Raw genomic sequence first — 72,089 nt, 5'->3', positions numbered from 1 at the left:
CCTAAGCTCCATTTGACTAGTTAATCCTTAACTTCATCATTCAAGGATTGCATCCCCTTCATACTGTGGAGAGACCAGAGTACAAGGAGTTATTCAGATTTTGCCCACCAGGCATTTGATGTCAAGGAGATCATTGGGAAGAATGCTTGATGATGTGCACATATCCATGAAAAGCACACCGTCTGAGACTTTGTCCAAACAGAACCATGTGTGTACCACAGCAGATGCATGGTCAGCAAATAACCGAAGCTTCCTCGGGGTGACTGTCCACTGGATTAACCAAGACACTTTAAGCATCTGCTCTGGAGCATTAGCCTGTCGCAGGCTTGTGGGGCGCCACACACATGATGTTTTGGCTGAGATGTTGATAGACGTTCACCGAGAATTCAACTTGAAAGACAAGGTGACCATTACAACCACAGATAATGGTTCGAATTTTGTGAAGGCGTTCAGTGTCTTTGCAGAAGTTCAGAGAGACATGGACAAAGACAGAGAAGAGGAGGAAGAGGAGGATGGAGGCCCTGTGTTCATAAATGTCACAGATCTTTTGGATCAAACGGAAGCAGAATACAGTCTCCCAACTCATCAACGATGCGCCTGTCACACCCTCAACCTGGTTGTCACAAGAGACATCGAAGATGCTTTGACAGAGTCACAGCCATTTAAAAAGATTTCAAGATCAACAATTGGCAAAAGTCAGGCGCTATGGAATAAGCAACAGAGGAGCACACAAAGTTCAGATATCGTCAAAAAGGCTAGGATGCCAGCTGGTAGTTCCTGTTGCAACCAGGTGGAACTCAACTTACCATGCCATGGAGCAACTGCATACCTGTATCCTGGCGAAAGAACAAGAGCTCCAGGAAACCTGTGAGAAACTGCAGGTGCCACACTTCAAAGCGACAGAACTCTCCTTCATATGGGAGTATGTGAAGGTAATTAAATAGTATAAATACTAAAAATAATATATTTAAAAAAAAGTAAAAAATAATAATATATTTTGTGCTTAAATGAACACTCCATACTGCTTTTCAACCAGTGTTGTATCATTACATCAGTAGTATATCATAAAACTGTAAACACAGTATGACAGTTATTGAGAGTTGATTTGAGTTAAGTTGTGGACCAGTGATGTCATTAGTGCTGTGCATGGCATCACTGGTCCACAACTGAACTCAAATCAACTCTCAATAACTATCAAACTAAATGCATGACTAAAACTGATTATACAAAGCTGGTTGAAAATCTGTGGGGTGTTCCGACCTTAAGTTAACTTGTGTTCAGGTGCTGTAATCCATATATTTGTCTGACTTAATACCTCTCAGTGAGCTTCAATTACATTTTATTAAAGTGTCAAATCACAACAAGTTGTCTCAGACACTTTACATGTAGAGACGAGACCCGACAGTCCCACCCTGAGCAAGCAATTTTGCGACAGTGGCAACGAAAAACTCCCCCTTAACTGGAAGAAACGTCAGGCAGACCCTAGGCTCTAGGGTGGGCGGCCTTCTGCCTCGACCGTGTCGGGGGGAAAGAAAAGAGAGAGAGAGAGAGAGACAGAAAGAGATACAAGTACCGTAGTAACAATAGTAGCAAATATAATAGTGTAAGATAGTAATGTAGGCTTACTAGTGTAGTTATTTTTTCATCCCAGGTTTCAACTGACGGTTAAACTACTACTACAGCAGCACTACTATTATTATTATTATTATTATTATGTTTGAGTATTCATTATTTTCTTCTTCTTTTTTTGTCTTTTTCAGGTTATGGCCCCCCTGGCCAAGGCTCTTGATGTACTACAGTCTGATCGAATGGCCTACTCCGGAGTGTTGGTGCCAACAATCACAATTCTCCTCGAGAAAATGGAGCAGTTGAAGAATGAGCGCACCCTAATTCACTGTAACCCACTGGTAGATTCCATCATCAATGGAGTCAAGTGGAGGTTTGGATACATTTTTGAAGACGCAAGGTTGCTCATGGCCTCTGCAGCTCATCCTATGTTCAGATTGGCCTACATCCCCACCAGAAAGAAGACTGATGTCGTGTCAAACCTGAAGGCAGAAGTAAAACAGCGTCAAACTCAAAACCCAGATGATGCCATGACAGATGGCGAGGAACCAACTGAAGATGCCGATGAAGTGACTGGATACTTCCCATCACTGAGACCAACAAGAGTTGTGGATCAAGTGGACACCTACTTGAAATCTACCGAAACCAACCTTGTCAATGTGTTCCAAAACCTGCCGATGATGAAGGAGATCTTCCTCAAGTACGACACAGGATTCCCAGCTAGTGCAGACTCTTTAGTGTAGGAAAACAAATTTTCCGACCAAAAAGCAAACTTTGAAAAGCTTCTCTTGTGTCGTGTGAACAAACACCTCATGTAGGATAAGGGTCCTTCTCTAGTGAGGAGGAAACTTTGCTTTGCCGTGGCAGAAACTACATGAGGGGAGGGTTTCTCCTGGGATGAGATGAGACAAGTTTCCAGTATTTACTGAAGGAGCGTAAACTCAGACAGAATTCTGAGTTTTTCACTCCATAATCTTAGTATTTTGATACACGGTTTGCTGCTTTGTTTGTTTAAATAGCTTTGTTTCTTCCAGGGTGCATCAATAGGCCATTTACTTTTATTTAAATTATTTTGAAGGTTTTATAGAAGTTATGTTTTGTTCTGGCTAACCTGACGGTGCACAGCTGTGTGAGCAAACTACTCAGGGAGGAGGGAGGTGATGTGAAAGTTTCAATGTCGATTACCCCATGCTGCTTATTTCCATACTTAAAAAGGTATAAATGTTACATAGGATTCAAGTCCTGGCACAAAAATGTGTTTGTTCTATTCTATTGATGTCCGTTCATGTAAAGATGGATTTCTTTAATGCCTGTTTTATGAGACAAATGTTTCTTGCACTTTTTCTTTGGCAAGGTTATTGTCATTTTGCTACTGTGGTTTGAGTTGAAACTGTAGTTTATCCTGTGCTGAAAAGTGGGGAGATTGCGATTATGAGCTTCAGGCAGGCAGTACTACTTGTCAATAGGTAGGTGTCCTTCCCATCATCAGAATCTCAATGGAAGAGTAGGGACACACCGCATCCAACCACTGCAGATGTACTTGTTGTTATATTGTATTAACATATACTCTGCCATACAGATCATTAAAATAACATTTCATTCATTAAAATAAGTTGTGGATTACAGTTTTAACACTATAGCGTTCTCACTTTCACTGCCTGGATGCATTCAAGAGTGTACTTAAAGGTTTCATGACGTTCAGTTTTACCACACATTAAAAGTCTTTGTCATGGTCCTTCAAACGTGTATAGAAAGTTTTAACAAAAAATTCCACTCCACTGATCCATGGCAGGTGTTTTTCTCCCACATTTCTAAAGCCTTTTCAACTGCAATGAAAAAATAAATCTTTGCCTGCGGGTGTCGCTGGTGAGGGATTTTGCCTGTCAATCATCGCCTCTGCTCCGCCCCCCCCCAAAGGAAAGGATAGGGGAGGGGCGAGGAGGAGAGTGGGCGGGATTAATCGGCTGTGACCTCACTGCCGAAGGGCCAAGCTCAGATTACTTTTCAGCCTAATTATTCAGAAAACCCCAGACCACAGAAAATCCACTGAATGTTCAAAGTTCAGATTTTTTGAGTGTAATTGAGGTCATAAAACCCCCCAAAAAACATAGAACCTTTAAAAAGGTATAAATGTTACATAGGATTCAAGTCCTGGAACAAAAATGTGTTTGTTTGTTCTATTCTATTGATGTCCGTTCATGTAAAGATGGATTTTGTTAATGTCTGTTTTGTGAGACAAATGTTTCTTGCACTTTTTCTTTGGCAAGGTTATTGTCATTTTGCTACTGTGGTTTGAGTTGAAACTGTAGTTTATCCTGTGCTGAAAAGCCTCCATTCCAATAGAGATAGTATTGGTATCTTTAGGAAGAAATGTATGTTGATTTTCAGCTTTTGTAAAAAGTCCTGTAAATCACATTCAGGGCTATATCATATTTCAGTAAGTATGATGCATATTTGCATTCTTTGGCCGGTTGCGTAATTTGTTCAGAACCATACGAATTACTATGTTGCAGTGGAATCAGCTGATGTCTTACTCTAGCCGTATGTAAGAAATTGATGTCATTTTGAGTTTTTGACCACACTGTGGTGTTAATTTGATTATTGTTTCACTGCCTTTAATGTATTACGTTTACACAGTTTTTTCCTCATACTTAATACATATTTTGTACATGGTACCGCAAGGTACATTAATACAAGTAAATGTGAAAAGGATGACACCAAAAGCCAGACAGAGGGCTTGTTTCAAGTTTGTTTTTTAATAAACAATCAAACTGAGCATTTTTGCCTGCCTATTTGTTCGGTGGAAACTTGATCATGAAGTTGATAAAAAACATGAATAAAAAAAAAAGTAGTGTCGATGTAGCTAGCTACTTTTGCCATGTAGCTTATAGTGTAGCTTGCTACAATTCTCATTCACATTTAATAGAGAGTAACTGGTAGTGTAGCTTACTACATTTTCCAAGTAGCTTGCCCATCACCACACACACACACACACACACACACACACACACACACACACACACACACACACACACACACACACACACACACACACACACACACACACACACATCGTGTTGAATAGAATGTTTACCAACCTGCAGTGTAAGGATGGAAGTCCATATCAAAGTCAACGTCCAGCAGTTTGTTTTGTGTCTCCAGCAGAGTTTCTAGTGTCTCTATCTCTCTCTGGAAGAGGTTGCACATGAACTCTGCAGCCGCACTGAGGCGCTCCAACACAAACACTCTGACATTAAGCTTCACACTACAAACATCAACACCACGCTGTTTTTCCAAAACACACGATATCTCCTCTCCCACCGACGTCATGTGTTCATTTATCTTCAGCCGTACGGACTCCATTTGACTCATTTTACCTCCTTTATCTTTATGAGACATTTTCACCAAACTCTCTGGTCTATTCCTACGTTGAGGATCCCAAACAAATGAAACAATAACAATAGCCGGGCTCCTGAAAATAAACAACACGCATTTACTTCCGGGTCAACGTTTCACAAGCATGAGCAGCAAAGGATCCAGGCACTGTTGCCTTTCGCCACCTGGTGGAGGAGGTATGTAACTGAGTAAAGTGGTGGAAAAAAGTACTCAGATTTGTATATACCATTACCACAATGTCCAAGTACTCTGTTACAAGTAAAAATAATTAATTAAGTAAGAATAAAAGTACAAAAGTATTGGCATCAGTACCAAACGCAAAAGTACTCATAAGGCATTATGTAGAATGGTCCATTTCTCAATGATATTATTGGATTACTAATGCATGTGCTCATCACTTTAATGTTGCTGCTGGTGAAGTTGCTTTACCATTATTTTATCACTTCATGTTTGTTTTGTAATAGTTATCTACATTTGCTAAGTAACTAACTAGTAACTATAAAGTTGTCAAATCATTGCAGTGGTGTACAAAGTACAATATTTGCCTCAATGTACTGTAGTCTGGTAGAAGTATAAATTAGGCTGTCAAAATAAATCATAATTGTAGTTAAGTACAGTACTTGGATAATTAGTTACTTTTATCACCACTGCTGTAGGCTATATCCATGTCTGATATTGTTCGACTCTGTACAGATACAGATACAGATACAGATAATGTTTCTGTCTGTCTGTCTGTCTGTCTGTCTGTCTGTCTGTCTGTGAGTGTAATTGATTACAGCATGAAATACTTAACTGCCCCAGATCAGGCTACAAGACACGACGTGCCGTGGGAGCATGTTTCTCAGTTTCCACGTACACTATAATAGTACACTATTTTATCACACCTACCACTCTGGAAGAAGAAGTAGTGTATAATTAGAATGCCACGTTAATGTCGATTTGCCAGCACGCATCAGTCAATTGGAAAGCAAACTTTGCAAGTTTGTGGTACATGAGGTATGGATAGTTTGGAATTTGCAGACAAACAGAGAAGGAGAGGTGAATGGTGCCAATGAGAATTGACGCACTGAGTTGCATACCAGTATGAATGATGCTGTGCTGTGACAGCAATAGCCTACAATGCAGCCCACCATAGCCTATATGTAGCCTCCAAATTGATAGGTAGCTTCGGAACCCCATTTAAAAAATATTTTTGCCAGGGACCCCCATAAGAGAAGTTTGTCAACATTTGTCAACTTCTGTCAAACATTTTCAAAAATAGCCGATCTACAAGCACAGAACAACACATTGTGACTTTGTAGATCAGCTGTTTTTTTGAATAGCTGAAAATCAAAACAGGGCTTAATTGTTCCTCATTTTCCTTAATTGTTCCTCCCCTGGAACCCCCTCAAGGACCCCAGGGGGTCCCCCCCCACCCTACTTTTGAGAACCACTGGCCTTCAAAACACAATGAATGAAAGTGGCTTTTGGCTGTCTGTCTGGCTGGCTCTATGGTGCTGAATTTGCCTTCACAACACTTGACAATAAAGGGGTGGCAGATATTAAAAGCATTTATAACAAGATGATAAATGGTACAGTCAGTAGTATAATGGCGGTCTGGTTATGAGCAGATGATCAAACGTGTCATATGCCATAGTGGTTTGTGAATATATTTGCAAATGTCAGCTTATGGTCCATTTCAACACAGCTTGAGCGTTTGGTACAATAAGCTGAGATAATTGCGAGCGCTGTAAAATCCTGAGTGTTAATATAACCCAAGAGACTGTACAAATGTCACCAAATGGACCCATTTGTACACTTTCAGAGTTACAAATGGATACATTAACACCGAGGATTTTACTGTGTGTAAGATTAGATTACATGTACAAGATGAAGCATCACTTGTCTAGGCTTGAATTGATGATTAATTGTTGACGCTGACATTATTTGTTTGCCTTTAAGTCACATTTGATCGGACCAATTACTGCTATTTTAGAAACTACACTTCACTTTCACCTATACTTTATTGATTATCACTTATAGGCAACTTTGCTATTACATATACAAAAAAGCAGGGAAACATCAGGTAGATGCTTGCTAGAATGTAACGTCCAGACACCAGTTATGCTCAGAGAAATGCAAAGCCATAATGAGTATGATTGATTGATTGAATACTTTATTAGTCAAAAATGTAAACAGCACGTGGTACAGTCAGAGAAAAAGGAAAAACGATGGCAGTAAATGACACCTCCTTTCTTTGGGAAAATGCATTCATCTCCCATTGTGGTCTCCTGATAGGTGATTTTTCAGGCCAGTTTTGAAAGAAACCAGTGATTTAACATTTTTAAGGGATGGTGTCAGAGCATTCCACATTTTGGTGGGAGAGTAGTAGAATGAGAATGACATTTTACCAGTTTGTTCAGTTTGTTCTATATTTGGGTAGATTTGTGAAATGTCGGCCTCCAACCTAAAGGATTCCCTCGTTTTCCCTGGTGCAGTATAGTAGCCTACTTAAGGTACTATAATTGATATTGTTTTGTTAAAAAGTTAAAGCTCTATATTCCAATAGTAATCATTGCTATAGAGTGTTAATTCAGTAACAAGGGTCTCTCCAGCTCTTTAGTAAACAGAAAATAAATGTTCAGGTGGGTTGCACATTTCATCCAATCAGGGTAGAGGACCCCACAAAGCTCATTTATCCGCTATCCAGTTCCAATTTTGTCTGCTCATGTATTTGCTTCATCCCTTCCAATTCCACTTGTTTATCCTGTACGAGTTCTCTCTCCTGATTGGATGAAATTGGCATCCCGACCTGGAAAAAACATATTTTCTGTTTACTAAAGAGGTGGAGAGAAATACCATATAGCAATTATTACTATGGGAATATGGAGCTATTTAACATTTGCTTTAACAAAACAAAAACAAAAATACACCACTTTCTTACGGAGGCACCTTTAGTCTCCGGGTCGGACATGACTAGAAACATCCCAGACAGGTTAGTCACTGACCCTTTGACGAGTGAATGACCCTGGGAGTTTGTGTGTGCACTGATCTGTGCCCAGGAGGGGCTTTTGGAGTCTCAGCTGAGCCTGTGTAAGAGAGACCTTTGTGGTTGTGGCATGCGGCAGTGTGGTGCAAGACGGAGTGGAGATTTCCTCTTGGTGAAAGCGCACCTCAGTGGACGGGCTAGTACACACCCTTTGATTACACACCATTCCACGTCGACAGTGTTCTACGCTTACAGAATCCAGAGTGCGCTCTGTCTTGAACTCTTTAGAGCAGTGGTTCTCAACCTTTTTAGGCAGCGACCCCCTCAAAATAATCATGTTAGAACTGGGGACCCCCCCACACTGATAAGCACTTGGAGTTGAGGCATTTAATTTAGTTTGACTCGGTTCTTATATTATTTGACAATTTGGCCAATGTTTTTATAGTATAGTTTGTTGAGTACTTTTGATGCAGTAATGGTCTTTCTTTCCCTCTTTTTTTTTAGGTATTAAAAAGGTCTTAAAAGTCCTTACATTTTCACTTTACTGTCAACTGGGGACCCCCCAAAAAAATCATGTGGGGACCCCCCTGGGGGTCCCGACCCACAGGTTAAGAACCACTGCTTTAGAGTGTGGAAATGGACACTTGCTTAACCACGGCGACCCTGGCGTCCAGACCCCAAAGGGTGTGTCTTAGACACAAAGAAAATGAACAGAAAAGGAAATTCAAAGCATTTCTAAAGTCACTGGAAAACAATTGATCTAAGCTAAAAAAAAATTAGATTTTCAAGTTTCAAAAATGTAGATTTTCAAGTTTAAAAAATGTTTGTGGTTATCATGTGGTTAAGTGGTTGACACTCTGGATTTCGCAGTGCACCCTGTCAGAGCCCTAAACTTCTCCGATTCCCGTTGGGAGAATTTCACACGCAGTGTCCAACCAAAGGCCTGTGTTTAGATTGCTGTCTCTCCTGGGTCTGACCACAGAGCTCGCAGCTGGCCCAGGACGGAGAGAGGTTGCAACAGGATGTGAGAACTGCAACCTCTCTGGTTGTGTAAAGAACCGAACAGGAACCCTGAAGGGTCCCGCCAGGCTCATCATCATCATCAATGTACACAAAACGCCAGACATGTGTTTTGGGTGGGGGGCAGCCTGAGTGTTCGTTTTCCCAAAACACAGCAACTTGTTTCTCGATTATATTGGCCATTATGTGACTTTGTTTTTACATCATCATCGGCATCAGCAATTATGCAGCCGTAGTGTCCTGAGTTTTAACAACTTTCAACCTGGGGTCCCTAATTTGGGCGACCCTAACCCCTACTCTATAGGTGAAAATGTGCGGTTGATAAAATAAAGTTCATGTGTTTATTTTGTACCTATGAAATAGTTATCTGTGTTTACTTATTTATTTTGTTGCTTTTAAGTTAAAAGTTCTCAGATAGAAACTTTAATCAAATCTTTTGATTTAAGTTTTTCCAAATCAATTAGAAATGTTGCACTTATTGAGAAAACATCGGTCAAAACATCAGTAATCGGTGGTCTAGGACTGTCGGTGGTTTGCAGGTCTGGTATAGAACTTGTTTCGAAACACACACACACACACACACACACACACACACACACACACACACACACACACACACACACACACACACACACACACACACACCTTTCTATTAGGGAGTGGGAAGCTTTTAGTCTGTAAGCTGCAGTTCCTGCTGATTAATAGCAGCAGTCACACTAATGGCTTCGCCTTGTGGCAGGACCTGTAATCATTTAACAGTGATCCATATGCAATCACCAACACCCTCCACATTCCATTGGTAGCACCCGAAGGATCCCATAAACACGTGTTTTCATCAACACAGATGTGGGACATTGGATAAAAGCTAACTAGAAAGCTGTTCTTTTTTTTTTTTTTGGTCCTGCGTTGTTGTAACTCTCATTTGATTTCGGCTTTAGCAGTTTGGGGGGCAAATATATGATAACGACACCTTCCTAATGACCTCAGTGTGAGACTGTTATTTGTTGGGACAGCCTTGCCGTGTTTTACTGGTGGACGAGATGGTTTGGAAGAAATACATGGATTGCTTTTATTACTTGTAACTCGTTGTAACATTGTTCAACACGTGGCGATCTTTGTTTTGTCCATCTCTGTATCAGTGCTCTGTATCAGAGAAAAGAAAAAAGACCATTACTGCATCAAAAGTCATCAACAAACTATACTATATACGGTCAAACATTGGCCAAATTGTCAAATAATATAAGAAAGAGGCAAACATTTTGTAAATAGCTGACCTACAAGCTCACAACGCCTTGCGTTGTGAGCTTGTAGAGCTGCTATTTTCACAATATTTATCTGTGGAACCGAGTCAAACTAAATTGAATGCCTCAACTTCTATTCCAAGTGCTTGTCAGGGTGGGGGTCCCAAGTTCAAATATGATCATTTGGGGAGGGGTCACGTCCTGAAAAGGTTGAGAACCAGGTCAAGGACTCAAGGGAGAACCGCCAGTGCCATCTGGTATACCACTTATAGTAGCTTCAGTGCTTGACCCATAGTATTTTAAGTTACTCCAGCAGCCTACTGTTTTCAGAGATCGCCTCAGGCCAGGCATTGTGCCATCATGTATACTTCTCTTCAAGCTGCATGAATAAATGACAAGTTAGATCATTTCCTGAGCCTGTGTGTCTCACTGAGTGGATTGATTAGAATCAAACCAGGAGTCGATCAACTGCAGATCCATTTCACCACAGTGGCATAGCTTCTGCTTAAATCCCAGGATTAGTGGGAGGATCATAGCCAAAGTTGCTATTATCTCAAAGGTAACCCAATATGTAATCTTTCAGGGACTGGGTGCAGGATATCCGCAGCCATCATTAAATCTATCCTCAGGCTTCATTCGACTGCCCACAGCCTCCCAGGTAGAAGGCTTATTATCCTACACACTTACATAAGTATTATGTTCTTCTGAATGCCCTGCAGACTTTTAGCGCCACACTTTAAGGCTTAGTGACAAATAGGTTTCTCCCGGCCCCCTCCCTCAACTTTCTGTGTACTTATTCTGGTGTATACCTAATGTGTCTCCCCCTCAGTCTAAAAGCTGCATTTTTAGTGCCCGGTGATAGGTAACCAGTGATGGAAGAAGTACTCAGATTATTTTTACTTAGGTAAAAGTAGCAATACCACAATTTAGAAACACAAGTAAAAGTCCTGCATTCAAAAGAGAACAAAAGCACTGGCATCAAAATGTACTTACAGTACACTGGCCTGAACCGCTGGCGTAGTCCAGGCACCTATAGGCTCAGTGTGGTCTGACAGCGTGTCGCGAATTCGAGTCCCGAGCCTGACGGCCTTTGCTGCATGTCACTCCCCATCTCTCTCTCCCCATTTCCTGTCAATAAAGGCATAAAAGCTAAAAAATAAATCTTATAAATATTTTTTTTTATAAATGTATTTACACTACAAAACATAAAAGCACTCATTATGCAGAATGTTCCATTTAATCAGATTGTAATTAGTATTGCATTAATGTTTTCATCAGTTTATTGTTGCAGCTGGTAAAGGTGGGGCTGATTTTAATAACTTTATGTGCTGCTGGATAACTTAACCTAATGCCAAATCATAATTTATCAGTTAATGTATGTTTTTGTTTTCTATATATATTAGAGGATTAAGTACATTTTAACATAATACTCTAACAAAGTTAGTAACTAAAGAAGCTCAAATAATTGTGGTGGAGTTAAAAGTACAACATTTGCTTAGTATGGAAAGAATGGAAAGACTCAAGTAAAGTACCACACAATTGTACTTGACCAGATAAGCCTGACATCATACGTCGAAAATAGCAAATCTAGAAGCTCAAAATGCGTTGTGGTGCGATGTAGTTAAGTACAGTACTTGAGTAAATGTGGCTACTTAGTTACTTTTCACCACTGAGATTACATTTATGCAGGAGCAGCAGTCCTTCAGATCAATGCCCAGATGTTATCTCTCACAGTAGGCCAGTCATGAAGCTGATGGACTCTGTCGACCAGACCTCTTCTCAGTGTTGACATAGGAAAGTAGCTGTCTGCTAGTAATGGCTTGCATGTCCACCCACATCAGTGGGTGATTTCACACTAAATCCAGACCGAGAGGAGTTAAAATCAAACAAACAAACAAAAAAAACACAAGATTTGTAGAATTGCGTTTTAATTCACAAATTAACATTTTCGTCTTGCTACTTCAAAGACAAGACTCAAGTATAAACTTGAGTTGTGTGTCTGGGTGTACCAGGTTTCAGCGCATGCATGGTGGGTGGGCACTGGGCATGTTCCATTGCCTGGGTCTCTTTAAAGATGAGATTAGATTCCAGTAAAGCCCTGGGTTGCTTTCTTTTCTCACTTTGTTAAGATGCGCTTTCGTCCCAGAGTGAATCGCACCATCTTTTGGCTTTGCCAAGCACTCTTCACACCATTGTTATGGAAGTTTGCATGTAGGAGGAGAGTTTGAGGTGCAGAGGGCAGGAAAAAAAGGCTTAGCATAACCAGGGCTTTGCAGGGACCCCTTTATTGTGGTATAAGCTGACTAAGCATCTATGGGGAGCAGACAGGTTTTATGGCATAATGCAACAATAGGCTTTTAACTTCCCCATTAATATGACCAGCTAGAAGAAATTTCCACAAGTGCTTTGACAGAGGGAATTGAGACCAAGAGTGCGATGCATACTCTTGCAAGACTCTCAGTCTTGTTCAACTGTGCAAAAAAATGTATGACTGACAGTTTAATGTTCATTTCATTTACAGGATGAAGCATTGTCTTACGATGGGGAATACAAATAACTCAAGGGCTCTTTAAGAAGGCAACTGGAGTTGTGGAAGATTGGCAGAACCTATTAAAAACAGTCTATAAAAGCGTATCCAGGCACCGCTGCATCCAAGAATGAGGATCAAATACACAATATCCATTGTCTTCGTTGTGGCACTTGTTATCATTGAGAAGGAAAACAACATTATCTCGAGGTAAGCCCATTTCAGTGATCAATGGAGCGCTGTTGTGTTTTCCAACAGTTGCACCGAGGCCTGTCCGTTGCATTTATCTCTCTCAAGCTTTAAGACAGCTAACTTATCGTGATGTTTGGCATTTATTTAGCAAACACAAAAATGCTTTCAAATGCCATGCTAACTAATAGACCTACTGTTGTTTTTCTCTTAGTGTTTTGATTAACCTCAACGTCATAATAGGAGAACATTCAGCGGAAGCAGATCTACAAGCTCACTAATGCGTTGCATTACGCAACGTTGTGAGTTTGTAAGCATGTAGATCTGCTACTTTCGGTGACGAGATTAGGTGTACAGGGAAAAACTTAGAGGGCCAAGAATAGATCCCTGGTGGACACCGGTTAACAAAGTACGGTATATAAGGTTTAAATGGTTATTAAGGCTAATTTACCATGATGCTTGGCATTTATTTAGCAAACACAAAAAATGCTTTCAATTCCCATGGTAAATAATAGACCTATTTGCTCTCTCTTTTGACAAAAAAACGAAACAAAACAATAACACAGATTCAACTGTCTGTTTTCAGGGTGTCAGATAAGTTGGCAATGAAGCAGACTCCACAGACCCCTCTCCAGACCAGAGGTCTGCTGAAGCACAATGGTTCCTTCACCACCCTCAACAGGCTGGACCCTGCCTTCACTCTGATGAAGCGTCGCCTCGTCAACTACACCGAGCCCCAGGATGCCGCGGTGGCGTCGACGTCGGGTGGCCGGAAACACATCCTCCTCCTTGCCACCACCAGGACCGGCTCCTCCTTCGTGGGCGAGTTCTTCAACCAGCAGACGGACAACATGTTCTACCTGTTCGAGCCGCTCTGGCACGTGGAGAGGATGCTGACGCTGGAGGGCGGAGGAACCAACGCCACGGCGGCCGCGCCGGCGTACCGCGACGTCCTCCGCCAGCTGTTCCTGTGCGACTTCTCCCTGCTGGAGAGCTTCGTCGAACCCCTCCCCGAGGACCACGTCACCGCCGCCCTGTTCCGCAGGGAGTCCAGCAGCTCCCTCTGCGAGGAGTCGGTCTGCAGCCCCTTCGTCAAGGGGGTCTTTGAGCACTACCACTGCAGGACGAGACGCTGCGGGCCCCTCAACCTGACCATGGCCTCTGAGTCCTGTCTCCAGAAGGAGCACAGGGCCATTAAGTCGGTGAGAGTGCGTCAGCTGGAGACCTTGCGCCCGTTGGCCGAGGATCCCCGTCTGGACGTCAAGTTCATCCAGCTAGTGCGCGACCCCAGGGCCGTGCTGGCCTCTCGCATGGTGGCCTTCGCGGACAAATACAAGAACTGGAAGCAGTGGGCGGCGGACGGGAAGGTTCCCATCGACGACGACGAGGTGAGGAAGCTGAAAGGGAACTGCGACAACATCAGGATGTCCGCCGAGGTGGGCCTGAGACAGCCGCGGTGGCTGCGCCGGCGGTACATGCTGGTGCGCTACGAGGACATCGCCCGGTTCCCCATGAGGAAGGCGGCGGAGATGTACAGGTTTTCCGGAATCCCGTTCACGCGCCAAGTGAGGCAGTGGATTCTCAGGAACACGCAGGCCTCCAAAGAGGCCAGTGGTGTGTACTCCACGCAGAAGAACTCATCGGAGCAGGTGGAGAAGTGGAGGTTCGGCATACCCTTCAAAATCGCACAGGTCGTGCAGAGGGTTTGCGGGCCGACGTTAAAGCTGTTTGGGTACAAATTTGTCAACAGCGAAAAAATGCTCACAGACAAGTCCATCAGTTTGATAGAAGAAAAAGTGTTTAAGTTTACATAGAGACTTTGACAAACATGAACTTTGAACCTTGACAGAGGCAAAGCCCAACAGCCAGGATACAAATCTGGATGGATCGATATTTATTAGGACTTGTGTATATCTGAGAGATACAGTAAAGTATGAAATGTTTTATGATGATGCGCTATTTAAAGTTTATTACATTACTAACAAAAAAAGATCAATGAACAAAAGTTGCCATTGAATGTAATATGTTCATATTGCATTTAATGATAAAAAAACAGGGATTATTTACCACTCCAAATTAAACGATCTGGGGCTTGTATTGTAGGTCTGTGCAGAACTTAATTTAAACGCCTTAGCAAATATGGCATGATAGAGAAAGCTCTGTCCTTGAGAACAGTGAGTGGTTGTTTCAAATGCTCCAAAAAGAAGAGAGAGAGAGGAAAAAAAAAGTCAGGTAGCTTCTAAAGGTGACTTGCTGAACTTGCACAGTACTTCTATTAATTTACTTTTTGTCAAACAAGTCATGGGCTAGCAACAGTAGCTGCTTTTATACCAAAGAAACTTGAAGTGAAATGTAATCGGTAGGTGACTGAATGAGTGGCCTTGTGTAGCAACACACGTTGCAGGAGGAAAAGGAAATACCAGCGCCTTGCCATGTAATTTCTACAGTGCCTAACATTAACCACTTAAACCCTTATTCAAAATCTTTGAAAATAGCCTATCTATCATCTACAAAGCTCACACAACGCCTCGCATTGTGAGCTCGCGGATCGGCTATTTTTGAAAATGATGTGAACATTAAAATTCGAATTGTTCGCCTATAATGACGTGCCCAAAACAGGGGCGCCGGGGTGAAAGTGGTTAAGAAGGGATGTTGTTTCATGCTAATTTATTTTTTTCCCCCTCTGTTTGCTGAAAAGGTCATTATGGCTCCAGCTCTGAATGTGCTCCACAAATATCCTCCCCCTCCCCCCCACAGTGGGCACTTCTCTTTTGCACATGTGTACTGTACTTTGCTGAAAACGTGTTATGCTTCTTAATTGGCTGAAAAGTTTGTTTGAAGTTGTCCTCATGACAGTGTCCTGGGACCCGTTGTGTAAAAACAGATGTTTACGGTGGTACTGTACTGTACTGCAGACATTCCAACTGCAGCTGGTATGCAGGATCGTGTGAGGTTTGTCGACAGGTCTGTGTCTATTGACACAAGTCTCATGGCTAGTGATTAAAAGGGGCCCTGATATACCCAGGCCTGTGAGGCTGTTTGTCCATATGCCTGTCTGTTTTTTTTGTTTCGTGTGTGTTTGTGTAGGGTTTTTTTTTAATCTTGTTTGTCACAATAAATGTCCTCTTGGTTACAAAATATGTGAATTTTTGTAAGGACACAATTTGGTTCATTTTTGTTTTAACCACTTAAACCCTATATACTTATAGTTGACGACATACTAGGTCTGCTAGAATGTCTCTACACCAAATCTGTGCTGAAATTTGCTGGGGAAAAGAAAGCAAAAAATAAGATAAAACAATCACTGAATGTTTGACCCAGAATAGGGACGCTAGGGTTCAAGTGGTTAATAGTTGCGATGAAACCAAATGCCTTTAATTCACTTGCAAAACATCCCCTTTTTGTAATCACATGCTGTATTATGGTCACTGTTGGTTAACAGAGATTAAGCCACAGCAGCGTAAACTCAAGCAAATGTGGAACAGCTTGTAAAAACATGTATTTTATATTGTTGGTCCATATGCTGTATGTGTTGTGTTGATCTTCAATGCTTTGCTGCTTATAGAGAAGGATGTGAATGAGATGCCTTGTATACAGCAGTAACACTCTCAATGCAGGAAAAAGGAAAATGCCAGTGTGCCTTTTTGTAGTCTAACAATGAACAAGACACAGATGCAATATTGAAAATGGTGACAATATTGATAAAGAAATATCTATAGTTTATTTGTTGTTGGTTATGAATTTCCTCCACTCTCCATGAGCAAATGCACTGTATACATACGTAAAGTATATATTGTTGTTTTTGACTTGAGCAGCTTGTCTTCTAGGAAGAGAGGAGGAAGGATTATACGGTATGGAGGCTGCTGCCTGGTTTCCAGTATGTTTACCACTGTGAAGGAAGGACCTAATTTAAGTATCTGAACCCAGCAATTACCCCGACTTTACATATAGTGGTCAGAACCACCTGACCCCACCCGCTCACTGAGCACTGCAGTCCTAGCTATGTTTACCCCTCTCTCTCTCTCTCTCTCTCTCTCTCTCTCTCTCTCTCTCTCTCTCTCTCTCTCTCTCTCTCTCTCTCTCTCTCTCTCTCTCTCTCTCTCTCTCTCTCTCTCTCTCTCTCTCTCTCTCTCTCTCTCTCACACACACACACACACACACACATAGCATTCTGATACTCTCTATCTCTCCCTGTTTTGAACAGTCTGTCTCTCTGTTGCTCCCTCTCACTCTCTTTCTTTCTCTCTCTCTCTCACTCTCTTTTTCTCCCTGTTTTGATCAGTCTGTCTCTCTGCTACACAGTCACTCTCTCCCTCTATCACAGGCACACGCACACACACACACACACACACACACACACACACACACACACACACACACCCCCGCACACACGCACACGCACACGCACACGCACACACACACACACACACACACACACAGTACTCTCTCTATCTCTCCCTGTTTTGATCAGTCTGTCTCTGCTACACTCACTCTCTCCCTCTAACACACGCACGCACACACACGCACACACGCACACACACACACACACACACACTTGTACACACACCATTTCTGGGATGCTGGCAGAGATGCCAATACAATCTCACAACACTGCAAGACTCGTTCTGGGATGGTGGGCATCACTGAAGATGAAGTAGTGCCTTCTTTACTCTGAAAATAACATGACATTGGTATTAACATTTAAGCATGATAATGCTAGAAAAAACTGTTTAACCACTTATGTCCTATGTATGCCATGCAACAAAACAGCCAAACTACACGCTCACAATGTGTCTCAACGCGACGTGTTGTGAGATTGTAAAAGAGAAGACCAAGTGCTGTGTATTAAAGGGTTTAGGTTGTTAAATGTCTGAAATAAAATACACATTAACTAAACATTAATTCACACAACACTGACGATAGTAATGTCAAACAATTCTATGAAGCTATCTATGAAATACAATTTTATACAATACATGCATGTTCATGCTTAATGTCTCTCTCAACTAAGGTCTCTTGTGGACCTGGAAAAGGTAATAGACCCCTACCATATCATAGCATATTATCACACCCAACGCCCAGCCTCTGAATAATTTATTTGTTAGCAGTTTGCCAGTGGTGGAAAGTAACTAAGTGCATGTACTGAAGTACTGCACTTAAATACAAAGTTGAGGTATTTGTACTTTACTTGAGTATTTCCAATTTCCTGTACTTTTACTTCTACTCCACTACATCTCAGAGGCTAATATTGTACTCCACTACAATTACTTGAAAACTTTTAGTTACTACTGTAGTTACTTTGTAGAATTTGATTATTAGAGCCAAAAGAGCAGATCTACAAGCTCATGAGCTTGGAGATCTGCTACTTTCAAACGCTTTATATACATTTGAAAACGGGACATTCTGCATTATGAAAACGGGACATTCTGCATTATGAAAACGTTCTACTTTTGGTACTTTAAGTACATTTCGATGCCAATACGTTTGTACTTTTACTCAAGTACAAATTGAATTCCGGAGTTTTTACTTGTAACAGAGTATTTCTATGTTGCAGTATTGATACTTTTACTAAAGTAAAAGATTTGAGTACTTTTTCCACCACTGCAGTTCGCAAAAAGTAAAGTACAGTTCATCTGTGTCTGTCCTTTACATTGTTATTCATTTAACATGGGCTTTTTCATAGCACTTACCCTTCTTTTTCTCTCATGTGATGTAGTCGGCGACACAGTAACACAACGTTTATGTCTCGCAGGATTTCGGTCACATAGATCTTTGACCGAATTTGCGATGTTATCCAGAATTACTTTGGTGCGCGAATACTTTTCAAGCAATTGTTTGCAACTTCTACAAATCGATTTGAGTTCATCTTCAACAGCAACAGGTAGTACGGTTATTGCCTCCAACGCAGTCTTCAATTCCTGTTCTATCAATAACTTAAATACTTGTCCTTTTAGTCCAAACTTTAAATCCTCTCCACAAACTCTACAAACGCTAAGATTACTAACTTTCCGTGGTGTTGTGGGCTCCGACGATGCCATATTTGGAATGATTTGGGTTTGTTTCCAGGGGGGCCATAATAGAAAGCGGACGCACAGATGTAAATCCCGCCCACTACATTTGATTGGGTAAAGCACGGCCTGCTTCCTGATCTGAAGGCACGCCCACTTGTAGGCCAGTGCGTACACTCTGCAGCGGCTGTGGTACAACACTGGGACTCGTCTCTGATCCATACATAAAATACATGCTGTTGCATGCGATAATCACATGATGGGGGAGGACGGGACATTATTCAAACATGCTCAGTGCCTGATCTTGCACTGCAGAATGCAATTCATGAAACACATCCTCTAGCATGTAATAATTTTACATGTAATACTGTATGTAATGTAATAAAATAGACAAGGTCTGTTACATCCTCAACGCACAAAACAATTCAGCAGAATCCTGCAAGCATGCAATGCATGGTTATTGTTGATCGATGAGGAGTTGGCTACGTAGGCACCATAACCATTTAAACACTGTAGGTCATTGACCGACCGTGGTCCCCGGCAATGGTGGACAGTAACGGAGTAAATGAACTTGAGTACTGTACTTACAGTAAATACAGATTCTGAGGATTTGTACTGCCTGTTCCTGTACTAGGAAGGCTGTACAGTACTGAGTCCTTTTAGGTTGGCTGTTTTTTTCCTGCATTTTAGGGACTTTTTAGGGCAATTTTAGGGCCTTCCCTAAAATGCAATTTTAGGGAAGGCCACACTTCTGCTCTCACGCTAGCCGTGTTTCTGGCTTCTCCCTCCGCTCGCCTCTTTGTTACATCTTGTTTGGGTGTACAGGAGTATTTAGTTCTGGTTCCTCAGTCATTTGTAGGTGTTTCTGCAGGCTTTGTATAACGTAGTGGTTTTACAAGCAAGCATATCAGTGCATGCAGTGCTGGTGGTTTCAGAGAGATACTTCTCTGAAACGAGTTACAAGATCCTATAAATTCATTGTGAAAACATTACAGCAATTCATTGATATAAAAATTAAGAAATGTACTTTTACTTGTACTTGTGCTTTAAATATTTTTCTAAGCACTAAATATCGCTCCTTCTGAAAAAGATACTTCAACGAATATACCAATTTTATATTGAGCTTTTCGCTCATTTGTTACTCAGCTAATTCAATTAGACTGCTGTTCAAGGTTCAAGGTTCAACTTTATTGTCAACAATACCATTTACAAGTAAAAGGCACGTGAAATTCATTGTGCGCTATAAAACCAACACAGCAGCTACAGTCTCAGTAATTCCACATTTAGACTCATTGTTATGTTAGAAACTAAGCTGCTTAATAATAAAACATGTATAAGATCAAAAACTACCTACAGTAAGTGCAAAAAGCGCATGTGCAAACTGCATTGTCATAGATATAATACATTAGCCACAGACATATGGCCATATAGTCCGGGCCATGTAGTGTTCAGTGTGTGTTCAAGAGTCTTATGGTGGCCAAGAAGAAAGTGCTCCATAGTCTTTGTGTGTGGCTAGCAAGGCTGAGATACCGCTTGCCTGGCCGCGGCCGCAGTGCTGGCCTGAACAGGCTGTGGCTGGGATGGTGGACGTCCCCAACAATCCGTTCAGCCTTGGCCACGCATCGCCTCTCGTATATTCCCTGGAGGGAGGGAAGCTCACCTCCGACTATGCGCTGGGCTGACCGCACTACTCTCTGTAGTGCCTTCTGTTGAAGGACAGTGCAGCTCCCGTACCATACGATGAAACCACCCGTCAGGATGCTCTCAATGGTGCAGTTGTAGAAGGACCTCAGGATACGGGGGCTGACCCTGAACTTCTTCAGGCGCCGTAAGCAGTACAGGCGTTGTTGTGCCTTTTTCACCACATGAGTGGTGTGAGTGTTCCACTTAAGGTCGTCGTCAATGTGAATGCCGAGGAATTTAAACCCACTGACTCTCTCCACTGCAACTCCATCGATGTGGATTGGCGTGTGCTCCCTCCTTGGCCTCCTGAAGTCAACAATTAGCTCCTTGGTCTTTCCCGCGTTGAGAGCTAGGTTGTTCTCCTGACACCACAGCGCCAGTGTATTGACCTCATCTCTATAGGCCGTCTCATTGGCGTCAGTGATCAGCCCCATGACTGTAGTGTCGTCGGCGTACTTAATGATGGTATTGCAGCCGTGCGTGGACATACAGTCATGGGTGTACAAGGAGTAAAGGAGGGGGCTGAGCACACATCCCTGGGGTGCACCGGTATTGAGGGTCATTGGGTCTGATGTTATGTTACCCATCCGCACCACCTGACCACGGTTCGACAGAAAGTTCAGTACCCACCTGCACATGGTCGGGTGCAGGCCTAGGTCTCTGAGCTTCATGTCTAGTCTTGCAGGGACAATTGTATTGAAGGCTGAGCTGAAGTCCACGAACAGCATCCGCACGTACCTGTTGTTACTCCCTCTCGCATCCAAGTGATTGAGTGCAGTGTGGAGAGCCATGGCCACTGCATCCTCGGTTGATCTATTTTTCCGGTATGCAAACTGCCATGGATCCAGCGTAGCGGGCAGTACAGAGCAGATGTAATCTCTTACCAGCCTCTCAAAGCACTTGCTAACGATTGGTGTCAGTGCAACAGGTCTCCAGTCATTGTGACATGATGTTTTAGCACGCTTGGGGACTGGGACTACGATGGACCTTTTGAAGCCTTCAGGAACTTCAGCTTGGGAGAGGGAGAGGTTGAAGATGTCTGTAAACACACCAGCCAGCTGGTGTGCACAGACTTTGAGCACACGGCCTGGTATGCCGTCGGGGCCTGCCGCTTTACGGGTGTTCAACCGCATGAAGGCCTTACGCACATCAGCCTCCGAAATGGATAATGGGCTGACCTCCTGTGGTGGTGCAGGCTCCGGTGGTGTGGTGTTGGTGCCGTCTATCTCGAACCGTGCGAAGAAGGAGTTCAGCTCATTTGGGAGGGAGGCAGAGGGGGGCTCCGTGCTTCTGGGTCGCCCTCTGAAGTCCGTTATTTCCCGGAGCCCTTGCCACACGCTCCTCGCATCCCCATTCTTGAACTGGTCTTCCAGCTTAGCACTATACTCCCGTTTAGCTTTCCTGATGGCTTTCTGGAGGTCAGCGCGGGTGGAACCCAGATCTCCGGATCTAAAGGCAGCATCCCGTGCATGCAACGCAGCACGGACGTCACTGTTGATCCAAGGCTTCTGGTTTGGATAGGTCCTTATTGTCTTTAGTGGCACAACGTCATCTATGCACTTACTGATGAATCCAACGACTGAGTCTGAGTACTCATTGATGTTATTCTCAGAGGCGTGTCGAAACATCTCCCAGTCTGTGTGTTGGAAACAGTCCTGCAGCATAGAATCAGCCTGCTCAGACCAGATTCGGACTTCTCTTGCGCTGGCTGGTTCCCGTTTAAGCTTTTGCCTGTAGGCGGGGAGTAGTAGGACCGAGTTGTGGTCCGACCTACCAAATGGTGGACGTGGTAGGGCTCTATAACTCTCCCGAAAAGGCGTCCAGCATTGATCGAGAATCCTCTCCCCTCGTGTGTTACACGTGACATGTTGGTAATATTTTGGGAGGACTTTCTTCAGGTTGGAGGAGTTAAAATCCCCCACCAGAATAAAGCAGCCATCAGGATAAGCAGACTCCAAATCATTAATTGTCCCATACAGTTCCTTTAGTGCAGCCTCTTCATTTGCACGGGGGTGGATGTAGACAACTGACAGTATAATTGCACTGAATTCCCTGGGCAGATATATTGGTCGTAGTAGTAGTGTTAAATATTCTATATCAGGAGAACACAAAGATTTCAGAGGCATCACATTCCTGCACCATGATTGGCGTATCATTGCACAGACTCCGCCCCCTTTGTGTTTGTTGCCGGATAGAGCATACGACCTGTCCAGTCGATAGATGGAAAATCCAGCTGGTTCTACCATGGAATCTTCACGTGAATCGTCCAGCCACGTTTCTGATAGGGCTAAGATGTTGACATCCCTCATCTCCCGAGTGAAATGGATTCTCGCCCGTAGCTCCGAAAGTTTGTTCTCTAAGGACTGAACATTGGACAGTAGAATGGACGGCAGCGGTGGTTTATCCGCGCGTCTTCTCGTCCGAACGAGGACTCCAGCTCGCTTTCCCCGGTGCCAGCGTCTCCTCCTCCGCCTCACTGGTGTTGATATCAGCGGCAGGACAATGGAAGACGCGTCGGCAACAATCTCCGACGGAGGAACCGCCGAAAACTCCGGAGAACGGTAACCGATCGCCGTTCTGATGTTCAGTAATGTTTGCCTATCGTATGTGTGTGTACATCTTACACTGTGTGTGCCTAAAGTGACTACTAAGACTGCAAACAATTGCAAAGGTAGCGCGACGGCCAGCCCTCCACTTCTCCACGGCGCCATCACTCCAGGATCACTCTTGTTGTATAAAGTGTGGATACTGTGTGCAAAAGTTGCATTAGCTTCATCTGCTCATACTGTACAGAAGATTCTCTCAAGTTGTCGCATGTCGAGTTTTCTCCCTTGAGCGTCGTGTATCGAACTGGGACACGGTATGCTGTAAGCTGTAAGCTTTGCATGGAGATGATTTTTTCTTTGCCCTAATATCATGCTGCTTTCTTATAAAACACTGGCAATAAAACCTGTTTTTAAGCAAGTAAACAAATGCACATTTTATATTTCTGAATATATACAGTGCAGTACATGTATTTTTTTTAGAAAACAAATACCTTGATTATTTTTCGCCAGATAAATCGTTTTCGCTTCCTTCCTCTCAGCACATGAGGGGAAAATCATCTCCATATATGGGTCGGCCTACGTCGGTTATGCCCGAATATGGGACTATGCCGTCAGTCCTGGACATGACGGTTATCTCTATGTATGGAGATCTGGGCAGAGGTTGCTGATGTCAGACTCCGTATATATGACACACGTTCAGGTATCTATGACGACTTAGCAGGTCGATTGTCTCCATCTATGGGGATCTCCATATATAGACTATTAACTTTAAATCCTCTCCACAAACTCTACAAACGCTAAGATTACTAACTTTCCGTGGTGTTGTGGGCTCCGACGATGCCATATTTGGAATGATTTGGGTTTGTTTCCAGGGGGGCCATAATAGAAAGCGGACGCACAGATGTAAATCCCGCCCACTACATTTGATTGGGTAAAGCGTGGCCTGCTTCCTGATCTGAAGGCACGCCCACTTGTAGGCCAGTGCGTACACGTTATGACGAACCTCCCCGACAGATTCCAACGCAGTGCAGAATCTGTTCTTGAGAGATTAGTAACAGAGTAATACTTTACTTAAGTAAAACATTTGAGTACTTTTCCCACCACTGAATAATACACATAGCTACATGTTTGCTATATCTCCTTATCTCTGCCGGCTGAGTGGCTGCACCCCTCACGCCATATTAGGGCATCAGCTTCCCTGATTGGCCAAGCTTCACGTGATGTCATATCTTCATGTGATGTCATATTATACAATATAAAGTGGTCGTCCACCGTCTTCAAATCATTCCGGTTGCTATAGAAGTTACAAGAGCCTGATACCAAGCTGAATTGCAAGTGCGTTCCCCATCTAACTGTCAGGAAGAAATCCCGAAAGTCCTTTACAGAGCAAGATTCAACCAACCAATCACTTTGACCAACAGCGGTGCTGGTGAGCAAAATGTACAGCACGAAGTCCGTAGTAGGAGCACAGCCGAGGACGTTCTGCCATGCAGCCGTGGCGGTGGGGAACAAGCTCTATTGCTTTGGAGGGAAGGAGAAACATGGCGCTCAGCTCTCCGGTCAGATTGAGGTTCACATCTTGCACACTGGTGAAGTCCCTCTCCGCTGGGAGACATTGCCCCAAGAAGAGAACGACAACATGGTTCCCTGTAAGCGCATCCGCCACACGACTGTGCTCATAGAAAACACCATCTACCTGTGGGGGGGTAAACCATACTCCGGTCGCGATGATCGGCTGTGGAAATTTGAAGTCGAAACTCACAGATGGGAGAAGCTTAACGCTTCTGGGTGTGAGCTAAAGTTGCTGAGGTGTCATTTTGCCTGTGCCCTGAAGAAGGTCATGTATATCTGTGGAATATGGGAGGAGCGTAATAAACATCAAGTAGATGGTGAACATGACAAGGAATGGTTTCCACACGTTATGATGTACACGTTGGACACTGACGAAATGAAGTGGACTTCAATTGAAACCGGAGGCGATCAACCACCGACTATATTAAACTACTGTGCCACCATCATAGGGACAAAGATATTTGTATTCGGGGGCTACACAAGGAGCGAGGACTGTAACGAAGGAAGCTGTTACAGTGACCTCAGAGAGTTTGACACAGAGACCAACTGCTGGAAGGAAATTAATGTACCTAAAGAGGGACGTCCAGAAGGACGTGTGGAACATTCGGCCTTTGCCTACAATGAACAGCTGTACATATTTGGTGGCGAGAACTGGGGTGACACACAGTTCAACGATATGTGGACATTCAATCCAGAGACGATCTCCTGGAGCAGGGTTGACACCCAGGGGAATGACCCGCCGAGTGAGAGAACTGGGCTGTGCTGTTGCATGGTGGGAGGTCTTATCATCCTCTTTGGAGGACCCCCCAAAGAGGGTGATGGTGTCCTGTGTACCTTGGATTTGGAGCCCCCCAACGAGGGTGATGGTGTCCTGTGTACCTTGGATTTGGAGCCCCAAAACGAGGGTGATGGTGTGCTGTGTACCCTGGGCCCTGTTTCGTGGGTTACAGACATGCGTACAGCGCTGAGTGGCCTTTATTGTAGGATATACAGTAGCTTATTAGGGGGACCGGGGACAAAAGTAATAGGGGACAAAAGTAACACACTCAATCATTCTAATTAGAAACAAGCTAGAGGGGTGAGACTTCTTGTGCACATTGTGGAGTCTCGCTGGGAAACCGCCTGACAGGTAGGCACCTCACCAGAGAGAGACAGTGGGAGACCCAGCAGACAGCACCACAGCCTAGGCCAAGTCATCGAGGGGCGGTACCTACCAATCTTGATCATGAATCAACCGCAACTCAGCGCACCTGCGAGGACCGGCTAGGCAGCCACTCTGTCTCAGTCTCCACTGGCTCTCCTGGTGAATGGACGGGTGCTCAGGCGGTAAGCGAAAACTCCACTATTTCCCTCGACAATTTACAATTGCTAGTGAAATTGAGAACTAAAAGACTGTCTCTTTTATTTCATAGGCAACCTGCGGAACGATGTAACACTTACCAGAATTGTGATGAATGGAAAACCCGAACGTGGGAAGAACCTATGTTACGATACTTACCTTATGATTTAAACCGTATAAACAATGCTCTGTGCAGCTGAATCTTGAATAAATGCCCTTAAATGGGTTTGTACCCTGCCTAACTGTGTCTTGGCCTTGATCAGTGTCCCACAACATGCTCAGTAGGGTCCTCTCTCTGCCTATGGAAGGATAGAATGATAATTTCATCTCAGCAGAAGTTTTCAACAAAAAAATTATTTTGAGGTGTAAACGTAATTTTTTTTAGTGTATGGTTTTTTCCTTCTGCTGTCTAAAGATAAGATGTCAGCTGATTTAAACTTAGATTAATTGTATCTCTATGTTATTGGTCAGAAATTAACATCAGCAGCCTATGCTAGTATAGGTGTTTCTAGCTAGAATATGGGATTTTATCATGGTTGCCCCATCAGGGGCAATTGTAACAAAGTGACTGGGGTCAATTGTAACAGTGTGTTTTCAATGCAAGCAGATTTTTTTGTCTGGGATTACATACTTTTATGTTAGTAAATGAACATATTTCACTAAATGTCACTACATTTCAAAGTAAAAATACATTTAAATAAAAAATAGACATACATTTGAAAAAACAAAATTGAAAAATAAAATAATTAGAATAAAAATACAAAATAATTGTAATTATGTATATAAAATATTTGTAAGTAAAAATGTTAAATTATAAAAAATACATATTACTTGCTTTTATTTGAGATAAAGTGTGTTAATATGACTTATTTTTAAAGTGTTACAATTGCCCCCAACCACTGTTACAACTGCCCCCGTCACGGGGGGAATTGTAACACTGTGACTCATTGCATTCAAATTAATATTTTAGTCTTGTCCTTATTAATGAAAGCTGAAAAATTGTATTATTAATTAGGGCACATATATATGTTTCTTATAGCAAAGGATGACTAGGATATTTCAAGTAGTCTGTGAATTAGTGAAGGCAAATACAGAAAGTGTTACTTTTGTCCCCTATCTCCCTTACAACAATCCAACACATTGCATGCATATGTATTTGTAAGATTACTGAATAAATAGATATTAACCAACACAAATAATACCAGTGGTGTAAAGTAACTAAGTACATTTACTCAACTACTGTACTTAAGTACAATTTTGAGGTACTTAGATTTTGCTGGAGTATTTCCAATTGTCTATACTTTTACTTCTACTCCATTACATCTCGGAGGCAAATATTGTACTTTTACTCCACTACAATTATTTGAAAACTTTAGTTACTTTGCAGATATAAATATATTACATTACAAAACCTACATTAACCACTTTAGCCCTATTTTATACATAGGCTATTTTCAAACATTTTAGTACTTTACTTTTGGTACTTTAAGTACATTTTGATACCAATACCTTCAAACTTTTAATCTAGTACATTTTTAATGCCGGACTTTCACTTGTAACAGAGTACTTCTACATTGCAGTATTGATACTTTTACTTAAGTAAAACATTTTTCCACCACTGAATAATACACATGTTTGCTATATCTCCTTATCTCTGCCGGCTGAGTGGCTGCACTCCTCCTTGTACCCGTCATACTTCTCAGAGTAGCAGTTTTACCCTGTCTGTCTATGACCCTTTTATGCCCATATATGGACATCTCTGCATATGTCAGTTTCAGAGGTTTAGAACGTTCACGCCATATTAGGGCATCAGCTTCCCTGATTGGCCAAGCTTCACGTGCTGTCATATTATACAATATAAAGTGGTCGTCCATCAAAATTCGGTTCCTGTTGCAAGATGCAAGATTCATCAACCAGACACCAGCCAGCCCCTGATCTACATGGAAGCACCAAGGAGAATACATAAAGTAGCCGATCTGGTGGATGCCGATGATGTCAAGCACGGCCCAAGACACAGATTGGAATTGATAGCTTGGTTCTCAGCGATTCTGCGGTTTGATGAGAATGATATCAAGACGGTCCCTCACCATTTCTTCGATCCGCAGGCTTTCCAAGACAGGTGGAGCAGGATCAATTCCTACGGACTTCATAGGTATTTCCAACGAGAAGATGATGTTCTACCCGTTATACCCAACATCACTTATTATATTGTTGGCAACCTGAGTAGTGCTGGTAATGCGAATGACAAATACTTTGCCCATGTGAGGAGGCAGTATCTACACAATCAAAATCAGAAAACACCTAACCCAAGCCCCAAATACAATATGGACCGAATTGTATTTGCATACAATGGCAGTGAAATTGGGGCCGTATATGTCATGCAACATGTTGAAGGCGTGGACGGCGACTATGACAGAAAACATATATATGAAGTTCCAAACCACCTTTTGAAAACCATAAAGATTAAGATGACATTTGGGAAGGACGGCCTTAAAGTTGTCCTGCCTGATGGCATACACATCAAAAGCTCAATCATCAAAAAGTGACACAAAGCCGGATGTTGCAGCAGTAGAGTGTGGTTTTATTCCTGTAAACACAATTTGGGACACACAACCACAGCTCTTAAGACAGTCTTGGGTCTTAAGGCAGCAAAAAAGTAATTAAAAGATTAATACAAAATAAACCGAAACCTCAAAAGGAAAGTAAAAAATCACACCCAGTGTGAAGTGGGCGGTGTGGTCACAGTGGTCATCAGTGATGGAAGTTCACTTAAAGAAAAGTAATATTGTGGACCAACCATTGTACACCCCGTGCATAGTCCTATTTATAGGGCTATGCACATGTGTCATGTTTCATTAGCCAATCACAGTCCTGAATAGACTGTGATTGGCCAATCACGGTGCAGGGTTAGGGGGGTACACTGGTGGCCAATCACAGCACAGGGTTGGGGGGTGCAAATATCCAAACCTCACATATAGGGGTGGTTTCACCGCCCAAAAATCACACCCAGTGTGAAGTGGGCGGTGTGGTCACCACAGTGATGGAAGTTGACATCACAGTGATGGAAGTTCACTTAAAGAAAAGTAATATTGTGGACCAACCATTGTACACCCCTAACTTAAAAAAAAACATAAATGTGTTTTTTTTAAGTGCATAGTCCTATTTATAGGGCTATGCACATGTGTCATGTTTCACTAGCCAATCAGGAAATTGTGTACATTGTGTCGGTGTCTAGCAATGGAGAGTTTAGCTCAGATTTCCTTGGATTAATTAATCTGGGGGTAAAGCGATCAGCACAGGACATAGTGGATGGACTTGTGCAACTATTCGATGAATGTGGATTAGCGGATGAGTGGCAGACGAAGTTGGTCTCGGTCTGCACAGATGGAGCACCTGTCAACGTGGGCGTGTACAACGGCGTCATCCCTAAATTACGTCAGAAGGTGGTCATCGGGGATTCCCTTGTGCACGTTCTGTGAACAGCCCACACTCTGGAGAACTGCGCCAAGTCAGCTGATCGCATGGTACCATACTGTGAGTCTGTTAATCGTTCCGTTGTCAGGTTGCTAAGCTTTTATTTGCAGAAGGGGGGTGCAAAAAAAACAGCACAACTACAGAAACTATGTGACATTGCCTGTGTAAAACTAGGAAAGTTTCACAACATTAGATGGTCTGCATGGAGACAAGAGACTCTCTTGAAAATATGGAGATTATTGCCTGCCATAAAAATTCTTTTGTACCGAATTAACCTAATTAAAGTAATAAAAAACGGAAATAAAATGCGAACGCAAACTGGTCACACATGCTGCGCGCGCGTGCATGTATGATCAGTGGGGTTCCCAAAGCGAATCCAGGCCATTTCCACCATATATATATATATATATATATATATATATATATATATATATATATATATATATATATATATATATTTAAATTGACGTACGTCAATGGCAGTGAATGTGTTAATCAATCTGTTAGCAGATAGGAGGGGGGGGGTCTCCGTGCTGTGGTGGGCTGTGTTGACAGATCGGAGAGGTTCATAGAGCTCATGGTTGGAGATGTGATGAAGCTGTGCAGCTTCTCAAACAAGGGCTCCTCCGAGGCCGGGTCCGGGGGTTCACGGGGGGCCGGGGGTCCCCGTGGCGTCCGGGGGTCCACGGGGGTCCCCGTCAACACGGGACCCGGAACTCCTCATGTTTAAGCCTAACTGAATTATATATATTTTTGGACGACTTTTGCATTTAATTTGTTGCCAATACTTTGCCACGCTTTCTCTCTGGATCTATATTTATTGCGCCTTGTCTCCTTTCTTGCTTATTATACATTTTACTTCCTTGTATGATTCCATGAGCTGCTGCAGTGCTGCTGTTCAGCCACTGAGAAGAACACCGCTCTGGTTTTGGGCTCCATGATTGGTCAAGTTCAAGGATTCTGCTATCGACTTTCATGGTTTTTTATAGGAATACGTGAACGCACATTCAGCCTGGTTTAACAATCCTGGCTTGACAAAACCGCTCCTTCTCAGCCCGGCTTGGCGTTCGTGGAACTGAATAAACCAGGCTGAACAGCGCAGGCTTGTCAAACCTGGATTTGTCTTTTAAACCAGGATAATTTAATTCCGCTTTCATGAAACAGGGCCCAGGTCATCACCCTCTTTGGAGGGCTCCAAATCTAAGGTATACAGGTCATCATCATCACCCTCTTTGGAGGGCTCCAAATCCAAGGTACACAGGTCATCATCACCCTCTTTGGGGGGTCCTCCAAAGAGGATGATAAGACCTCCCACCATGCAACAGCACAGCCCAGTTCTCTCACTCGGCGGGTCATTCCCCTGGGTGTCAACCCTGCTCCAGGAGATCGTCTCTGGATTGAATGTCCACATATCGTTGAACTGTGTGTCACCCCAGTTCTCGCCACCAAATATGTACAGCTGTTCATTGTAGGCAAAGGCCGAATGTTCCACACGTCCTTCTGGACGTCCCTCTTTAGGTACATTAATTTCCTTCCAGCAGTTGGTCTCTGTGTCAAACTCTCTGAGGTCACTGTAACAGCTTCCTTCGTTACAGTCCTCGCTCCTTGTGTAGCCCCCGAATACAAATATCTTTGTCCCTATGATGGTGGCACAGTAGTTTAATATAGTCGGTGGTTGATCGCCTCCGGTTTCAATTGAAGTCCACTTCATTTCGTCAGTGTCCAACGTGTACATCATAACGTGTGGAAACCATTCCTTGTCATGTTCACCATCTACTTGATGTTTATTACGCTCCTCCCATATTCCACAGATATACATGACCTTCTTCAGGGCACAGGCAAAATGACACCTCAGCAACTTTAGCTCACACCCAGAAGCGTTAAGCTTCTCCCATCTGTGAGTTTCGACTTCAAATTTCCACAGCCGATCATCGTGACCGGAGTATGGTTTACCCCCCCACAGGTAGATGGTGTTTTCTATGAGCACAGTCGTGTGGCGGATGCGCTTACAGGGAACCGTGTTGTCATTCTCTTCTTGGGGCAATGTCTCCCAGCGGAGAGGGACTTCACCAGTGTGCAAGATGTGAACCTCAATCTGACCGGAGAGCTGAGCGCCATGTTTCTCCTTCCCTCCAAAGCAATAGAGCTTGTTCCCCACCGCCACGGCTGCATGGCAGAACGTCCTCGGCTGTGCTCCTACTACGGACTTCGTGCTGTACATTTTGCTCACCAGCACCGCTGTTGGTCAAAGTGATTGGTTGGTTGAATCTTGCTCTGTAAAGGACTTTCGGGATTTCTTCCTGAGAGTTAGATGGGGAACGCACTTGCAAATCAGTTTGGTATATCTGTAACTTCTTTTGCAAACGGAACGTTTTGAAGAGTTTGGTGGACGACCACTTTATATTGTATAATATGACATCACGTGAAGCTTGGCCAATCAGGGAAGCTGATGCCCTAATATGGCATGAACGTTCTAAACCTCTGAAACTGACATATACAGAAATGTCCATATATGGGCATAAAAGGGTCACAGACAGACAGAGGGGTTGATTTTTCAAATGTATGTCTATTTTTTATTTAAATGTATTTTTACTTTGAAATGTAGTGACATTTAGTGAAATATCTTCATTTACTAACATAAAAGTATGAAATCCCAGACAAAAAATCTGCTTGCATTGAAAACACATTGTTGACCCCGGACACTTTGTTACAATTGCCCCCGATGGTGCAACCATGATAAAATCCCATATTCTAGCTAGAAACACCTATACTAGCATAGGCTGCTGACGTTAATTTGTGACCAAAAACATAGAGATACAATTCATCTAAGTTTAAATTAGCTGACATCTTATCTTTAGACAGCAGAAGGAAAATACCGTACACTCAAAAATGTACATTTACACCTCAAAATCAGTTTTTTGTTGAAAACATCTGCTGAGATGAAATGATCATTCTATCCTTCCATAGGCAAAGAGAGGACCCTACTGAGCATGTGCACAAGAAGTCTCACCCCTCTAGCTTATTTCTAATTAGAGTTATTGAGTGTGTTACTTTTTCCCCCTGTTACTTTTGTCCCCGGTCTCCTATAGGCTACTGTATATCTTACAATAAATGCTACAAATCGCTGTATGTATGTCTGTAATCCACGAAACAGGGCCCAGGTCATCACCCTCTTTGGAGGGCTCCAAATCTAAGGTATACAGGTGATCGTCATCCTCTTCGGGGGTCCTCCAAAGAGGATGATAAGACCTCCCACCATGCAACAGCACAACCCAGTTCTCCCACTCGGCGGGTCATTCCCCTGGGTGTCAACCCTCCTCCAGGAGGTCGTCTCTGGATTGAATGTCCACAAATCGTTGAACTGTGTGTCACCCCAGGTCTCGCCACCAAATATGTACAGCTGTTCATTGTAGGCAAAGGCCGAATGTTCCACACGTCCTGCTGCCTTTCGTTCCAGTAGTCGGTCTCTGTATCAAACTCTCTGAGGTCGCTAAAACAGCTTCCTTCGTTACAGTCCTCGCTCCTTGTGTAGCCCCCGAATACAAATATCTTTGTCCCTATGATGGTGGCACAGTAGTTTAATATAAATTTATGTGTCTCATTGCCACAGAAGACTTTCCGTAGATCTGTTGTCCCTCTGGTGACTTTTGCTTTTTTTCCCCTGCGCCTTAGATTCCATCTTAGGAGTAAAATATGTTTTTTGTTAAACCCTATATATAGTGTATGAATTATTGCCTCCAGCAAACCTCCACTTCTAAGTGCCACCCCCTCCATTTTAAATGGAAAGTGATTGAGACAGCTCCTTGAACGAGAGCATCTCTCTCTGTCTCTCTCTCTCTCTCTCTCTCTCTCTCTCTCTCTCTCTCTCCGCTGTGAACTTTACGCAAGTCTTCTCCGTCTGAGCCACAAGGGAGGCACACTCGATAATTCAATATTTACTTCCATCTCATCTCTCTCCTTTTCTGTTTTGTTGTGCTGTGAGCAGATCTTCACACAAATACCAACCTTGGTGCGTCGGGCAGTGCAAAAAAAAAAGAAAAAGTGTTCCGAAGCAAAATAAAAAGATGTTATTGAAGATTAGATATTTCCCCCCCCCTGCTGTTGCCCCTTTCAAACAGTAAATTGATCGACAGTCACACACCGTCTCTGACACGAACGGCCTTCTACCATGCCGTTGAAGGCACAAGGGGGCGGGGCTGGCGGGCTAAGTTAGTGCCGTGAGTGGCAGTTGGGGCAAACGCAGTCCCCACCACTTCATTTACTATTCTGTGCCTATCGGTACATAACTCGGACGGCGCTTAGTCGACTAGCAGACCATCGGCCGGTCGTCGCGGGCACTCGCGACTCCTCGGCCTCAAGGTCTGCTGAGTCGGCGCGCCTCCGTCATGGTCCAAAACTATACTTTATCGGCGAAAAAAATAGTCTGCGGTTGTTTCAAAAAGTAGTGTCCTAAGCGGGAATCGAACCCAGACTCTCAGCGGTAGTGGATCGGCAGGCAAATGATTAGCGAGGTGCGCCACTGAGGCCAGTGCTGAAAATGGGTATTTGGGCTGGATTAGAATGTGACGTCCTAACTCTTCTATTGTAGAGGAAAGAAGTCCCTTGGCAGATTAGGTCTGGCCCCTCTCAATAGAGATTGGCTTTCTCTCCGTCCAAAGTTTTGAGGGACCAATTACGGCCCAGTATGCAAATATGGGGCGGATCTTTTTTTGCCCCTCAGAGATGCAGGTTCCACATAGAGATTCCAGACTAATATCTATGCAGTGATATTAGTCTGGCCATGCCAGGCTATATGGACACATGTCTGATAACCACTTGTTTAAACAACATTCAGGAAACACACCCAAATAATCAACTACACTTTAGAAACAAGCCCCCCAAAAAACACAACCAACAACTACCAATATTTACAAGAAACTTTACAGAAAAACAAACTCAAAGTCGCTTATAATAAGCAGACATGGCCACACTGATTAAAACTGAGGAAAAACTTTGTATGAAAATAATCGATACCCCCACGCTCTATATGGGTGAGTTTTCATAGTACAGCACACACTCAGACACAACCGGGCACGCACGCACACAGACACGCACACATGCACACACCACTGGAGTTTTTAGATGCCTTTCCTAAATCTTTCTATTTTCTAGTTTTTCATGTTCCGTTTTCCTTTGGGCTAAGATGAGCCTTTAGTGGTCAGAGAAGTGTTGAACCCTGCTATGAAGGTCATTTCTCTCTCTCTCTCTCTCTCTCTCTCTCTCTCTCTCTCTCTCTCTCTCTCTCTCTCTCTCTCTCTCTCTCTCTCTCTCTCTCTCTCTCTCTCTCTCTCTCTCTCTCTCTCGTGTTGTGTGAACATAATGGCCTCTGTTGGTCTCATAGTCTCGTGAGGCATGTCGTGTCTCCATGAAGCCGGCCTATAGCTTCTCGGGGCAGTCCAAATATAAAATGGAGGAAAATCTTTGCACGAAAATAATTCACATCCTACCACCGAGAATCTACTGTCTGTGGCAGAGCCCAGAGCCCAGAGTTCCATGCACAAACCCTCTAACTTGCGGCCAATACTTCCACATGCAACCATGTAATATCTTATTAGTAGCCACGGCAGACACTCCAATTGATCTTTATCCTTGTGGAGAAAGGAACAAAAAAAACTAAAAGTGCTCCTCGGAGCACAGGTCTCCGCCAGGTCAGGTAAGTTATTGTGGCCTCCTGGTGGCGCTATAATAGGCCAATGTGAAAAGGGTGGCATTTCTTCCTCGGCCTAGTGGGAATGTGCGTGCAAATTTTCACGGAAATCGCACGCCGCGTTCATGATTTCAGACATTTTGTTGAAAACGGACCAATCCTGCAAACTTTGGAAGTCAACCTTAGCCAATCAGGATGGAATATGAAATATCGGACAGATGCGTCTTGATCACATGACTATAGAGATACTGTGTACCGATTTGCGTGATGTTTGGATAAAATCTGAAGGATTAATATCCAAAAATGTATTTGACATAAGTCGGCCTCCTGGTGGCGCTGTAAAAAGCAGATGTAAAAAATGCAGTGCAGATGTTTTTCCTTGGTCTCTAGGGAGTAGGCGTGCAAAGTTTCACGCAGATCGGTGCAGTTATAGTTAAAAATGCAAATCGGCCTGTTATAGCGCCACCATGAGGCTGATGTGAAAACTTTTAAGTGCCATTTCTTCCTCGGCCTAGTGGGAATGTGCGTGTGCAATTTTATGGAAATGGCAAGCTGCGTTCATGATTTGAGGCAGTTTGATCAAAACGGACCAATCCTGCAAACTTTGCATGGTAACCTTAGCCAATGAGGATGGAATATGGGAAATCGGACAGATCAGGGTTGATCACGTGACTATAGAGATACTGTGTACCGATTTGCATGAGGTTTGGTTAAAAACTGTAGGAGTAATGGGAAAAAATGGGTTTTGCACAAATCGGCCTCCTGGTGGCGCTATAACAGGCCCATGTGAAATATTTGAGGCAGAGGTTCTGAATTGGCATCCAGGGAGTGTGTGTGCACAGTTTCGCAGCGACCGGGCCAACGGTGCCGGAGATTTGGTGCTAACACACAGACAGGACACACGGACGGACGGACGGACGGACGGACGGACGGACAGGGGCGAAAACATACTCTCTCGCCATGCCTTTCGGCCTGGCGGAGACAATGACACATCCTCGACCTTTATGGCCTTTGAGTATTGTGCGTGCGTGCGTGCGTGCGTGCGTGCGTGCGTGCGTGCGTGCGTGCGTGCGTGCGTGCGTGCGTGCGTGCGTGTAGAAATAGTCCTGAGAGTGTAATGCCCATAACGGTCACCGTAGTAAAAATGTTGATCACTTCCAAGCTGTTGTAAAATAAGAAGGGAATGGTATGATTTATCTCCATGGCAACAACAGCTGAGCTGCATGGGTGACAATCTTCATTGAAACCATTTAAAAAAGAAAACAGAACCGTAGAGATGCATCACCTGTACATACCGGAACAAATCAAAGTCCCCGTGTGCAGCAGTTTCCATTGTGGTCCATTTTACTCAATTCATCAGTAAGACATGCAGGTACATAGCCTGTTAAAGCCCTTACCTCCGGAAAATCTAATTTCCATTTGATTTCAGGAGTGAGCCTGGCATGAGGGCTTGTTTGGCGTTTTTTCGCCGTCCACCAAGTGGACGAGCCTATCAGCGTCCTTAGCCTGGTAAAGCCCATCGTTCTGTGATTGACAGCAAAAGTTGGCCAATCAGGTGACGAGTTTGAGTGAACCCGAATGGATCCGAGTGCAGCCGACCAAAATGGAACGGCAGCCATTGTTTTCTGTGTGCTGTTTTCGTCTCTCTTTTAAAACTTCAAAACGCTTTGGTTGCTTTGTATTGTGGTGAGGAAACCTGCTACGGCTAAAGTGTTATAAGATCCTTTAGAAAATGTCACTGACAGCGCTAAGGGAAGGACAATTAAGTGTCCTTCCTCTTCTTCAGATACAGGAGTATTAATGTACCAGCTGCTTGCTGCAGAGAGCCTCACACACAGCACTCACAATGCATCAGGATCACGTCTCTTCAAAGTTCCTTTCTTTGATTCTTTCTCATTCATGTAAGAAGAAATATGTTCATTACGGTTGTTGTTAATCTTAGTTTTCATATAAGATCAGTATAGTTCCATTGTGTGGCGGATGGATGTTTCTGTCCTTGTGAATTACTGTAAATCTGTGTATTAATTAGCCTTTTATGAAACTGGTATGAAGCGTCTTGCAAGCTACTGTCTTGCTGTTACCATATTAAAAGGCAGGCAAATTTGATTCTGTGCCTGAACAGGAAATGGCAACCTGGGGATTTATGGTGGCTGTTGATTGTAAGGTTGCTGTTCTGCACAGACAGCCGACCGCGCCAAGGTTTGGATGGAAGATCAAAGATCAGCGCTGTGCTTTTTATTTGCTGTGTCACAGCTGTACTGATCATGCACTTACCCAGTGGTGTAGCTAAGTACATGTACTCAAGTACTGTACTTAAGTACAATTTTGAGGTATTTTTTTTTACTTTCTTCAGTATTTTATATTCTTAATTTAAATGTTGATATTATCAAAAACAAGTACCAAACATATGTACGTGTCTACATATTTTGACAGCTTCAGCTGCTAGTTATTATTGTGGAAATGTAACATTTCCTCTGTGAGAGAATGAATGAGTTTATACTAATATGCATTTTAGGAGATTGTTTCAATACAAAAGATGACAATAATATGACAATAATTATGTAATATAATAATGGGAAATATTATAATGAGAAAATGAGAGTAAAGAATAGAAAGGGAAAAGGAAAAGTGAAGGAAGAAAATGGAAGAAGAAAAGGTGGACAGGGTCCTGTTGCCTTGGAAGGCAACGGGAGTCTGACATCGATCTGGATGTTGGGGTTGGGGCAGCTTAAATACAGATTCTACAAGGATACATACACATTGTTATGATATTTATGATGATCTGGATGTTGGGGCAGCTTAAATACAGATTCTACACATTGTTATATTTCTGAGGACTGACATTCCTCTGTCTGACTAAAAGATGTGTCCTCAGCACTTCTCTTCTGCCTGAATATTGACATAAATAGTTGTAGTTGTGTAATGTTACACCCTGTACAGGTGTCACCAATGATACTAATTAAATAAACATGCACTGTTTACTTTGACTTGAATGAAACACAGCCTTAATTTGTTTAATTGAAAAGGTCTATTCCAGTCTAAGATTAAACTATTATTATTACATTATTATGTCCAGTAATTTATCTTAAGGACATCCAGACAAACAGCGCCCCCAACTGGAGCTAGGTGGGGTGGTAGAAGTGAAACGTTATCTTATTGCTGCAGCCAATTGGTACTTTTAACCAGGACTCACCTGTGGCAGCAAATCAATTAAGGAACCCTTAAAAGCCCCTAACTCCCCATTGGCAGTTCTCTTTGTTCAGAAGGACAACAGAGGCAACAACCTGTATGTGTTGTAGAGGCAAGGAACCATGGAACCATCTGGAAGATGATCTTTCTACAACATCACTTCCTTCAACGTAATGAAGTTGTTCTGTTTTCTCCATCCTTGGTCTCTCTGCTCACTAAAAGGCCCTGTTCAGACTGGCAGCCCAAATCACATTGTTGTCCTATCCAGATTAGAACTAGATGTATTTGATCAGGTCTGAACAGCATAAAACCACATGGAAACTGATTCTTGTTTGAAATGTGATTCAAATCTGATTTCTAAAGATGTGTCTCAGTCTGGACATTCTGACACTGAAGCAGGATTTATACTTTGTTGTACAACGGTGTCCCTTGCTGAAAATAGACGATATACAGGTTCACAATGCGACGCGTTGTGAACTTGTAGATTGGCTATTTTTTAATAAACACATTTGATCTGATTCACTTGCAAATAACAGTATGAACAGACAGTCCCAAAAATCAGATTTGAGAAACAAATCAACAAAGGCCTTACTTTATTGTCAGGCCTGCCTCCATTCCCCCTGAGCTGCCACAACAAATAGCATCTTTAAACCTTAACACACAGCCTGTTAAACACTTACTGATTTAACCACTTGAACCCCAGCATCCATATTCTGGGGGGGGGGGGTCAATTTGCCAAAACAGCAGATCTACAAGTTAACAATGCCTCACGTTTGCGACACATTGTGAACTTGTAGATCTGCTATTTGTGGCGAAGAGAATGGAGTAGACGCTAACTCAATCCAGTTCTCTAAGATTACAAGTGTTTAAGTGGTTAAAATCAACAAACCTTGTATTGGCCCATCATCAACTTTGAGTGTAATTGATCATAGTATGTTTTATAGCCTACATGTAGGTAGTGATCATAGTATGTTGTATAGCCTACATGTAGGTAGTGATCATAGTATGTTGTATATGTGACAGGGTGGAAAACGGGACATTATTATTATTTTTTGTTATTTATATTGATGCACTGTTTCATCATCTTAAAGGAGAATTCTGGACAAATTAAGTGTTATCTTTCATGTCTCGTTACTCACCTAGCGACGTAAAAAGTGGCGTTCTTTTTTTCCATATATTCCCCTGTCGTCATTTTTTAAACACCCTCCGTTGTTATAATGGGAGCGAGTGGGTTAGTGAAGTTCGTCTATTATAACCGACGCAATGTTATTTTTTTCTCTACTACGATTCATTGTAGAGTCTCATGATAGTCAAACATGCGCTGAAAATTCCTGCGAGCCTGCCGTTAATGGCGAACGATTTAACACTGGTTGCTTGTTTCCAGAATCTGGCAACACGAGTTGCCAGGTTCTGGAAAGAAACAAGCATCCAGTGTTAAATCGTTCGCCATTAACGGCAGGCTCGCAGGAATTTTCAGCGCATGTTTGACTATCATGAGACTCTACAATGAATCGTAGTAGAGAAAAAAATAACATTGCGTCGGTTATAATAGACGAACTTCACTAACCCACTCGCTCCCATTATAACAACGGAGGGTGTTTAAAAAATGACGACAGGGGAATATATGGAAAAAAAGAACGCCACTTTTTACGTCGCTAGGTGAGTAACGAGACATGAAAGATAACACTTAATTTGTCCGGAATTCTCCTTTAACACCCTTTTAACCTTTATTGTGATGACTGCACTGTATTATTTATGAATGAACATGTTTTCCCCCCGGTCCCCGAGCCACTTGGTATGCCCCAAATTGACAATGACAGCAAACAGCTGTGAGATTGACTGACGCTTGGGCGCGGTCCCCACGGCCCAATCCCACAGCAGGTCACGTCATCAACAGCCAACCACGACGGAGAAGGGCGCGGTGTCTCTGTGCAATGAGAATAAACCGCTCAGTTCAAAAAGGGAGAGGAGCGAGAAGGACGGAGAGCAGGAGTGTGTGTGTGAAAGGACCGGTGCGACACACAGAAAGTCCCAGTGCGTAGCCGAGGTAAAGGGCGTGAGAGACGGGAGAGTGCGTGCTGCCAGCCACCGAAAGCAACGAGCAACATTTGGCAGACGGCTCCATTATAGAAAGACCCGAGAAAGACTGTGTGTGCAGAGGGGAAGGAGAGGACGACAGCAGCGACGACCAGACCATATAAAGAGCGAAGCAGGACCTGGAGAGGAGCGGACAAAAGAGAGGCTAAAGTGTTGCGACGCGCAACTCCATCAGTAGGCAGCGAAAGCTGCCTTCGGAGTAAGTTTCTATCCACGCAACACTCGATTTGTGATAGCCACCACTGCCAGCAGCCCACAGTACCTTACCTGTAAACAGTTGAACTGGCCTATTGCTTCTGTACTTCCAGGCGGTGATAAAGAAACAGACGAACAATTGAAGAGTCCTGGCTTGGCTTCCCTCCACCTGTTTTCCCCCAGTATTTGCACACACTTGTCTTAAATTATTTATAGCATTTTTTATTGTATTTTAATAGCACCTGCACTTTACTTATCCCTAAGTATTTGATGCACATTTTGCTATTGATTTGCACAAAATTGCTATTTGCACACTCTGCATATTGGCCGAAGAGAACCCCCGGTGTTGCATTTGAATGGCCTAAAGTCCACATAGTACTGAACGCACTTTATATAGCACCGCACTTTACTTTTGTAAAAGTACTGTTGCCTATTATGCTATTTATTTGCGCTCTTGCTATTATTGTTGTTTCGCCCATTGTTTTGCATTTTAGTTAGTTTAGCGGCGCCATAGGAGGTTAGGGTTTATATTTTAGGATTGTTGTTTATTTTGTATGCTGGTTTTAAAGGCACAGAGGCCTCTTGTAACAGGGATAATTCAAATAAATGTATGTTCACCCTTTTTATCCATTGTGTCGACTTCAGTTTCCTCCTGGGTTTTAAGTTGTGTTGTTCTCCTAAAGTTAAATACTTACCTAGTTATCTCGAACCTGTAAAAAGCCTGTTGAAACAAAGAGAGTTAATCAAGGAGTTCTTAGGCTCCTTTAATCCAAACCTAAGTGGCGTAGTCTGCAAGGTAAATCGATTATTCCATTGGCATAAGCAACAATTACGCACCCCGCACTTTATTGTGTATCTGATATTTTATTGTTGCCAAAACCAATTGTGAATATATTAAAGGGTGTCATTTATCCCACCAAGAAATTGACACAGTTACATGTGACTCAGTCGGCAGTAGCTCACATATAGCCTACATGTAGGTAGTGATCATAGTATGTTGTATAGCCTACATGTAGGTATCAAGTGATCATAGTATGTTGTATAGCCTACATGTAGGTAGTGATCATAGTATGGTGTATAGCCTACATGTAGGTATAAACGTGGTGTTGTTTCTGAAAAGCTGAAGTGCTTATAGAATGTGTTATGAATGCAGAATGTTATTTAATTATCACAACTGAACATGTGAATTACAACAGAGATGTTGGTTCTTCATAATAACAGGGTAACACTTGCTATGGATCCGTTGTCTATAATACTTAATAAATATACTTATAATACATTATAATCTGCTTATAACACTGTATAATCATAAGAACCCATAAATACTAATGCTTAATAACAATAATCATAACACATTATGAAGCCATTCATACGGTCAAGTATCACACAGCTTCATAATTACAGATCACTCAGAGACTTTTTATTTTGTCCAGGATCTTGTTTTATAATTAACGTTCATTAAACGTAAATAATCCAAGGCAAAAGCTATAAATAATGGTGATATTGATTTGAAGTCATAAGGCCCAGCCCTATATCATACGTTTGTCTGATGTCATTTATCAACTCAGATTGATCCTTTGATAAAAGCATTTGTTTACGTTTAACTAACAGCTTCTCTGCGTATGAATCTATGTGCATTTGGACCAAAGCGTTTTGACACAAACTGCAGCTAAAGGTTTTTCCCCCTTGTATGAGTCCTCCTCATGTGTCTTTTTAGATTACCGTTGTGACGAAAGCCTTTGTTACAAACTGTACAAGTGAATGGCTTTTCCCCTGTATGAGTCCTCATGTGTGTTTTTAGATGTCTGTTGAGATGAAAGCCTTTGTTACAAACTGTACAAGTGAATGGCTTTTCCCCTGTATGAGTCCTCATGTGTGTTTTTAGATTACTCAATTGTATAAATCCTTTGTTACAAACTGTACAAGTGAATGGCTTTTCTCCTGTATGAGTCCTCATGTGTCTTTTTAGATTACTGCTGTCACAAAAGCCTTTGCTACAAACTGTACAAGTGACTGGCCTTTCCCCTGTATGAGTCCTCATGTGTATTTTTAGATTACCGTTTTTACTAAAGCCTTTGTTACAAACTGTACAAGTGAAAGGCTTTTCCCCTGTATGGATCATCATGTGGCTTTTTAGATGACTCAATTGTATAAATCCTTTACTACAAACTTCACAAGTAAAGGGAATTTCCTCTGTATGAGTCCTCATGTGCGTCTTAAGATTTCCCTTATGATTAAACATTTTGCAACACACTGTACAACTAAATCTTTTCTTCCCCTTGTGACTCTGCATGGAGTGAGTTTCTTTCGATGATTTCAGGTCCTGGGACATCTTGTTGCTCAAAGACAATCTCTGTCCTTCCACATGTTGTGTCTTGTGTGACTTCAGTGTGTTTAAAGGTGACTGATCTACACTGGTCTCCCACTCATCACTGTCTTCAGTGATGTCAGATTCAGAACAGTGTGAAGAGAGGAGCTGGTCATCACTAGTTGGATGTGATGTTCCACAGTCCTCTACATCAGCTTGTGTTTTCATGTGTTCAGTTGAGGTGCTGGCTACAGGCTCTGTGTCTCTGTTTTCACCATCATCACCTTCACTTTTCACTGCTAGTAATGTCAGCATCGGCCTATTAACCTCTTCTAGTCTATGAAGTAGCTCCTCCTGCTCCTCTTTAATGTGTGGAGGCTCTGGTTCCTCCTGGACCAGACTGAGGCTCCTCTCCTCTTCAGAGGAAACCTCCTCTTTACACACAGGGAGGTGCAGGACGTCTGGGGGAAAGATACAATGAACAAATGTTTTATTTTCTTTTTTCATTAAGTGTTTCCTCGGTTTCATAGGTGTGATAGTTGGAGTAACTTCCGCTGTAAATAAATGCTCCTAAACCATAGATCTATCCTCATTTATCTAAGATATTTGTATATATATCGGCTGCAACCATTCCATTCCACCAATACACTTTGTGGTGGAAATTGAACAGATTTTTACTGTAATCAAATGTTTGAATCTTTGTGTAAACTGCAGCTGTCTATCATAATAGATGGATCAGTAGGGCCGGGCCATGTGTCGAAGTGTCCCTGAGCAAGACACTTAACCCCTAACTGCTCCCCCCTCCGCGCTCCTCTGTGGGCAGCACTCAGCTGGGTAAAGCTGAAACTGAATTCCCCCATGGGATGAAAAAGGTCTCAAAAAAAGAAAAATAATAGCGATACTAGGGTTCTAGTTGTTAAACATGTGTTGTGTTTAAAGTTGGAGTTCACCCAAAAAATTACTTATTTTCTATCAATTACACACCCCATGAAGCCTTGATTTCATGGATTTATTTTTGTTTTTGTGGCATTCCTAAGACAATAATTTGATGACCGGATGTATTTCCGGTAGGAGACACAAATAATCTACTTTGTGTCTCCTACCGGATACATTAGCCGGTAGCAGACGAGAATCAAAATATTAGCTTAGGAATGTGACAAAAACAAAAAAGAATCCATGGATTCAAGGCTTCATAGGGTGTGCAATTGATAGAAAATAAGTAATTTTTGGGGTGAACTCCTCCTTTAAACATATATTTAGATTTCAGCATATGTATCAGTAGGCAGTAGTGCTGGGCCATAGGACTTCTAATCAATATCATGAATATTTAAAACTTAAAGAATTACGATGAATAATTCCCAAAAAACATGTATAGGGAAAATTAGCAGATCTATGAGCTGAGCTTGTAGATCAACTATTTTCACTATTTTTGCACGCCACCATTGTACAACTTGTGAGTGAAGGTGAGTGTAAATGGTTACACAACATTTTTTAGCAGCTACAAACGTCAGGTGTAGCTTTGTAACTTCATGTCACTGGCTTCCGTTCAAATGAATGGTGGACTGTGAGTTTGTATCTGCCAGTGTGAACACAGCATAAATGTTGGTTTTGATACATTTTTGGTTAATTGTCCAGTCCTAGTAGGCAAAGATCTCTGATCATAATGTGAGTTTCTTTAAATGCACGGTTCAGAAGAGTTCATACAGGCATTCATTAAAATGTCATTAAATTAGGTACCTGTTATTTAAGGAGGCACGGGCATACATTTGCGTCCAATAACCATCTTGACATTTAATCTTTACTTTGTTTCTGAACCTACACCCATCTGACCTAGCAGCCTCTATAGGCTGATTGTAGTGATTTTAGCCAAGTTATTAGATTAGCACTTATAAAGTCTGTTTTTGGGCGGTGTAGCCGCCCCTATAAGTGGGGTTGGGACATTGACATTTGCTGCACTGTGATTGGCACTTTTTCAAGTATACTTGAAAAAGACCGAAAGGGTCGAAACGTCGTATCAGCTGTTTGTTGTGAAATAAAACCTGGAGCATCAAAGTGAGTTGCGAGCCATATCTTTGTTTTATCATTACTGTCTTTACAGTTCAAAGCTCAGCGCCAAGGAACGGAGGATGTGCGTTATTTATGTTCCACCCATTATACACCCCTTCCACCCACAATGGGTGGCCCCTGGCCACCCCATTGTACACCCCCTCTACATTAGTACACCCCTAGCTGTACTGTGATTGGCTGACTCTATTGGCTGACTCTATTCAGCACTGTGATTGGCTAGCGAGACACATGATGTAATTCATAACCTATAAATAGGACTATGCACTTTTAAAAAAACACTTTTTTTTAATTGAGCTTCCATCACTGTGATGACCACACTGCCCACTTCACACTGGGTGTGATTTTTTTAAATACCTGAGAGAGTGTTGCACCTGGTCTTCCTATGTAGTAATGTCCATGTTGACACATCAGCCTCTTCCTGTTCCTGTTTAATCTGTGGTGGTTGTGGTTCCTCCTGGACCAGACTGGGGCTCCTCTTCTCCTCATGTTCAGATGAAACCTCTTTACACACAGACAGAAGGAGGACAGAAGAGGTAGAATCAGCACCACAACTCAAAGTGGGTTACCTGGGTTCCATTTTAGAGGCAAATCTTTCCAGTGATAAAATGGCAACTAACAACAGGTCACAGTGGTCAGTAAGAATACATGGAGGACTCTAACAGGAGCACTCATCCAAAGTCACTTCGACTATGCATGCACCTCATGGTACCATTGCACCACAAAGGCCTTTAAAACAAGGCTCCAGACATCCCAAAACAAACTGGTCAGGCTACTTCTTGGCCTCACATTGCTAGGGTGGGATGGCTCAGGGTAGAGGACAGAGTACAGTCATTTGGAATGGGCCTGGTCTACAAGATACACTACACCACAAAGACACCCATGTACCTGTCAAACTACTTCACAAAGGTCAATGACGTCCACAATCACAACGCCAGAGGGAGCTCCACTAATCACGTTCAACCCAGATTTGGCTCAAACAAGGGGTTACATGTTTCTCCTACTATGCCACACAAATGTGGAACGCCCTAACAACAGTCATAAAGGAATGTAAATCCCTACTCTGTTTATATGATGTTTTGCATAGTATTGCATATTTGTTTCATTAAATGTTTCGATGAATTGAGTACAAAGGACCCCAATGGAAACAAGCCATAGGCTTTCTTGGGTTTAAAATTCCTTAGCAGACCTTGTATAGAGCTGTACTTTTCTGTGCTTTTATTTGCAAACTGCTAATAAAGTATTCAATCAATACATCAAGTGTGGTTAAGCTAGCAGCTTAGCTCAATCATTCATTAAACCTTTATTTGAGATTATCTGAGAGATCATTGAGGGAGACCCTCATTTACAATGATGCAGAGATTACACACATTTTATCCCACAATTTTGTAACCCTATTTTTTACACCCAGTGCCAATTGTCTATGTAATCCTGGGCACTACCTTCCCTCTGCCAACCTAGGGAGGCCAGGGCCGAGCTCATGCCTCCTTCAATGCATGAGAGCCAACTGACCTTCTTGTCACCTGACAGGGGAGAGTTTCCCTGGTTGGACGTAGCGCGTGGAAGGAACACGTTATTCCAACCAGTTCCTTTCCCCTCCATCAGGCGCCCTGGCTGGCCAGGGGGAGGCAGTATAGTGACCAGGAGTACTGCATGTTTTTGTGAGGGTATTAACTACCCTAGGAGACACCCCCTTTCAGGGGCGTCCGCTGGCCTAGCGGTCCAGGCGCATACCACATGCTGGTAATCCAGCTTGACAGCGTGTCGCGGGTTCGACTCCCGTTCCCGACGACCTTTGCTGTATGTCTCCCCCCATCTCTCTCCCCATTTCCTGTCAGCCTACTGTCCTGTCCAAATAAAGGCATAAAAGCCCAAAAAATATCTTTAAAAAATAAAAAAAGGCCCTTTCGCCAACCCCACCTAGGGTATGGGCACTGATGACGCAGAGGAGAGAACACACCCCCAGTGCCCACAGAGTCTCCTGCGGGAATCAAACCCAGGACCTTCTAGCTGTGAGGCGACAGCACTACCGACTGTGCCACCGTGCCCCTTTAAGAGTTTAAGCTCTTGTTGCAAGAGGTTCCAAGAATCAGGTGCACCAAAGCTGAAAGCAGTCTTTCCCAGTTCCGAACAAAAGGAACCAGAAGGACTAGCCAATCGCTGGAGCGAGTTAGAATGTGACAGGTTTCTGACGTAGCATGGATGAGATATAAGATGGTAATGTTCCTACCAGGGCTCTATAAATAAAGAGGTGCCAATGATTTAGGGTTGCCAACCGTCCTGTATTAGCTGGGACGCCCAGTATTTGAGCCAAAAGGGCTTTGTTTGTCCCGGACTCCCGTGTAAAGGAAAAAAATAAAAATCTGTTTGCGCACAATGCAGTGTATCTGGCTGCGTGCCTGTGTGTTTGTGTGCTGTATGCGAAGGGCGCTAGGACCGCTCAGTTGACAGGGCAGGCACAGTGCTCACACACGTGCGTGTGTGTGTGTGTGTGTGTGAGAGATTTTCTCCGGTGGGCGCGGCATCATTGTTTGTGTGGCATGTCAGCCTGTTCAGTCATGTGGGAAAATGAGCGCTGCCGGTGGAGGAGGTGATAATGAAAGAGGGGAAGAGAGAGGGGAAGAGAGAGAGGATGTGGTTCTGGGCCCTGGCCCTTCTAAAAAGAAAAGACTTGTGTCTTACGACAAACAGTGGGAAGAAAAACACAGTTGGGTTAAGCCCGTGAGTGGAGATCTGTCTCGGGTCTTCTGCACCTTGTGTCGGAGGGAGTTTTCAATAAGTCACGGTGGAGAAAACAACCTGAAACAGCATGCTGGCACAGACATGCACAAGCGAGCAACACAAAATAAAGGTGCATCAAATATAACTAAATTCTTTGGCAGTTCAACTGCAGAACATGACAAAGTTGCTGCATGTGAGGTAACATCAGTGTATCACACAGTTAAGCATGGTTTGAGTTACAACAGCATGGACTGCAGTAATAAGCTGGCAAGTGCCATGTTTAGTGATTCAAACACTGCAAAGAAAATGCACTGTGGAAGAACAAAGGCTGAGATGATAACAGCCAATGTGCTTGGCCCCAAAACTGTTCTGGATCTTCTAAAAGAGCTGTGTCCTCCTCCCACCGAGGTCACAGCAGGTGAGCAGGTGGATGCAGCCCCTGTGTATTTTTCAGTAGCCACAGACGCCTCAAACAAGGGGAACCGAAAAATTTTTCCTGTGTGCCTGAGATACTTTAATGAAGACGGAGTACAGTCCAAACTACTAGATTTCTATGAAGACAGTGACGAATCCGCCAGTGGGATCCACCACGCCATAATTGAGTGTTTGACCAAATATGAACTCAAGACAGAGTGTATCACATCTTATTCTGCTGACAATGCCAATGTCAATTATAGCAGGAACCACTCTGTTTAGTAGGGGCGGCCATAGCTGAGTGGTTAGTGAGCCCGCCTAGGGAGCCAGAGGCCCTGGTTGCCCCAGGTACGATTCCAGGCCACGCCAGCATATGTGTCGATGAAATGAAATTTGTCCCTGAGCAAGACTCTTAACCCCTAATTGCTCACAGGCCCTCATTGGAAACAAGCCCGCAAGGACTTTCATGAACGTCCTGTTAAAAGGAATTATCCTTATCCTTTACCAGTTATTACAGAGTGACGACAGTCGCATTTTGAAAGCAAATTGCCCGTCGCTCACAATGCCTGTAAACATGCATGCGACCAGCTGTCAGTGGACATAGAGACAGTTGTCTTAAAAGTGTATAGCCACTTCTCAGTGTCAGCTTCTCGGCGAGAGGACCTTTGTGGATTTTTCGAGTTTGTGGACATTGAGTGGAGAGAGATTCTGCGTCACGTCTGCACCAGATGGCTGTCACTGTATCCAGCTGTTGAACTTCTCCTACAGAGCTGGCCAGCAATAACAGCATATTTCAGGTCACTCGGCAAGGCCTGCCCTGTGGTGCTTAGGAAGATATTTTCTGATGATGATGAGGATAAAGCTGCCACAGTTGAGATCTACTTGTGTTTCTTTCAAAATGTGGGAGTTGTCTTCGACCAGCTTGTAAAGAAGCTAAAGGAAACAAACCTCTGCATCACTGATGTGTATGAGGAAATCAGGAAATTCAAAGCAAAAATTCAACAAATTAAAGATGACGGCTTCTGTGGATTCCAGACCAGGCAGCTGATGGATAAACTGCTGCCTGCAGAAAAGGCCAAAATTAAAGGGGATTTCACTAAATTCTACAGCACTGTCATTTCATACATTGAGAAATGGTTTGATTTATCCACAGACAATGTAATCGGCCTGTTTGAGACACTCAGATTCTCTGACTTGGAAGAGGTGGCGGCTGCCCTAAAGTTGACTGACACACTCAACATGGACAAACTGTATGAGGAATTCTGCGCCAGCCAGGAAGAAATTGAAACGGCACGACAGGATCCCCAAAAATCAACCAGTGAGAAGTGGGTGCCTGTCTTCCAGAAAGTCGGAAAAGCTAACTTGACCAACCTGTTCCAGATAGTGTCCTTCGTTCTCAGTGTGCCCGGATCAAATGCCTTTGTGGAGAGGATTTTTTCACTTATGGCCAACAAGTGGTCAGATGCAAGAAATGGCTGCAGCACTGACCTGATCAAAACTGAGCTTCAGATTTCAGTGAACATGAACATGCCCTGCAAAGACTTCTTTCTTGCTGCGCAGAAGGACAAAGAATTGCTGGGTGCTGTTAGGAGCAGCAAGAAGTATCCTTGGAAAAATAAATAGGTCAGTAATATTTTTATTGTATTTTTACCAATCTGGGAACCCATCGCCAACTGAAAATGAAAAACAGCGCCCTCTGCTGTTTGTTCTATGTCTGTTGGCTCTGGGCGGAAGAAAACGTAACGCCAGTGCACAAGGAAACCGGGGTTTAGGTCTGCCTTCAGCTTTCACTTCCGGTGGGTGCCACTATGTTTTCATTCCCACTAAGAATATTTCTACACGGAACACTAACACCACTTCTCCCAGAGAACATGGATCGTTTTGGTTATAAGCCCACTTGTTTCTATGATGAAAGAGTAAGTTAAAATGTGAATATCTTTCCGTGGTTTTGTCTGCTCCGCGGACGCTATTGTTAAATTAGTTTGGGTTTGTTTCGAGGGGGAAAGATCGACGGACATGTGAATCCCGCCCACTACATTTGATTGGGTAAAGCGCGGCCTGCTTCCTGATCTGAAGGCACGCCCACTTGTAGCCCAGTGTGTACATGTTATGACGAGCCTTCACGACAGATTCCAACGCAGTGCAGAATCTGTTCTTGAGAGATTATATTTTTACACACACACCAAATGTGTTTTTTATCTTGTTCTTTTTTTCTTTCTAATCAGAACTTTGTCACCGACTCTACTTTACATCTTATATGGACATTAACACATCTAAATGGACATTATTATCATCCATATCCTGTCCATATATTATCAGTAGCAATAGGCCTACATGCCTTTCTGTCTGGTTCTTGTACTGATACTGATCCATCTCTCTGGAAAAGCCAATTAAAGTAATACTGAAACTTAAATCTTTGTCTTCTTGGTTGAACATTAGCAATTGGCAATGCGTGGTGATGGTTAAACATTTTCATTGCAGATGATCCTATTTTTCTATTTTGTTATCGTGAGGTTGAGAGAGAGAGAGAGAGAGAGAGAGAGAGAGAGAGAGAGAGAGAGAGAAAGAGAGAGAGTAGGCAGGCGCTGTCCGCGGTGCTGTGTGTGTGTGTGTGTGTGTGTGTGTGTGTGTGTGTGTGTGTGAGAGTCAGTCACCTGATTGATGGGAAAATGGTTGGTTGAAGGATAATATTAAGTCTAATAATGATGTACCGTGCATGTTCACATCATGTATACTTTGCATTACTTAACACCATTTTTCAAATATTTTATTTTTAAACATTTTGGACAAAATAGCCAATTGTACATCGAGGTGCCCAGATGTCCCTAGTGCCCACCTATCCTGTATCCTATTTGAACATGCTGATGTACAATGTGATGTAGTAGCCTAATGCAGGTGTAAGACCATTGTGTTTGTATTGTGTTATTATAGGTATGCATAGTTTTCTATGCATTTTGAGGGTTTTGGGGGGTTAGACCCCCAAAAACATTTTCGAACCCTAGAGGCTGGCTCCCCCAAAATAATTAAATAACATAACCCTAACCCTAAAACCGAAATAAAGTAACAAAAAAAAGTAACTAAATCCGCCAGAAACCTGAACATTTTCGCACACACGCACGAGAGGGACACGTGCGCACGTGCATGTGTCCCGTTTCTCAGTTTCTGGGAGTTGGCAACCCTACAATGATTATTGCGCCTCTCAGTGCTTGGCATATTGCAAAAAATCTGTCCACTGGTTCATCCTTCGTCTCATTTAACTCTTTATTTTAGTTTAATTTTCCCACATATTAACTACTGTAATATTGTTTGGGCTGCTACTTATCCTACATATCTAACTAAACTACTCATCATTCAAAAGAGGTTTTTGAGAATGATCTCTCACTCTAATAGACACGAGCCATCTGCACCTCTCTTTATTAAATATTCTTTATTGCCTATAGATAAGGTTCATGTTTTTCAAACCTGCTTATTTATGTTCAAATTTAAAAATTTTAAACAAGACCTTCCTTATTCTTTTCATATTTTTTTTCATGTTACTTCTGATGTTCACTCTTACCCCACAAGGCAAAGTGATGATTTTAATTTACCTTTTTGTCGTACTTCGAAACATAAACATTTCATCACATTTAGAGGCCCTCAGTTGTGGAGCTCGCTAGATGCTTCACTCAAGTCTTCACTATCCTTCCCAATATTTAAGAAACATTTAAAAAAATATCTAATTTCTTCCTTACTATAGTCCATTGATTTAATCATCTTTACAAAATGGTTTATTCTTTTGTTGTTTTGTTTGTCTTTTTCTTCTATCGAGCAGTTTTTGTGTTTTTATTTCTTTATTTGCACTACTGCTCCCCTTGGAAACTTGTATTTTTTTTGTATTGTTCTTATTGAACTTTTAATCCTGTTGTTTTAATGAACTCTCCCATGAAGGAAAGGATTCCAAATAAGCCATCCGGCTTCTTCCTTTCCTTGCACAGCAACTTGCCTTTCAATATGTATTGTTTCTATTTGTTATAACAATGTGCTAATAAACTAAACTAAACAGTCAGAGAAAATCAGCCCACCTTATCATAAAGGGCAGTGATGAGTGTTGTAGCTGTCACCAGTAATAAACCTCAGAGCTGAGTGGTAAACTGAGTCTGGAGGCTTGAGTGTGGAGGCGGTTGCATGACAATAGATTATATCGACATCGCTACTAGTAGCTAAGCTTGTGTTGAACATATGTAAACATGTGTTTGACATGAAGCATGAACCAACCTGCTCTGTGTAGTTTGATGTGTGGCTGTAGCATCACGTCCAGCAGTTTGTTTTGTGTCTCCAGCAGAGTTTCTAGTGTCTCTATCTCTCTCTGGAAGAGGTTGCACATGAACTCTGCAGCCGCACTGAGGCGCTCCAACACAAACACTCTGACATTAAGCTTCACACTACAAACATCAACACCACGCTGTTTTTCCAAAACACACAATATCTCCTCTCCCACCGACGTCATGTGTTCATTTATCTTCAGCCGTACAGACTCCATTTGACTCATTTTACCTCCTTTATGAGACATGCTCGGTTCCTAATGTGATATACTTATTGATATAAAGTATAAAGCTCTCTGTTCCTACTGTAATATACTTATATAATGTCTAAAGCATAGATTTATAATATATCGGTAAAGGTACAAAGATCAACAATTCCACCATTACGCTTAACGGCTACTGAAAACAAACAACATGCCTTCACTTCCGCGTCAACGTGTTTCAAGCGAGTGCAGCAAAAGGTCCAGGCACTGTTGGCTTTCGCCACCTGGTGGAGGAGGTGTGTAACTGTTATTGAATAAAGGATGGATGTGTTACTGAATAGTTTCTTTATTGATTGAATTTGATTGATTGAATAGATTAGAAGTTTGCAAACTGTACAGTGGTACGATACAGTGATGCTAAAAGGATAACACAAAAATCCCTAAGGGCTTTGTTTCCATTGTGGTCCTGTATTCAAAGATAGATGGGGTTCAGCCTGGATTTTACAGCTATCTTGACTTAATCCATTTATCCAGGATTAGCCATGAATAGGTTTCATGAAAACTGTATCATCTATTTCACTAAAGCAGAATTGGCGGTTAAGCCTGAATTTAACAGCTATCCTGGCTTAATTTATCCAGGATTATCCATGACTCGGTTTCACAAAAGAAAGGTCCGGACCGGGCTAACAGTCAAGCTTCATTAATCCAGTGCCTTGTTCTTCAAGTTGTGAAATAGCTGTTAGTCCAATGACTCCAAACGTAAACCAATGACTTTTCCCACAGTTAATTCAACACCTATGTTTGTATATGGACTCATTTTAATGACCCTGCATTAAAATAAAATAAATACAATAAGATATAATCAATTTAATTATATTACTGAAATAGTGTGACCAATGATGAATCATAATTGTTTCAGAATGTGATATGTCATCGTCACTTTGTTAACACTATAGTTCATATTGTTGTTAGATGTTTGATAATATATTACAGATTTTTTTTGGATGATAAAAAATGGCTGATCTATGTAAATTATTAGTTACACCCTTAAAATAGCGTCTTCACTGTACAATGTAAGTCAATGAGGAGCATATTTTAAATGATCAATTTCTAGTCAATGGAGAAATTATTTTTGATTTCTTGTCCACCTTTGGAGTTACATCATGGAAATAACTACACAACCCAAACCTCTACCAAAGTGGTCTTGCCCTTTAAGCAGTAAATCTGATCACAAACCAATGAATTAAATTCTTGTGCGAAAATCAAAGATCTACAGTACAAGCCTGAAAAAACGTGCCCTTTGGCGGCCGGGGGTCCCCATGGCGGCCCCGTATGCACGGGGACCCCCGTGGACGGCACTGCAGATATATAGATAGATGGATTCCATGAGCATATAATATAACAGTGTAGTTAGAATTAGTAGGTGATAATTACAATTTTCACTTAAACTCCTCATGTTTAAGCCAAACTGAATTATATGTATGGACTTGTATATAAATTGTATATATTTTAGGACGAGTTGTGCATTTACTTTGTCGTCAATACTTTGTCACGTTTTCTCCCTGGATCTATTTATTGCGGCCATGTTTCCTTTCTTGCTTATTATACATATTACTTCCTCGTATGATTCCATGAGCTGCTGCAGTGCTGCTGTTCAGCCACAGAAAAGAACGCCGCTCTGGTTTTGGGCTCCATGATTGGTTAAGTTCAAAGATTCTGCTAACGACTTTCATGGTCTTTTATAGGAATACGTGAACGCACATTCAGCCTGGCTTTACCATCCTGGCTGGACAGAGTCTGGTTTGACAAAGTCTAGCTCCTACTCAGCCTGGCTTGGCGTTCGTGGAACGGAATAAACCAGGCTGTACGGAGCAGACTTAATCAAACCTGGATTTGGCTTAAATCCACTCTTATTTAATTCTGCTTTCGAGAAACAGGCCCTTGTATCAGGCTGCATAGAATAGAAGGCATGATGCTAAACACACGCTCACGTCATACGAACATTGAACGACGAACTACCAAAGAACCGAACACACAGGGGAGTATAAACAGTGGTGGGGAAGCTACTTTGAAAGCGTAGCTTGTACAGCTAAAAGTAGTTCACCATGGCAGTAGCTTGATCAAGCTACATTTCTATCCCTGGAGAAATGTAGCTTGTAATGCTACATGAACACCGATCACATGACATAACACAATCATATACAAGGAGAAACACCTAAATACATAAAATAAAGACAAAGGAATAAAATGGAAACATACTGTCATTATGTTTATGCACCAAGAAAACTTCCAAAGTAAAACATAGAATGATACAAATATGTGGGGAAAAATAGACCACAACTATCAAAGATAACACTTTTTCCCAATGGGTGGAGTCCCGGGTCAGCCCCGAAGCCCCTTCCCCATCTATAGGGCGGAGTCATAAAAGAATCAGCCCCTCCCCCATATATAAGTGGGAGGTCATAAGAAAGCAGGGGCAGAGGCATGGCGTGCTGATGCTAGCCCCCCGTGAAACAGGCAGCAGAGAAAAAAAGTTATAAATAATGGTGATATTGATATGAAGTAATAATTAAAGAGTTGTCCCCCCTGTATGTGTCCTCATGTGTTTTTTGAGACAACTTGATTGAATAAATCCTTTGCTACAAACTTTACAAACAAATGGCTTTTCCCCTGTATGTGTCCTCATGTGTTGTTTTAGATGACTTGATTGAATGAATCTTTTGCTACAAACATTACAAGCAAAGGGCTTTTCTCCTGTATGAGTCCTCAGGTGTATTTTTAGATGACCACAATAGCTAAAGCCTTTGCTACAAACTGAACAAGTAAATGGCTTTTCTCCTGTATGAGTCCTCATGTGTTTTTTTAGATTACTCGATTGACTAAATCCTTTGCTACAAACATTACAAGTAAAGGGCTTTTCCCCTGTATGTGTCCTCATGTGTATTTCTAGATAACCCTTGTTGTGACGAAAGCCTTTGTTACAAAGTGTACAAGTGAATGGCTTTTCCCCTGTATGAGTCCTATGTTTGTCCAATCTCTGTCCTTCCACATGTTGTGTCTTGTCTGACTTAAGTGTGTTTAAAGATGACTGATCTACACTGGGCTCCCACTCATCACTGTCTTCAGTGATGTCAGATTCAGAACAGTGTGAAGACTTAAGTGTGTTTAAAGATGACTGATCTACACTGGGCTCCCACTCATCACTGTCTTCAGTGATGTCAGATTCAGAACAGTGTGAAGAGAGGAGCTGGTCATCACTAGTTGGATGTGATGTTCCACAGTCATCTACATCAGCTTGTGTTTTCATGTGTTCAGTTGAGGTGCTGGCTACAGGCTCTGTGTCTCTGTTTTCACCATCATCACCTTCACTTTTCACTGCTAGTAACGTCAGCATTGGCCTATCAACCTCTTCTGGTCTTTGAAGTAGCTCCTCCTGCTCCTCTTTAATGTGTGGAGGCTCTGGTTCCTCCTGGACCAGACTGGGGCTCCTCTCCTCATCAGGGGAAACCTCCTCTTTACACACAGGGAGGTGCAGGACGTCTAGGAAAAAGATACAATGAGAGACCGGTAAAGGTTTGAACATTATTTTCATGCAGTGTTTCCTCTGTTTAATGAAAAGCTAGTGCACACACATCCACTTCAGTGTTCAGGTTGCACTTCTCAACAAAGGAAAATAAAGTATACACATCGGTCAAAAAAGCTCCGCTGTTTTTATTGCGCTCTCAATTTCCTGATGAAGATCTGACACGGATTGATGTAATCACATTGTTAACAGGGGCACAGAAGTATGATCTCCCCGATTCTTATACTGGCTCCCTGTTCATTACAGGATTCAGTTGAAGACTTTAATGTTTGTTTTTAAGTCTTTAAATGGGTTGGCACCATTGTACATATCGGCGCTTCTACCTCCCAATAACTCTACAAGGGCCTTGAGGTCTACCGACCAATCACTTCTTAAGGTCCCACCAACAAAACTGAAGACCCGGGGAGATAGAACATTTTCCGCCGTAGTGTCCAAACTGTGGAACGAGCTTCCACCCCATGTTAGAGCGTCTCAAACTCTGCCTGTGTTTAAATCACATTTGAAAACTCACTTGTACTCCTTGGCGTTCGAAAATTCCGACAGAGTTGCTGTTTCCACTAGGCATTGTCTATTGTTTTGCTCTAATTTGTCCTAATTTCAAACTGTATCACTGGTCATTTGTGTTGAGAAGTCTCAATGTCATGATGGAGGATGATAATACATCTTCCTGGAAAGAATTGGAGCGTGAGTTGTTAACCCCTGTACAATTGAAGGCTCTTTTGTCCATATGGTATGGGAATGTCCGGGGATTATGGAGTTTTGGGGAAATGTGTTGGGGACTTTAACAGACTTAATGGGAGTACAACTGCCAATGGATCCATTTGTACATCTTTTGAATGATGACTCTAAACTGTCTCTTACTGGAAAGTCACGCAAAATCTGGCTGGCAGGACTTACAGCAGCCAAAAAGATTATAGTCCAACGCTGGAAACCTCCACATGACTTATCCAAAACACACTGGCTAAGGAGCTTCTTGGACATTGCCTATCTAGAATCGTCGTCGGCCAGGATTAATCATGCTCAACAAAGCACAATCTCACTGTGGACAAACATGATATAGGATCTGAAAGATCTACTGACTCGATGATGCTGTGGATGTGTTGTGTGAATATGTGGAAGGAGGGCGGGGTGGGAAGGGATGGGGGGATGAAGAGTGGGAAAGGGGAGAAGGGTGGGGGATACTGAGTTTATTTTAAGATTATTGTGAAATTGTAACGCATATTTGTTTGTATTTGAAAAATCAATAAAAATGTAATAAACAAACAAAAAAAACATTGTTGTAAAGGGCTTGAAACTTACCGAGATATATGTGGTCTTCAGGTTCCTGTTTAAGGTGGTCTTCAGGTTCCTGTTTGATAGAAACAGTCCTGGCTGGAGAACTCATCTTCACCTGCAGACTGGACTCCACACACTGGTCTGGAATGAAGGAATAGAAGAAAGGACTTTAACAATAAGGACTTTGATGTGACATGAATAAGGACTTCATATGATGTGAGATGACTAATGACTTAAATAATAAGGACTTTGATGTGACATGAATAAGGACTTTATATGATGTGACATGACTAATGACTTAAATAATAAGGACTTTGATGTGACATGAATAAGGACTTTAAAAAAGGTAGGGAAAGTGATTTTCTTTGGTTAAAATAAGTGTTAAATAGCTCTATGACTAGGAATGTCAGCTGGATTTAACTGAGAGAAGCAGCTGCTGTATACTTCTCCATTCAACAGTGTTTTAACAATCGGATTGTGCCGTTTTTGTATTTCTTCTAAAGATTCAGTAATATTTATTCGGCCTGAAAATCATTTCGAATGCATTCGGTGTATCCCTAGTTTAAACCACAGTAAATAAAACGATACATAACTATCCTGTAAAACTTTAATACAGGTTTAAACCACAGTAAATAAAACACTACATACCTATTCTGTACAACTTTATAACAGGTTTAGGTTTAACCCACAGTAAAAAAAACACCACATACCTATCCTGTACAACTTTATTACAGGGTGCATCCTTGCATCAAACAGTCCACGTCCCTCGTCCATCTCTCGCTGTTCCTCTGACAACGTTGAATATCTTTTGGAGGCCATCTCTCTAGATACTGTAGACCTCTCCCTGTGGCCTGTGGAAATCACCAGTAGAAACAACTTAGCAACCTTACATACAGAAAACATCATTCCTGTTTTATTAGATTTTTACACATACAGTAAATATCTTCTGTTGCCTGCTTGATATTCTGCCTCAAGTGTGTGTGTGTGTGTGTGTGTGTGTGTGTGTGTGTGTGTGTGTGTGTGTGTGTGTGTGTGTGTGTGTGTGTGTGTGTGTGTGTGTGTGTGTGTGTTTGTGTGTGTGTGTTCGTGCAGATGTATTTGCGTTCGGAGCATACCATGTGCGCTCCACTCACAATTAATCAAACAGGTAAATTCAAGCTTTCTCACCAGGAGAGAGTCTTAAACGAGTGAGTGACTAGTGACTAACCCTAACTAGTGCATCCAGAAACCGAATCATGGAAAAGAAGCAGAGGTTAAAATGTAATTTAGATAGCATGTTATTTAGACCGATGGCTAATGATGAATTGATAGTTTCAATGTACAGATGATTTATTTTGTGACATTATACTGTTTAGACTGATGCTAGGTTCTTGGTTTACCTATGACCCTAGATTACTGAGGCACTACACTGTCTCTATGCATTTGATGAATGTGTTTACCGTGATTACTTTAAGTTGCTCTGGATAAAGAGTGTCTGCTAAATGCCTAAATAGAAAATTGCAAAGAGCTTGAAACCTACTGAGATCCATGTGGTCTTCAGGTTCCTGTTTAAGGTGGTCTTCAGGTTCCTGTTTAAGGTGTTCTTCAGGTTCCACACACTGGTCTGGAATGAAGGAATATAATAAGAACTTTAACAATAAGGACTTTGATGTGACATAAATAATGACTTAAATAATAAGGACTTTGATGTGACATGAATGAGGACTTTAAAAGGTAGGGTAAGTGATATTTCTTTGGTTAAAATAAGTGTTAAATAGCTCAATATTCTGATAGTACTAATTTCTATAGAGTGATAGTACTAATTTCTATAGAGTGTTTGTTCAGTAACAAGAGTCTCCAATTCTCTCCAGCTCATTATTAAACAGCAGGTGCATATTAAGGTTGGGATAACAATTCGTCAGTCACATAAAATTGCAAGTGATGACACACATAAATGAGCAGATGCAAAATCGGAACTGGAACAAACTATGAAAATGAATCTGATAAATGGGTACTATCTCCTGATAGGATGGAACTGTGTCACCTACCTGAAAATGTGTTTTGTGTTTATTAAAGTCGCTTTGGATAAAAGCGTCTGTTAAATGACTGTAATGTAATGTAACTAAAGAGCTGGAGAGACATGGAGACATTGTAGCCGAACCGGGAGCAGTACTGGCACCGGACGTAGGGGGGTTTTCCGGGTTGAATGGGAAACATGGCCACAGGCTGACTAAATAAGCGATTTAAACGGGTCGTTTCGTCCCCGACCGAAAATATTTTGTGCCCAACCAAACCTTAAACATCTGTACGCTTTGGAATCTACCATTATTTTTTGGATACGATGTGGCGAAAAGGGTAAACAGCGGGCCCTTTGCGGCCGTTCAACCAAATGTGGGAGACCTCGGCATAGGACCTCATCTCGGAGCTGTATAGCGGAGTGAGAGGTTCTTAATGGGGCTATCTATAGCAATGATAACTATCAGCATAGCTTTAACCTTTTAACAAAAAACTTTTATTTTAACCAAAACACATCACGTACCTTACCTTTATTAATAAGGGCTTTGATGTGATGAAGGTTGAATATGAAACAGAGGGAAAAGAGGTTGTGAACAAGTGAGACTGGACAATGAAACCAGATGTCTTTTTACCAGTACGTCACTTCATTAATGCTGGACAATAAGGACTGTATTTGATATCAATATCTTTATGTTAATAATATTTATTGTCTCTGCGTAGCTTAACACACACACACACACACACACACACACACACACACACACACACACACACAGTCCAGGTGCTCATTGGAGAGCACCTGGGCCCGGTGCCTCCAATAATGAGCCATCTAGTAGATAGACTGCCCCACCCTGTTCACCTAGAAGGAACAACATTAGCGGAGCACACTCCCATATCTCCATATAAGGGAGTGGGGCATCACACTGATTTAATTATTCATAAGTTACAGAGTTTAATATATGTATTATTTCTTTTGCAGAGGCTGCACAAAGCTAAAGTTGCCCTCCTGGATAAGGAACGTGAGCAGGCGAGGAAGAGGAGTGCTCCTCAGAATGAGAGAGAAGACGCTGTTCCTGTAAAACAAGTCAGTGTAGCACAGTACTTCAGGAGGAATGATACCCCCATGATGACCTAAGCTCCATTTGACTAGTTAATCCTTAACTTCATCATTCAAGGATTGCATCCCCTTCATACTGTGGAGAGACCAGAGAACAAGGAGTTATTCAGTCAGATTTTGCCCACCAGGCATTTGATGTCAAGGAGATCATTGGGAAGAATGCTTGATGATGTGCACATATCCATGAAAAGCACACTGTCTGAGACTTTGTCCAAACAGAACCATGTGTGTACCACAGCAGATGCATGGTCAGCAAATAACCGAAGCTTCCTCGGGGTGACTGTCCACTGGATTAACCAAGACACTTTAAGCATCTGCCCTGGAGCATTAGCCTGTCGCACCGAGAATTCAACTTGAAAGACAAGGTGACCATTACAACCACAGATAATGGTTCGAATTTTGTGAAGGCGTTCAGTGTCTTTGCAGAAGTTCAGAGAGACATGGACGAAGACAGAGAAGAGGAAGAAGAGGAGGAAGAGGAGGATGGAGGCCCTGTATTCATAAATGTCACAGAACTTTTGGATCAAACGGAAGCAGAATACAGTCTCCCACCTCATCAACGATGCGCCTGTCACACCCTCAACCTGGTTGTCACAAGAGACATCGAAGATGCTTTGACAGAGTCACAGCCATTTAAAACTTACCATGCCATGGAGCGACTGCATACCTGTATCCTGGCGAAAGAACAAGAGCTCCAGGAAACCTGTGAGAAACTGCAGGTGCCACGCTTCAAAGCGACAGAACTCTCCTTCATACGGGAGTATGTGATTGTGAAGGTAATTAAATAGTATAAATACCTTTATTTTGTGCTTAAATGAACACTCCATACTGCTTTTCAACCAGTGTTGTATCATTACATCAGTAGTATATCATAAAACTGTAAACACAGTATGACAGTTATTGAGTTGATTTGAGTTAAGTTGTGGACCAGTGATGTCATTAGTGCTGTGCATGGCATCACTGGTCCACAACTGAACTCAAATCAACTCTCAATAACTATCAAACTAAATGCATGACTAAAACTGATTATACAAAGCTGGTTGAAAATCTGTGGGGTGTTCCGACCTTAAGTTAACTTGTATTCAGGTGCTGTAATCCATATATTTGTCTGACTTAATACCTCTCAGTGAGCTTCAATTCAATTTTATTAAAGTGTCAAATCACAGCAAGTTGTCTCAGACACTTTACATGTAGAGAAGAGACCCGACAGTCCCACCCTGAGCAAGCAATTTTGCGACAGTGGCAACGAAAAACTCCCCCTTAACGTCAGGCAGACCCTAGGCTCTAGGGTGGGCGGCCTTCTGCCTCGACCGTGTCGGGGGGAAAGAAGAGAGAGAGAGAGAGAGAGAGAGACAGAAAGAGATACAAGTACCGTAGTAACAATAGTAGCAAATATAATAGTGTAAGATAGTAATGTAAGCTTACTAGTGTAGTTATTTTTTCCTCCCAGGTTATTAACTGACGGTTAAACTACTACTACAGCAGCACTACTATTATTATTATGTTTGAGTATTCATTATTTTCTTCTTATTTTTTTGTCTTTTTTCAGGTTATGGCCCCCCTGGCCAAGGCTCTTGATGTACTACAGTCTGATCGAAAGGCCTACTCCGGAGTGTTGGTGCCAACAATCACAATTCTCCTCGAGAAAATGGAGCAGTTGAAGAATGAGAGCACCCTAATTCACTGTAACCCACTGGTAGATTCCATCATCAATGGGGTCAAGCGGAGGTTTGGATACATTTTCGAAGACGCAAGGTTGCTCATGGCCTCTGCAGCTCATCCTATGCTCAGATTGGCCTACATCCCCACCAGAAAGAAGACTGATGTCGTGTCAAACCTGAAGGCAGAAGTAAAACAGCGTCAAACTCAAAACCCAGATGATGCCATGACAGATGGCGAGTAACCAACTGAAGATGCCGATGAAGTGACTGGATACTTCCCATCACTGAGACCAACAAGAGTTGTGGATCAAGTGGACACCTACTTGAAATCTACCGAAACCAACCTTGTCAATGTGTTCCAAAACCTGCCGATGATGAAGGAGATCTTCCTCAAGTACAACACAGGATTCCCAGCTAGTGCAGCTTGTGAACGACTCTTCAGTGCAGGAAAATACATTTTCCGACCAAAAAGATTTCAGATGCAAACTTTGAAAAGCTTCTCTTGTGTTGTGTGAACAAACACCTCATGTAAGATAAGGGTCCTTCTCTAGTGAGGAGGAAACTTTGCTTTAACGTGGCAGAAATACATGAGGGGAGGGTTTCTCCTGGGATGAGATGAGACAAGTTTCCATTATTTACTGAAGGAGCGTAAACTCAGACAGAATTCTGAGTTTTTCACTCCATAATCTTAGTATTTTGATACACGGTTTGCTGCTTTGTTTGTTTAAATAGCTTTGTTTCTTCCAGGGTGCATCAATAGGCCATTTACTTTTATTTAAATTATTTTGAAGGTTTTATAGAAGTTATGTTTTGTTCTGGCTAACCTGACGGTGCACAGCTGTGTGAGCAAACTACTCAGGGAGAAGGGAGGCGATGTGAAAGTTTCAATGTCGATTACCCCATGCTGCTTATTTCCATACTTAAAAAGGTATAAATGTTACATAGGATTCAAGTCCTGGCACAAAAATGTGTTTGTTCTATTCTATTGATGTCCGTTCATGTAAAGATGGATTTCTTTAATGTCTGTTTTATGAGACAAATGTTTCTTGCACTTTTTCTTTGGCATGGTTATTGTCATTTTGCTACTTTGGTTTGAGTTGAAACTGTAGTTTATCCTGTGCTGAAAAGTGGGGAGATTGCGATTATGAGCTTCAGGCAGGCAGTACTACTTGTCAATAGGTAGGTGGCCTTCCCATCATCAGAATCTCAATGGAAGAGTAGGGACACACCGCATCCAACCACTGCAGATGTACTTGTTGTTATATTGTATTAACATATACTCTGCCATACAGATCATTAAAACAACATTTCATTCATTAAAATAAGTTGTGGATTACAGTTTTAACACTATAGCGTTCTCACTTTCACTGCCTGGATGCATTCAAGAGTGTACTTAAAGGTTTCATGACGTTCAGTTTTACCACACATTAAAAGTCTTTGTCATGGTCCTTCAAACGTGTATAGAAAGTTTTAACAAAAAATTCCACTCCACTGATCCATGGCAGGTGTTTTTCTCCCACATTTCTAAAGCCTTTTCAACTGCAATGAAAAAAAAATCTTTCCCTGCGGGTGTCGCTGGTGAGGGATTTTGCCTGTCAATCATCGCCTCTGCTCCGCCCCCCCCCCCAAAGGAAAGGATAGGGGAGGGGAGGGGCGAGGAGGAGAGTGGGCGGGATTAATCGGCTGTGACCTCACTGCCTAAGGGCCAAGCTCAGATTACTTTTCAGCCTAATTATTCAGAAAACCCCAGACCACAGAAAATCCACTGAATGTTCAAAGTTCAGATTTTTTGGGTGTAATTGAGGTCATAAAACCCCCCAAAAAACATAAAAAATAAAAAAAGTGAAAATGAATGTCATAGAACCTTTAAAAAGGTATAAATGTTACATAGGATTCAAGTCCTGGCACAAAAATGTGTTTGTTTGTTCTATTCTATTGATGTCCGTTCATGTAAACATGGATTTTGTTAATGTCTGTTTTGTGAGACAAATGTTTCTTGCACTTTTTCTTTGGCAAGGTTATTGTCATTTTGCTACTGTGGTTTGAGTTGAAACTGTAGTTTATCCTGTGCTGAAAAGAATCCATTCCAATAGAGATAGTATTGGTATCTTTAGGAAGAAATGTATGTTGATTTTCAGCTTTTGTAAAAAGTCCTGTAAATCACATTCAGGGCTATATCATATTTCAGTAAGTATGATGCATATTTGCATTCTTTGGCCGGTTGTGTAATTTGTTCAGAACCATACGAATTACTATGTTGCAGTGAAATCAGCTGATGTCTTACTCTAGCCGTATGTAAGAAATTGATGTCATTTTGAGTTTTTGACCACACTGTGGTGTTAATTTGATTATTGTTTCACTGCCTTTAATGTATTACGTTTACATTTTTTTCCTCATACTTAATACATATTTTGTACATGGTACCGCAAGGTACATTAATACAAGTAAATGTGAAAAGGATGACACCAAAAGCCAGACAGAGGGCTTGTTTCAAGTATGTTTTTTAATAAACAATCAAACTGAGCATTTTTGCCTGCCTATTTGTTCGATGGAAACTTGATCATGAAGTTGATAAAATGTCGATGTAGCTAGCTACTTTTGCCATGTAGCTTATAGTGCAGCTTGCTACAATTCTCATTCACATTTAATAGAGAGTAACTGGTAGTGTAGCTTACTACATTTTCCAAGTAGCTTGCCCATCACCACACACACACACACACGCCCACACCCACACACACACACACACACACACACACACACACACACACACACACACACACACACACACACACACACACACACACACACACACACACACCTCGTGTTGAGTACCAACCTGCAGTGTAAGGATGGATGTCCATATCAAAGTCAACGTCCAGCAGTTTGTTTTGTGTCTCCAGCAGAGTTTCTAGTGTCTCTATCTCTCTCTGGAAGAGGTTGCACATGAACTCTGCAGCCGCACTGAGGCGCTCCAACACAAACACTCTGACATTAAGCTTCACACTACAAACATCCAAAACACACGATATCTCCTCTCCCACCGACGTCATGTGTTCATTTATCTTCAGCCGTACAGACTCCATTTGACAAATTTTACCTCCTTTATCTTTATGAGACATTTTCAACTCTCTGGTCTATTCCTACGTTGAGCATCCCAAACAAATGAAACGATAACAATAGCCGGGCTCCTGAAAATAAACAACACGCATTTACTTCCGGGTCAACGTTTCACAAGCATGAGCAGCAAAGGATCCAGGCACTGTTGCCTTTCGCCACCTGGTGGAGGAGGTATGTAACTGAGTAAAGGACAGATGGGTGGAGGGACTGCCTTCCACTTTCTTTTGAATAACATGAATGTTATAAAAGAAATGAAATTAATATATAATTTACATATAGACGCAAAGTGTGGTTATTATATTCTTAATTTAAATGTTGATATTATCAAAAACAAGTACCAAACATATGTATGTGTCTACATATTTTGACAGCTTCAGCTGCTAGTTATTATTGTGGAAATGTAACATTTCCTCTGTGAGAGAATGAATGAGTTTATACTAATATGCATTTTAGGAGATTGTTTCATTACAAAAGATGACAATAATATGACAATAATTATGTAATATAATAATGGGAAATATTATAATGAGAAAATGAGAGTAAAGAATAGAAAGGGAAATGGAAAAGTGAAGGAAGAAAATGGAAGAAGAAAAGGTGGACAGGGTCCTGTTGCCTTGGAAGGCAACGGGAGTCTGACATCGATCTGGATGTTGGGGTTGTGGCAGCTTAAATACAGATTCTACAAGGATACATACACATTGTTATGATATTTATGATGATCTGGATGTTGGGGCAGCTTAAATACAGATTCTACAAGGATACATACACATTGTAATGATATTTATGATAATCTGGATGTTGGGGCAGCTTAAATACAGATTCTACACATTGTTATATTTCTGAGGACTGATATTCCTCTGTCTGACTAAAAGATGTGTCCTCAGCACTTCTCTTCTGCCTGAATATTGACATAAATAGTTGTAGTTGTGTAATGTTACACCCTGTACAGGTGTCACCAATGATACTAATTAAATAAACATGCACTGTTTACTTTGACTTGAATGAAACACAGCCTTAATTTGTTTAATTGAAAAGGTCTATTCCAGTCTAAGATTAAACTATTATTATTACATTATTATGTCCAGTAATTTATCTTAAGGACATCCAGACAAACAGCGCCCCCAACTGGAGCTAGGTGGGGTGGTAGAAGTGAAACGTTATCTTATTGCTGCAGCCAATTGGTACTTTTAACCAGGACTCACCTGTGGCAGCAAATCAATTAAGGAACCCTTAAAAGCCCCTAACTCCCCATTGGCAGTTCTCTTTGTTCAGAAGGACAACAGAGGCAACAACCTGTATGTGTTGTAGAGGCAAGGAACCATGGAACCATCTGGAAGATGATCTTTCTACAACATCACTTCCTTCAACGTAATGAAGCTGTTCTGTTTTCTCCATCCTTGGTCTCTCTACTCACTAAAAGGCCCTGTTCAGACTGGCAGCCCAAATCACATTGTTGTCCTATCCAGATTAGAACTAGATGTATTTGATCAGGTCTGAACAGCATAAAACCACATGGAAACTGATTCTTGTTGTGATTCTTGTTGTGATTCAAATCTGATTTCTAAAGATGTGTCTCAGTCTGGACATTCTGACACTGAAGCAGGATTTATACTTTGTTGTACAACGGTGTCCCATGCTGAAAATAGATGATATACAGGTTCACAATGCGACGCGTAGTGAACTTGTAGATTGGCTATTTTTTAATAAACACATTTGATCTGATTCACTTGCAAATAACAGTATGAACAGACAGTCCCAAAAATCAGATTTGAGAAACAAATCAACAAAGGCCTTACTTTATTGTCAGGCCTGCCTCCATTCCCCCTGAGCTGCCACAACAAAAAGCATCTTTAAACCTTAACACACAGCCTGTTAAACACTTACTGATTTAACCACAGCGTCCATATTCTGGGGGGGGGGGGGGATTTTCCAAAACAGCAGATCTAAGTTAACAATGCCTCACGTTTGCGACACATTGTGAACTTGTAGATCTGCTATTTGTGGCGAAGAGAATGGAGTAGACGCTAACTCAATCCAGTTCTCTAAGACTACAGGTGTTTAAGTGGTTAAAATCAACAAACCTTGTATTGGCCCATCATCAACTTTGAGTGTAATTGATCATAGTATGTTGTATAGCCTACATGTAGGTAGTGATCATAGTATGTTGTATAGCCTACATGTAGGTAGCAACGTGATGATGTTTCTGAAAAGCTGAAGTGCTTATAGAATGTGTTATGAATGCAGAATGTTATTTAATTATCATAACTGAACATGTGAATTACAGAGATGTTGGTGCTTCATAATAACAGGGTAACACTTGCTATGGATCCTTTGTCTATAATGCTTTATAAATATACTTATACTGTAATACATTATAATCTGCTTATAACACTGTATAAGAACCCATAAATACTAATGCTTAATAACAATAATCATAACACATTATAAAGCCATTCATAATTTATAAGGTCAAGTATCACACAGCTTCATAATTACAGGTCACTCACAGACTTTATTTTGGCCAGGATACTGTTTTATAATAATTCTCATAGCTGTAATACATTATAATAATTATAAAATGCATTAACACTATTCATAAATCGTAAATAATCCAAGGCAAAAGCTATGAATAAAAATGATATCATAAGCCCTAGATCATATGTTTGTCTGATGTCATTTATCAACTCAGATTGATCCTTTGAAAAAAGCATTTGTTTCCGTTTAACTAACAGCCTCTCTGCGTATGAATCTATGTGCATTTGGACCAAAGTGTTTGTCACAAACTGCAGCTAAAGGTTGTTCTTCCCTGTATGAGTCCTCATGTGTGTTTTTAGATGACGGTTGACATGAAAGCCTTTGTTACAAACTGTACAAGTGACTGGCTTTTCCCTGTATGAGTCCTCATGTGTCTTTTTAGATCACTGTTCTGACAAAAGCCTTTGTTACAAACTGTACAAGTGAATGGCTTTTCCCCTGTATGGATCATCATGTGTCTATTTAGAGAAGTCAATTCACTAAATCCTTTGCTACAAACATTACAAGTAAACGGCTTTTCTCCTGTATGGATCATCATGTGGCTTTTCAGATGACTCAATTGTATAAATCCTTTGCTACAAACTGAACAAGTAAATGGCTTTTCTCCTGTGTGGGCCCTTGTGTGTATTTTGAGATGAGACAAGTATCTAAAGCCTTTCCTACAAACTTCACAAGTAAATGGCTTTTCCTCTGTATGAGTCCTCATGTGCTTCTTCAGCTTTCCCTTATAATTAAACATTTTGCAACACACTGTACAACTAAAACTTTTCTTCCCTGTGTGACTCTGCATGGAGTGACTTTCTTTCGATGATTTCAGGTCCTGGGACATCTTGTTGCTCAAAGACAATCTCTGTCCTTCCACATGTTGTGTCTTGTATGACTTCAGTGTGTTTAAAGGTGACTGATCTACACTGGGCTCCCACTCATCACTGTCTTCAGTGATGTCAGATTCAGAACAGTGTGAAGAGAGGAGCTGGTCATCACTAGTTGGATGTGATGTTCCACAGTCCTCTACATCAGCTTGTGTTTTCATGTGTTCAGTTGAGGTGCTGGCTACAGGCTCTGTGTCTCTGTTTTCACCATCATCACCTTCACTTTTCACTGCTAGTAACGTCAGCATTGGCCTATCAATTGATCAGTTGATAAAAAGAGTAAAAATACTTAAAAGTTGATCAAAAGATTCAAAATACTTAAAAGTTGTAAAAATGAGTAAAAAATACTTTAAAGTTAATAAAGTGATTAAAAATACTTTCAAGTAAATACATTGAGTAACAATACTTAAGAGTACTTAAAATGAGTAAAAATACTTAAAAGTCGATAAAAAAGTACAAATACTACGCCCACACATCAAATAGATTTGTACTACCAACTGAAGGACAGCACACACTCATCAAACAGAGTAGGCACCGCTTGCTCACACTGGGTGTGATTTTTAGATGGTGCTTGGTACTACAGCCGTGGCTACAAACTATACAAGTAAATGGACTTTCCCCTGTATGAGTCCTCATGTGTTTTTTCAGATTACCTTTTTGAACAAAACCTTTACTACAGACTTTACAAGTAAATGGCTTTTCCCCTCTATGTGTTCTCATGTGTATTTTTAGATCACACTTTTGGCGAAAGCCTTTGCTACAAACTTTACAAGCAAATGGACTTTCCCCTGGATGAGACCTCAAGTGTCTTTTTAGATTACCCATTCGACTAAAGCTTTTGCTACAAATAAAGGGCTTTTCCCCTGTATGAGTTAACATGTGCTGCTTCAGATTTATCGGATTAATAATTTTTCCACAGGCTGTACAAATAAAACTTTTCTTCCCCTTGTGACTCTACATGGAGTGAGTTTCTTTCGATGATTTCAGGTCCTGGGACATATAGGACATATAGGTGGGATGTCATAAGAAAGCAGGGGCAGAGGCATGGCGTGCTGATGCTAGCCCCCCGTGGCACCGGCAGCAGAGAAAAAAGTTATAAATAATGGTGATATTGATATGAGGTCATAAGCTTCATAAACATGAATTGTAACTAAAGAGTTTCCCCCCCTGTATGTGTCCTCATGTGTTTTTTTAGATTACCCTTTTGATTAAAGCCTTTGCTACAAACTTTACAAGCAAATGGCCTTTCCCCTGTGTGTGTCCTCATGTGTGTTTTTAGATTAGATTTTTGAGCAAAGCCTGTGTTACAAACTTTACAAGCAAATGGCTTTTCCCCTGTATGTGTAATTTATCTTAAGGACATCCAGACAAACAGCGCCCCCAACTGGAGCTAGGTGGGGTGGTAGAAGTGAAACGTTATCTTATTGCTGCAGCCAATTGGTACTTTTAACCAGGACTCACCTGTGGCAGCAAATCAATTAAGGAACCCTTAAAAGCCCCTAACTCCCCATTGGCAGTTCTCTTTGTTCAGAAGGACAACAGAGGCAACAACCTGTATGTGTTGTAGAGGCAAGGAACCATGGAACCATCTGGAAGATGATCTTTCTACAACATCACTTCCTTCAACGTAATGAAGCTGTTCTGTTTTCTCCATCCTTGGTCTCTCTACTCACTAAAAGGCCCTGTTCAGACTGGCAGCCCAAATCACATTGTTGTCCTATCCAGATTAGAACTAGATGTATTTGATCAGGTCTGAACAGCATAAAACCACATGGAAACTGATTCTTGTTGTGATTCTTGTTGTGATTCAAATCTGATTTCTAAAGATGTGTCTCAGTCTGGACATTCTGACACTGAAGCAGGATTTATACTTTGTTGTACAACGGTGTCCCATGCTGAAAATAGATGATATACAGGTTCACAATGCGACGCGTAGTGAACTTGTAGATTGGCTATTTTTTAATAAACACATTTGATCTGATTCACTTGCAAATAACAGTATGAACAGACAGTCCCAAAAATCAGATTTGAGAAACAAATCAACAAAGGCCTTACTTTATTGTCAGGCCTGCCTCCATTCCCCCTGAGCTGCCACAACAAAAAGCATCTTTAAACCTTAACACACAGCCTGTTAAACACTTACTGATTTAACCACAGCGTCCATATTCTGGGGGGGGGGGAATTTTCCAAAACAGCAGATCTAAGTTAACAATGCCTCACGTTTGCGACACATTGTGAACTTGTAGATCTGCTATTTGTGGCGAAGAGAATGGAGTAGACGCTAACTCAATCCAGTTCTCTAAGACTACAGGTGTTTAAGTGGTTAAAATCAACAAACCTTGTATTGGCCCATCATCAACTTTGAGTGTAATTGATCATAGTATGTTGTATAGCCTACATGTAGGTAGCAACGTGATGATGTTTCTGAAAAGCTGAAGTGCTTATAGAATGTGTTATGAATGCAGAATGTTATTTAATTATCATAACTGAACATGTGAATTACAGAGATGTTGGTGCTTCATAATAACAGGGTAACACTTGCTATGGATCCTTTGTCTATAATGCTTTATAAATATACTTATACTGTAATACATTATAATCTGCTTATAACACTGTATAAGAACCCATAAATACTAATGCTTAATAACAATAATCATAACACATTATAAAGCCATTCATAATTTATAAGGTCAAGTATCACACAGCTTCATAATTACAGGTCACTCACAGACTTTATTTTGGCCAGGATACTGTTTTATAATAATTCTCATAGCTGTAATACATTATAATAATTATAAAATGCATTAACACTATTCATAAATCGTAAATAATCCAAGGCAAAAGCTATGAATAAAAATGATATCATAAGCCCTAGATCATATGTTTGTCTGATGTCATTTATCAACTCAGATTGATCCTTTGAAAAAAGCATTTGTTTCCGTTTAACTAACAGCCTCTCTGCGTATGAATCTATGTGCATTTGGACCAAAGTGTTTGTCACAAACTGCAGCTAAAGGTTGTTCTTCCCTGTATGAGTCCTCATGTGTGTTTTTAGATGACGGTTGACATGAAAGCCTTTGTTACAAACTGTACAAGTGACTGGCTTTTCCCTGTATGAGTCCTCATGTGTCTTTTTAGATCACTGTTCTGACAAAAGCCTTTGTTACAAACTGTACAAGTGAATGGCTTTTCCCCTGTATGGATCATCATGTGTCTTTTTGGAGAAG

General features: G+C 41.8%; 2 protein-coding genes across 2 annotated transcripts; one reads left to right on the top strand and one right to left on the bottom strand.

Annotated features, from left to right (window-relative positions):
• Positions 1–12,798: 12,798 nt before the first annotated feature.
• LOC308097082 (carbohydrate sulfotransferase 3-like) lies at positions 12,799–15,706 on the top strand. The gene is made up of 2 exons (XM_080444678.1): positions 12,799–12,928; positions 13,494–15,706. Exons 1-2 carry the CDS (start codon positions 12,849–12,851, stop codon positions 14,719–14,721), a joined length of 1,308 nt encoding a protein of 435 aa, XP_080300804.1. The 5' UTR covers positions 12,799–12,848; the 3' UTR covers positions 14,722–15,706.
• Positions 15,707–32,739: 17,033 nt separating this feature from the next.
• LOC308097413 (uncharacterized protein) lies at positions 32,740–52,752 on the bottom strand (the record flags this gene model as incomplete). Its single annotated transcript, XM_080445173.1, has 5 exons — positions 32,740–32,862; positions 32,965–33,086; positions 43,295–43,465; positions 45,426–45,572; positions 52,458–52,752. 5 exons carry the CDS (start codon positions 52,750–52,752, stop codon positions 32,740–32,742), a joined length of 858 nt encoding a protein of 285 aa, XP_080301299.1.
• Between the last annotated feature and the right edge of the window lie 19,337 nt (positions 52,753–72,089).

The sequence above is a fragment of the Gymnoscopelus braueri genome (assembly GCF_963280865.1).
Source record: "Gymnoscopelus braueri genome assembly, chromosome: 12".
NCBI classification, from domain to species: Eukaryota; Metazoa; Chordata; class Actinopteri; order Myctophiformes; family Myctophidae; genus Gymnoscopelus; species Gymnoscopelus braueri.
Note: the sequence above shows the minus strand (reverse complement) of the source record. Positions and strands in the feature narration are given on the sequence as shown.

What these genes read in the sequence shown, in the direction of transcription:
- LOC308097082 (XM_080444678.1), top strand. Translation starts at nt 12,849, where the DNA reads ATGAGGATCAAATACACAATATCCATTGTCTTCGTTGTGGCACTTGTT. An exon ending in GAAAACAACATTATCTCGAG is followed by an intron (nt 12,929 to 13,493) that starts GTAAGCCCATTT and finishes GTCTGTTTTCAG; the next exon opens with GGTGTCAGATAAGTTGGCAA.